The sequence below is a fragment of the Salmo salar genome, chromosome ssa11 (assembly GCF_905237065.1).
Source record: "Salmo salar chromosome ssa11, Ssal_v3.1, whole genome shotgun sequence".
NCBI classification, from domain to species: Eukaryota; Metazoa; Chordata; class Actinopteri; order Salmoniformes; family Salmonidae; genus Salmo; species Salmo salar.
In genome coordinates, this window is record NC_059452.1 from 81,348,423 (window position 1) to 81,420,511 (window position 72,089).

Genomic DNA, 72,089 nt, shown 5'->3' on the forward strand with positions numbered 1-72,089 from the left:
AACACATTGGCAAGTTCTTTGTCTTTTCGGAGAGTATATTTCATCATAGACAGAAAAAGTCCACTGACTCTATTGCGCCCAATGTCCCCCTCTGGTTGCTGGTTTGAAACAAGGAACTCAATAATGTCCACAAAGGCTGACACACCAATGTTCCCATAGCACTTTGAACTTGTTTTTATTTCCACAGTGCAATGCATTTCAAATGCTCTTTGCTTGATGCGTGCCTTGCAAAATGTTTGGTACTATCAATAGCATGCTTCCAGTTAGAATACCCATCTTGGGTGCAAGCCTTGTCTGCATTAGCATTGGACCTAACACAGAAATTTCGACATGAGAAATAAATTGCTGCATCTGCAGTAACCGAGTGTTCGAGCCATTCTCTTCCTCTGAACCAGCTGGGGTAGGATTCTAGGCTAACCTGGGCTGGCTCCTCTGTTCCAAGATCATCAAGAACAGTTGGAGGTGGAGGGGGCTGTGGAGCCATTATCCTGGTGGCACTGGACTTGGTGGTGGACTCAGCAGTGGTGTAAAGTACTAAAATAAAAATACTTTAAAGTACTACTTAAGTAGTTTTTGGGGTATCTGTACTTTACTATTTCTATTTTTTACAACTTTAAATTTTACTCCAGTACATTCCTAAAGAAAATAATTTTCCCTGACACCCAAAAGTACTTTTTACATTTTGATTGCTTAGCAGAACAGGAAACGTGTTAGGAGTGTGTATCGGAGCCGAAGTCAGATGCAGGAGAGCAGAGTGTAGTGAACAGGCGCACTTTTTATTCCGGTCATAATGACAGCACAAAAATAACATAAAATGTGCCAAAAACACGGAACATAGACAAAAAGTATTGCGCGTAACAATATCCACAATATCAAAATACACGTAACACACAATCCTACACAAAGACATGATGGGGAACAGATGAATAAATACATATGAATTGATTGGGGAATGAAAACCAGGTGTGCAGGGAACAAGACTTAACAAATTGCTACATGAAAAATGGAGCGGCGATGACTAGAAAGCTGGTGACGTCGACCGCCGAACGCCGCTCGAACAAGGAGAGGAGCTGACTTTGGTGGAAGTCGTGACAAAACGGTCTAATTCACACACTTAAAAAGTAAATCCCTGGTCATACCTACTGCATCTGATCTGGCTGACTGAATAAACATAAATGCTTTGTTTGTAAATTATGTCTGAGTATTGGAGTGTGCCCCTGACTATCGGTAAATTTAAAAACAAAAAAATTGTGCCATCTGATTGCTTAATATAAGGAATTTGAAATGATTTATACTTCTACTTTTAATACTTAAGTATATTTTAGAAATTACATTTACTTTTGATACTTACAGCTGAAGTTCGAAGTTTATGTACACCTTAGCCAAATACATTTAAACTCAGTTTTTCACAATTCCTGACATTTAATCCTAGTAAGAATACCCTGTCTTTGGTCAGTTAGGATCACCACTTTATTTTAACAATGTGAAATGTCAGAATAATAGTAGAGAGAATGATTTATTTCAGCTTTTATTTATTTTATCACATTCCCAGTGGGTCAGAAGTTTACATACACTCAATTCGTATTTGGTAGCATTGCCTTTAAATTGTTTAACTGAGGTCAAACGTTTTGGGTAGCCTTCCACAAGCTCCCCACAATAAGTTGGGTGAATTTTAGCCCATTCCTCCTGACAGAGCTGGTGTAACTGAATCAGGTTTGTCGGCCTCCTTGCTCGCACACACTTTTTTAGTTCTGCCCACAAATTTTCTATAGGATTGAGGTCGGGGCTTTGTGATGGCCACTAAAATACCTTGATTGTGTTGTCCTTAAGCCATTTTGCCACAACTTTGGAAGTATGCTTGGGGTCATTGTCCATTTGGAAGACCCATTTGGAAGACCCATTTGCGACCAAGCTTTGACTTCCCAACTGATGTCTTGAGATGTTGCTTCAATATATCCACATAAATTTCCTACCTCATGATGCCATCTATTTTGTGAAGTGCACCAGTCCCTCCTGCAGCAAAGCACCCCCACAACATGATGCTGCCACCCTCGTGCTTCATGGTTGGGATGGTTTTCTTCGGCTTGCAATCCTCCCCCTTGAAATACATCCACAGGTACACCTCCAACTGACTCAAATGATGTCAATTAGCCTAAGTCTATGTACAGTTTACATACACTTAGGTTGGAGTCATTGAAACTCGTTTTTCAACCACTTCACAAATGTTTTGTTAACAAACTATAGTTTTGGCAAGTCGGTTAGGACATCTACTTTGTGCATGACATAAGTAATTTGTCCAATAATTGTTTACAGACAGATTATTTCACTTATAATTCACTGTATCACAATTCCAGTGGGTCAGAAGTTTACATACACTAAGTTGACTGTGCCTTTGAACAGCTTGGAAAATTCCAGAAAATGATGTCATGGCTTTAGAAGCTTCTGATAGGCTAATTGACACATTTTGAGTCAATTGGAGGGTACCTGTGGATGTATTTCAAGGCCTACCTTCAGACTCAGTGCCTCTTTGCTTGACATCATGGGAAAATCAAAATAAATCAGCCAAGACCTCAGAAAAACATTGTTGACTTCTACAAGTCTGGTTCATCCTTGGGAGCAATTTACAAACGCCTGAAGGTACCATGCTCATCTGTACAAACAATAGTACGCAAGTTTAAACATCATGGGACCACGCAGCCGTCGTACTACTCAGGAAGGAGACGCGTTCTGTCTCTAAGAGATGAACGTACTTCGGTGTGAAAAGTGCAAATCAATCCCAGAACAACAGCAAAGGACCTTGAAGATGCTGGAGGAAACAGGTACAAAAGTATCTATATCCACAGTAAAACGAGTCCTATATTGTCATAACCTGAAAGGCCGCTCAGCAAGGAAGAAGCCACTGCTCCAAAACCGCCATAAAAAAGCCAGACTACGGTTTGCAACTGCACATGGGGACAAAGATTGTACTCTTTGGAGAAATGTCCTCTGGTCTGATGAAACAAAATAGAACTGTTTGGCCATAATGACCATCGTTATGTTTGGAGGAAAAAGAGGGATGCTTGCAAGCCGAAGAACACCATCCCAACCGTGAAGAACGAAGGTGGCAGCATCATGTTGTGGTGGTGCTTTGCTGCAGGAGGGACTGGTGCACTTCACAAAATAGATGGCATCATGAGGAAAGACAATTATGTGGATATATTGAAGCAACATCTCAAGACATTAGTGAGAAAGTTAAAGCTTGGTTACAAATGGGTCTTCCAAATGGACAATGACCCCAAGCATACTTCCAAAGTTGTGGCAAAATGGCTTAAGGACAACAAAGTCAAGGTACTGGAGTTGCCGTCACAAAGCCCTGACCTCAATCCTATAGAATATTTGTGGGCAGAACTGAAAAGGCGTGTGTGGGCAAGGAGGCCTAGAAACCTGACTCAGTTACACCAGCTCTGTCAGGAGGAATGGGCCAAAATTCACCCAACTTATTGTGGGAAGCTTGTGGAGGGCTACCTGAAACATTTGACCCAAGTTAAACAATTTAAAGGCAATGCTACTGAATACGAATTGAGTGTATGTAAACTTCTGACCCACTGGGAATGTGATGAAAGAAATAAAAGCTGAAATATATCATTCTCTCCACTATTATTTTAACATTTCACATTCTTAAAAGAAAGTGGTGATCCTAACTGACCTAAGACAGGGAATTTTTTACTAGGATTAAATGTCAGGAATTGTGAAAAACGTAGTAAAAAGGTATTTGGCTAAGGTGTATGTAAACTTCCAACTTCAACTGTATATTTAAAGCCAAATACTTTTTGACTTTTACTCAAGCAGGATTTTACTGGTTGACTTTCACTTTTACTTGATTCATTTTCTATTAAGGTATCTTTACTTTTACTCAAGTATGACAATTGGGTACTTTTTCCACCACTGGTCCTCGGTGGTTTGATGCTGCTACTGCTCATCACTCTCCTTATGCTTTGGCTTTATTTGGGTACTTTGGCAAAGCAAATGTATAATATCCATCGTGGCAGTGGCAGATTAGCTGGTTCGAGCTAGCTAAATAGGCTAAGGCTAACAACATTAACACTTTTTACAGCTAGCTAAAAAGCTAACTAAACTCTTTAGTGGTGGGGTGTGAGGAGGGGGATGAGTGAAGCAACGGTAAACTTGACCCTGGCTTTATAAATCAAAATCAAATATTAAAGGTTGAGGTGTATCACATTATTTACTTAGCCTACCACAGACGAGAAACATTTTTTACTGCTTTTTATGGAAACCCAAAGGAGTCATACCTAACCACCCCATTGGCTTTTCATAGCCCCCCTACACACACTGCGGTGCTCTCTGTCCATTGTGCTGACACAGTGAAGCGGAGATACAGATTTTGCTCCAACCTGTCACTCAATCATTCAAACAATCATATTTGTATAGGGACATAAAACTAAAACTGAAGGGGCTAAGCTGCCTTTTGCCCCCTCATGGAGCCGGGCCCAACATATATATGCATATTGGCCTATATACAGAGTGTACAAAACATTATGGACACCTGCCCTTTCCATGACATAGATTGACCAGGTGAAATCTATGATCCCTTATTGATGTCACTTGTTAAATCCACTTCAAGCAGTGTAGATGAAGGGGAGGAGACAGGTTAAATAATGATTTTTAAGCTTTGAAACAATTAAGACATGGATTGTGTATGTGTGCCATTCAGAATGTGAATGGACAAGACAAAATATTTAAGTGCCTTTGAACGGGGTATGGTAGAAGGTGCCAGGCGCACCATTTTGTGTCAAGAACTGCAACACTGCTGGGTTTTTCACCCTCAATGGTTTCCTTTGTGTATCAAGAATTGTCCACCACCCAAAGGACATTCAGCCAACTTGACACAACTGTGGGAAGCATTGGAGTCAACATGGATTAGCATCCCTGTGGAACGCCTTCGACACCTTGTTGAGTCCATGCCACAACAAATTGAAGCGGTTCTTAATGTTTTGTACACTCAGTGTATCTATAATTCAGACATAGCAAAAACATTTATTGAAATAAAATATATTATACTGAACAAAAATATAAATTCAACATGTAGTGTTGGTCCCATTTTTCATGAGCTGAAATAAAATATTTTTCATATGCACAAAACGCTGATTCCGCTCAAATGTTGTGCTCAAATTTGTTTACGTCCCTGTTAGTGAGCATTTCTGTCTGTAATAAAGCCCTTTTATGGGGAAAAACTCATTCAGATTGTCTGGGCCTGGCTCCACAGTGGGTGGACCTGGCTCACAAGTGGGTGGGCCTGTGCCTTACCAGGCCCACCCATGGTTGCACCTCTTCCAGTCATGTGAACTCCATAGATTAGGGCCTAATTCATTTCTTTCAATTGACTGATTTCCTTCTATGAACTGTAACTCAGTAAAATCTTTGAAATTGTTGCATTTATATTTTTGTTCAGTATACAATATATGTATACATATGTGAGTGGGGAAAATATACAACATAATATCATCTGTGTTGTTGGATTGATTTATATATTATTTGGAAATACATGGACAAAGGGTACAAATTACATAACGTTTATAATGGTCAACATCGTTTCTAATAATTTGTGTCATCATGAAGTTGTTACTTTGTTTCAACTCCTATATAACTTCCATATTATTAGATCCGGGAATTTTATTCTGTATGATTTATAGTTTATTAATTTCCCTGCGCAACTTTACTGTCGTTCGACCTTTTTTTTTTTTCACTGTGCCCAGAATAATTTTGATATAACTAGCAGGCGTTGCAATTTCGGAATCTGTCCTTGTATGATGGCGGACGAAAATTTCCACTGGAGAAACCGCAACGCATAGCCTACCCTGAATACGGGAAAAAATGAAAAAATAAAACTAATAAACCGAGCCCGGACAGACTGTAGCCTACACCTTCGTCAAAACAATCATACAACCGGGCTCATTCCGGAAGATGGCAAGGTTGCAAGCTCGGAAATAAAGCAGTTTTAATTTTGATCATTTGAGAATGAATACCGGCAACTCATTTTATTTCAAAGCGTTGTTTGTACAGTCACCTCTTGTGGATGAGGAGGATTTTGGAGCTCGAGCAAGCCTACTCGCATGAGCTGCATCATTTTGGGAGGTAGTCAAACCATTCTTTTTCTGATTTAGAAATCCTAAATTAAAAAAATGTGTACAGGCCGCAGTTGCTGATAGTTCACTCGACTCGCTCTTCATAATGAGTGAGGGTGTCTGTTTTCAAGCTAATGCATGTTTGGTGAGCATTATCAAAAGCAATGGTGTGCTTGGCTTTAGTTTCAGTCACAGATAATCTGTTGATTTTAGACAGCGATTTCGAATAAAGTTTTCGAGTAAAACTCAGCTGTCTGTACTGGCTAATTAACACAGTGATCGATTGTAGTTTATGCATTGTAGCTTTGGAAGCGTGTTGGAAGTTAAAGCAGTGAAGGACGAGGAGGAACAGTCTGAAAACAACCTTGCAGCCAGCCATGTTTTGTGAAATTTGCTTCAATTTTCTCTAACATTCCACAATCGCATTAATTGTGTCGTGACAGTGTTTGTTGTGATAAAGCGTAGGCTATTTGGTTCAATCGGTCGACATGAAGACAATGTTTCCAAATTCGAATATAATTTCTACTTCTGTTTTCGAAAACGGGGTAGGATTTTAATTCATTTCATTCTGAAATTGGCGACACCTGTCGGTAGTTATTTTGTGAAATTAAGAAATTCCAATTTGTCGTTTTAAACATTTTATTTTAACCTTCGTTTTTTAAACATTTTGTGACATTCATTTTCGTTTTTAATTTCGAAGCAATTTTTGAAAAGGAAGCTGCATTGGTAGCCTGTGATTACGGCCCTTGACTGTATGAACGTTTACAGTATGAACGCTCTTCTTTTTTTACTGTAGAGGATAATTGGTAGATTGCACGAGCTGCTGTTTGAGTGCATGTAAAAAAAGGAACTGTTTGATACTTGTATTGATTGCAATATTGCCTCAGTCTTGAACCAGATTCGTTCTATCATTATGCGCTCTTTGATGTTGAATATGAGAAACTAGTAGTAGCCTATGCCACAGTTTGAATCAGGGTGTGTCAACTCTCATGACGTTTAAACAAAAAGTTTGAACTACTATACAGTTTTTGTATATTTCAATAGTGACTATGTCCTTAATTTAAATAGCTTACCAATTCGCACCATCAAACTTAAAATGAGACCATATTACTGCCTTAGTTTACAGTGCAACTGTCTTAGTCCATCAACCCAAGGTCTTGGCTGTATTAATCCATTGTTGATGTTTTTGTAATTTGACAACAAACAATGTAGGCTTTAGCTTCACAATTTGTTTAGAACTAATGTCAATCTAAAAGTAGACTGTTAATCTTTGTTTCCACAGTTTAGATGCATTTGAGTGGTCATATTTACCCAGCCCAATCAAGCTTTAACAAAGTGGCAGGCAGGGTCTAGCTGTTGAAAGGGTAGATTGTGGCTTTGATACTACTAACATCTTCTCTGATGTTGATGGTAATTGTGAGAAAGTGTGTTTTGTAGGCTACGACATAATAACAATCAGCCTAATCTTTAGGCTGGGTGTGCCTTTCCATAGTATTAAAGAAGTAATGACATATCTAAGGTCCTAGATGTAGATTGGAAGAAAGGGTAAAGAGATGTGGCAACAACACTAATGTAAGAGCTTCTGGATGTCACCCATTCTTATATAAGAATTCCCTTTGCAATATACAATTGAAAGGTCAAGGTTGCCCATCTTGAATTTGTTTTATGTGTTTTGAGAAGGTGTATATAAAGCAAATTCATGGCATGGTCTGCTCGAATGATGAAATATGGGAAACAAGAAATACACCGGACTTGTTGTCTAAACTTTGGAAATAAAACAAACACTGGCCAAACAAAAGGAAGCAGTATAGAAAGGAGGACCAATGCAGAGGACAGTCGGCACATTTTAGGAACAGGAAATACAATCATAACCAATTTCTCTGCTGTTTACATTAATCTTGTAGACACTAAACAATTTCCCGTATAGGATGGTTTGTCTATGCAAGTAGATCTGAGGGAGCCATTTTAGTTTGGCCATTTTGGCGCTGACCTTCAGAACTGTACTGTGAATTTGAAGTGTTGGTGGAAATGTTGTGCTTTGCATGCTGAACCTGAACCCTGACCTTTTCCCTCAACATTCAATCTAAAAAAATTGCTGGCTAAGAATTACATCAGGAAATTCCAGGTTTTTAATTGAAGAGAATGAATGTATGAATGACATGAATATTATTATTAAATGTCAGAGCAGCCAGGTAATGAAAGTCATTTAGGATTTGTTTTGGTGTGAGGTTGCATTAAAGTGAAAGGCACCTTTTTATAGACCCACAACATGCAACTTGAATTGTACATTTTGATGGTGTTCTGTGCTTTATATATAGTATAGGCTAATACATATTAGTTTGTGGAACGTATTCTCAAATGTTTTAACTAATAGACCTAAACTATTTACCCACCAAGGTGACAGACACTGTGGCTTGTGGGACCTTGGTAGAAGGGAGAAACAGGACTGTGCAAGACAGCTGTTTGCACCTTTTTAGGCACCAAGAGGTGCTGTAGGGTGTAATGGTCTGCTTGTGAACCCCAAAATATCTGCTGCCCCAATTAAAACAACTCAATAGGTCTGTAGAGAGATGGAGAGCAAGAGAGAGCAAACCCTGTTGTCAGATCATAACAATTAATGAAGGCTTGACGATCTTTCACTAGCTAGAACTTGGTGTCATTGACTTTTGTCTAGAGTGCAGTCCAAACTTTATGTAGGCATACCTGTGTTTTTAGGAGGCCTTGTTGCATTGTAGGTATATGTAATCCTTCCGAGCATTTGGATGTTCTTGCTGAGAGCTACGAAAGCTTAGCAATTACAGTTGCTAGTAACTGTTTTTTTTTTTCTTTTTCTTCTTTGTTGTTGGCCAGGTAAATGTTGGCATCTGTCCAAATCTGCCAAACGCATCAGCAGTTACCTACCTTTTATGAGCATAGTTGTCCTGATAAATCTCTGAAAATGACATCACTCGAGTTAGGGCCAGCAGGATAGTATTTCAGGTTTGGACGACTACATGAAAGCGCTTTTGGCATTTTGGGAGTTTGTGTATTCTGTGCATATTTCCCCCTCTACTTAAAATGAACCTTATTGGTCTTATGAATAATTCACAAGGACACTCAATTGCTGCAGCAAAGATGAATTAAGGCCAGTCTGTACTGTGGTTATATGCACATAGGAAGTGTGTGCTTTTTGTGTCAGGTTTCTAACGGTTTCAGGGCTCAGGTTGCCTTTCTAAAAATACTATTTTCTAAAGATAATTTAATTTCTGTGGAACAGCGGGAAAGTCTCCTCTTGCTCTAATGAATCTATAAATCACAATGGAGCAGGTTTACCAGACTTGCCTCAGCCTGCACTGCAATTTAAATTTTCATAAAAAATGTAATCTGCCAGCGTACAAGGGCTTAGCGGCAGACCGGATGCCGCCCTGAATTTCTAATTTTAGGGCTGCTCTTTCAGGATTTATTTTTGTATAATTCAAGTCCGCTTTTCAAAATCTCTAGTTATTAAATTTTAATTCACAGCATTAACATATAAATTGAAAAGTTTTTATGGGGTTTCGGAGCGCATGTGGATGGAATTTTACGAGTTGATGCAGTTCTGTTTCCAGACCATTCCGGCTAATAGAAGGAAATGTAGGGGGGGGAAAAAACGATTTTCCCATTTCTCTGCATTATTGCTTTTTTTTTATAGTTGGTTGGAAGCCATCTTGAGAGAAATTTATTACACCGAGGGGGCTAGGAAAATGTGCTTCTGATTAAGGAGCGAGGGAAAGCATTCAGACTGAAATAGGTTTTGGTCATCCCTGTGGCTGACAATATTCTACTCACCACTGATACTCCTCTCTGCATAGCAGGAATATAGGGAACCAATGTATTGATTTCAATCACAGGAGGTTGGTGGCACCTTAATTGGGGAGGACGGGCTTGTGGTAATGGCTGGAGCGGAATGAATGTATTTGTATTTATTATGGATCCCCATTAGTTCCTGCCAAGGCAGCAGATACTCTTACTGGGGTGCATGGTTGCTGTGTTTCATGCTATTCCATTCTCTCGGTTCTAGCCGTTATTATGAGCTGTCCTCCCCTCAGCAGCCTCCACTGATTTTAAATGTTTGTTTTATTCATATATATTCAACCAATTTCTATACTCTTGTCACCTTTTTTCTTATTTTGTGTCAGAATTGGTTTAGTAGTGCATCATTTGTTCTGTTATTAGCCCATCATGCCTGTCCACATTTAGCCTAGTATTTCAAGTATCTTGACCCATCTTGATGGAATGTTTCATTTATTTTTCCTCCAATGTTGACCTTTCCGACATCATTAGCAATGAGACTGATTAGCTTTTTAATGTAGTCCAGCACAAATATTATGTTTAATATCCATGCAATGACATTTAACAGCTGCCCTCAATCTTGAGGAAGCAGGCATCTATTTAAATGGGGAAATTTCATGCTAAACCAGTTTCATAACGTGCAGTCTCGCATACACACACTGCCTATTGCCTAAAAAAGCCTTCATATTGAATTGATGCCGCTTTGATCCGATTTGATATGACACATTTTCAGAAAGATCTGGTGGAGTATTTTCCTATTTCATGGTTGATATGACAAATGGATCTGGTATAGTATATTCGACCAGATCCTTTGGAAAATGTCATGTCAGCAATGAAATCGGAACATTTTAACCATGAAACAGTCATTTGAATAATTTATGAAATGGGAAAATCATCGGCTGTTTTCCTTTGTTGGTTGAACCAGTTGTGTGAAACAAGGTTAAGAAACATTGATGGGAAAAATGTTTTAGTTGTTGTGCTTCAATTACCCGAAGTTGCAAGAGGTAAGGCTTTTGGGATCAATAAAAATGACAGATGGCAATTTTCACATTTTCAATTTGATAGAAAGAATACAGCAAACCATTTTGTTTGCAGGGAAATATATTAAGGTTAGGCTATACAAAATGGAAGCGTAATATGGGTGCCAAAACGATTCATCAAGATTCTGAAAGAATTCAGCCTATTTAGAAGCGCAAAGCATTTGTTCAAGAATTGAAATAGGTAAATTCTTCAGACTTATATATTCGGTTGCTTCCCCTTTTCTCTTCTAATGTTGAATTTACCTTTTGTCTACATTTTAGTAAAACCTATTGTAATGGGCTGCATTAATGCATGAGAAATGTGCTCAATATACAACCATTTGCTCATTGATTGATTTTCATCCATTTAAACCATAAGAGGGGAGTGGAGATCAATGATGCCTTCCCAGAATTCAGTTGTTCTTTAGTCAATGTCCATACATGCTATTTCCAGGCTGTTTTTGAAGTGTTGTGACACCATGTTTTTGACAGATTGGAAGTAGGCCCATTTCAGTTTCAGAGCATTGGATTATTTGGACACATTCTGTGTTTTTGTTCCTGATCTCAATTGACTCTGAGAACGGTCAAATTCCATAATGTGAATAGCAAGATGTTTAAATCATCATAAAAATTAAAAAAGGAGATGGAAAAATGTCAGATGTTTGGACTATCATGCCGCTGTAGTTATGTGATGTAATTATTTAAACAGTGAGGGTATGAAAACTAAATTAGCCCCTACACGAGGCCTACAACTTAGGCCTTTCACTTAATTAATACATTTTTATTTATTTAACCCTTATTTTAACTAGGCAAGTCAGATAAGAACAAGTTCTTATTTACAATGATGGCCTACCAAAAGACCTCCTGCGGGATTTAAAATAAAAATATAGAACAACAAAACACGCATCACGACATAGAGACCTAAGACGACAACACAGCACGGCAGCAACACATGACAACACAGCACGGCAGCAACACATGACAACACAGCATGGCAGCAACACAACATGACAACAACATGGTAGCAGCACAAAGCATGGTACAAACATTATTGGGCACAGATAACAGCACAAAGGGCAAGAAGGTAGAGACAACAATACAAGTGAAAATATCTGTATCAGTAGCTAGCTTTCCATCCAATCGGTGACAGATTTTCATGCGAATATTCTAAAATCAGCTTGAAGAAAAATCAGTACGTAACGCTGTACTGCACACAATGTAGTTTTTTGCCCAAATGAAAATCTTAAAGTTCAATGTGTTTTACATCGCATTCTCAACTTTACTGATAGTTTTGCTATTTAACGCAACAGTTTTTGTGACAAATGGGCCTACTCTGGTTTTGGGACTTGCCCTCTAGCCAGCAGCTTGCACATACAGTGCAGGTAGGCTACTATACATGATGAGATTATTATGGATAAGAGCGAGGAATATTTTAATTTGTCAAATGTTGGTCAAGCATCGATCATCATGTAACCAGAATAAGACCCTCAATATTTATTGGAAAGGAGCATCAAGCTCATCACTGTGCACTTTCACCACCCTGTGAAGTTCATCATAACTTATTTCATCGGCAGCCTTAGTGGGAGGACCACACACCATATAATCGTGGGACTTCAAGATTACTTTATGATGGTTATTATATCAATATTTGTTCATAAAGGTGTTTCCTCTGCCATTTGTTGCATAATTAATTTAACACAAAAAGATCCCACCATATCGAACTATCTGCATTTATAAAAATCTCCAGAAACGTCCTGTTTCCGTCACAGCTGTCGTGGTGATACTGTATGACTTTACTCGCATAAAAACTGTGGATGGAAACGTGTCTGTGTGACCTTATGAGAGAAAGTCCATGAAATGGCATATTTTCTAAAATGTAGCTCGTTTCTCAGAGGCTGCAAGATATATCTTCAGTTGATCCTATTTCATCCATGGTTGTTTTTTTTCCACCATGAGATTTCACAAGTTTGACCAGATTAATTGCATGATGATGATTCCAGCGCAGACGCAAACTAGTCTCAACTAGCCCAGTCTATTTATCAATAACTAATTCACAATTGCATCGCTGCCGACAAAGCAGCACAGATTTAATGCCTACGTGTTCTAATTTTGTGAAAAAAATGTATCACATTCTGCCATTATGGTATGAAATCCAAACATGTCCAGCTCTGAGAGGAATTTCACATTTTGTCTTTTTCTTCTTGGCTGATATTCCCCTCCATGTAGCTTCCTGCATCCACTTGTTCCAGATAGGGCTGTGTTTTTGTTTGAAATAAAGCTCTCGTCATAATTTCCAACACAACATTTCCAACAGCCGCGACACGGCTGCTGCTGAAATGAACACTCAGCCGTTCCCTTTGCTTCCCAAATGAGCTTTTACAACCTCCAATCTGCCCAGGCGTGTTGAATTGAATTGGCCTCTTTTGAGGGAGATTAGAATTTCCAATGTTTCCATTGTCGGCTAGCTACTTTTCTTTGCAGGCATCATTTTATTGAGTAGGCTAGATGTCAGGGGCGGTTAGTCATTTTACATTTATTCTAATGCTGTATGAGATTAGTACAGCCCCAGCCCATTAAACTGTTGAACCCATGCAGATATAAAAAACATGGAGGTTCTCCCATTGTCCATTTCTCTACCAGATCAGGAGCACCATGACCAAGCAATGTAGACTAGATTTCAAAATTAGGGAAGTGCGGCATGAAACAATGGAGCATGAAACACATTTCAATTAGGCCTAATATTTGTTTAACAGAAAGTATTTTTTATTTTTTTATTTTTTTTATGACATTGTTGTATTGAACCAATGCCCTTTTCAATATGGCTGGCTCTGTTTTGAAGGAGCACTTGATTAACCAATTGCCATCCAGAAATACTCCCTCCACAGCTTGGTTATCTAAATTGAAAGTTCTGCACAATTATTCATATTTAGGGTGACAAACAGCAGCTGCACACGTAACTATGATCTGTTTTAATAATTAGCGCCAATGTCGGTCAGTTATCGCTTCCAAGAAAAGGTGTGTTTTAATATTATTAGTGAAATTCTTATCTTTCCACACAAAAAAATCTCATCCCGGTTATAACTCTGTTTTGTTTGGTTGCATTTTATGTGTCCCCTCTTGACTGGAGTCCCCTGGTACTTACAGTAGAAGGCTGGGTAATTTGGATGTTTCTGAAATTAGAGCACCTGGGCACTATGGATGTATTGTCATCATAGGTCACCCATACACAATGAAGCACTGTGCTGTAGGGCTAATTATACATAATGATCATGCATATCTCTCCCATCTATTCCCCTGGTATTTTTGGCAAACTCCATTGTCGTGAGTCACCTTTTTTAAAAACTTTTTTTTTTATAGATGCCAGATTTGGTAGCCCCCTTGGTTAGAATAGACCTTTATTCATCTCAATAACAATAATGCCCATATGGAGACAATTTTGAGAGTCATAAAATGTCCCTTTCTGTTATTGGTACACTAGACTACAGCTCTCTCTCAGAAGTAAGTTGGTCAGGCATATGGCAATCCCAGTTTGTGGGTGTTACTGAGTGTCAAGTGCCTTGCCTTAGCTGTCTAAAAATAGGTTTTTCAGTGCTCGGTTGCCTTGATGTTGTCCCTTGATGTTGTATTTGAACTGCACCTGTTTCAAAGAAAAGCAGCTGTTTTTGGAGAGGTCGGTTTAGTAATTCTGTATTGTTTGTTTCTCCTCTCTCCTGGTTGTCTGTTGCTCTCACACATATTCTCACTCACTCTCTCACACACACACACACACACACACACACACACACACACACACACACACACACACACACACACAGCCCTAGGAACGCTGGCCCTGAGTAGTAGGAGACATGAGTGCTCAGGAGGTGCCTACCAATCCTGCGCAGGAGCAGGTTGACACGGGGGATGGAGTTCCAGATGGCCCCACCGCTACCCCGACGACCGCCACCCTCACTGTCCCGGTCACAATAAAGAAGGAGCCTGGCACGCAGGGGGCCAGTAACGGGAAAGATGTGCCTGCCGAGATCTGCGTGGTCCTCGGTGGTGGAGGAGGAAAGTCTCGCAATGACCAGACCCAGGGTATGACCCCTTAACACATCACCTTCCACTCCACACACAATGCTCAGGATCATTTTGCATCACCCTCTGTAACGCAAAATGAGTTTGCACCACCCTCTGTGATGCAAAATGAGTTTGCACATTTTAAACCTTGATGTAAAAGGGCTGACCCAAAACGAACGAACCCACACTCTAGGAAAGAGGACCTCCTTTCAACACCCATGTTCCTGTCATTTTACCTTCTCCCTCTATATCTGCGCTCTTCCACATTAACCATCTCAGATGGAATGTACAGTGTCAGAAAGTATTCATACCCTTTGACTTATTCCACATTTTGTTGTTACAGCCTGAATTCAAAATGGATACTTTTTTTATATATATACATCTTCACACAACACACAGTAATGACAGCGAAAACATGTTTAAAATGTTTTTTTTTTTGCAAATGTATTGAAAATGAAATACAGAAATGACCTAAGTATTCACACCCCTGAGTCAATACTTTGTAGAAGCACCTTTGGTGACGATTACAGCTTTGCACATCTGGATTTGGGGATTATTCTCCCATTTTTCCTCGCAGATTTTCTCAAGCTCTTAAATTAGATGGAGAACTGCGGTGAACAGTAATCTTCAAGTCTTTCCACAGATTGTCTATGGAATTAAAGTCTGGTCTTTGTCTGGGCCACTCGAGGACTTCCACATTCTTGTTCTGAAGCCATTCCAGCGTTGCTTTGGCTGTATGCTTGTTGGAACGTAAATCTGAGGCCCCATTCTGAGGTTGTTTGCACTCTGAAGCAGGTTCTCAAAGGTTTTGTCTGTATTTGGCTCCATACATTGTTCCCTCTATCCTTACCAGTCTCCCAGTCCCTGCCACTGACAAGCATCCCCATAGCATGATGATGCCACCACCAGTGGTGTAAAATATTTAAATAAAATTGTTTTTTTGGGGTATCTGTACTTTACTATTTTTGACAACTTTTACTTTACTACATTCCTGAAGGAAATAATGTACTTTTTACTCCTGACAGCCAAAAACTTGGTTACGTGAAAATGGTCCAATTCACACTTATCAAGAGAACATCCCTGGTCATCTCTACTGCCTGTGATCTGGCTTATTCACTAAACACGCATGCTTCGTTTGTAAATGATGGCAGAGTGTGTCCCTGGCTATCCGTAAATGAAACACATTGTGCTGTCTTGTTTGCTTAATATAAGGAATTTGAACTTTATTTATACATTTTAATACTTAAGTATGCAGTACCAGTCAAAAGTTTGGACACCTACTCATTCAAGGGTTTTAATAAATGTTTTACTATTTCCTACATTGTAGAATAGTAGTGAAGACATCAAAACTATGAAATAACACATGGAATCATTTAGTAACCAAAAAAGTGTTCAACAAATCAAAATATATTTAATATTTTAGATTCTTCAAAGTAGCCACCCTTTGCCTTGAGGACAGCTTTTCACACTCTTGGCATTCAGCTTCATGAGGAATGCTTTTCCAACAGTGTTGTAGGAGTTCCCACATATGCTGAGCACTTGTTGGCTGCTTTTCCTTCACTCTGCGGTCCAACTCATCCCAAACCATCTCAATTGGGTAGAGGTCGGGTGATTGTGGAGGCCAGGTCATCACTATCCGAAGGACATTATGTTATACAATACATGCATGTTTTGTTCAATCAAGTTCATATTTATATCAAAAACCAGCTTTTTACATTAGCATGTGACGTTCAGAACTAGCATTCCCACTGAACACTTCCGGTGAATTTACTAAATTACTCACGATAAACGTTCACAAAAAACATAACAATTATTTTAAGAATTATAGATACAGAACTCCTTTGTGCAATCGAGGTGTCCGATTTTAAAATAGCTTTTCGGTGAAAGCACATTTTGCAATATTCTGAGTACATAGCCCGGCATCACAGGGCTAGCTATTTAGACACCCAGCAAGTTTAGCCTTCACCAAACTCCGATTTACTATTAGAAAAGTTTGATTACCTTTGGTGTTCTTCGTCAGAATGCACTCCCAGGACTGCTACTTCAATAACAAATGTTGGTTTGGTTCAAAATAATCCATAGTTATATCCAAATAGCGGCGTTTTGTTCGTGCGTTCAAGACACTATCCGAAGTGTAAATAAGGGTCACGCGCACGACGCATTTCGTGACAAAAAAATTCTAAATATTACATTACCGTACTTCGAAGCATGTCAACCGCTGTTTAAAATACATTTTTATGCCATTTTTCTCGTAAAAAAGCGATAATATTCCGACCGGGAGTGGTGGTTTTCGTTCAAAGAGAGAGAAAATAAACAATGGAGTCGACTCGTGCACGCGCCTCAGTTTCATAGTACTGTGACTGGCCACTATCCAAACGTGCTAATGTTTTTCAGCCAGAGCATGCAAAGCCACGATTCAGCTTTTTGTCGCCTTCTGAGAGCCCATGGGAGCCGTAGGAAGTGTCACGTAACAGCAGAGATCCCCTGTAATGGATAGAGATAATCAAGAAGGCCAAGAAATTGTCAGACAGGGCACTTCCTGCATGGAATCTTCTCAGGTTTTGGCCTGCCAAATGAGTTCTGTTATACTCACAGTCACCATTCAAACAGTTTTAGAAACTTTGGAGTGTTTTCTATCCAAAGCTAATAATTATATGCATATTGTAGTTTCTGGGCAGGAGTAATAATCAGATTAAATCGGGTACGTTTTTTTTATCCGGCCGTGAAAATACTGCCCCCTAGCCATAACAGGTTAACTGTAGAAGCCTGAAACAATGCTCTAAAAAGACTGTTGACATCTAGTGGAAGCCTTAGGAAGTGCAAAATGAACCCTAAGTCACTGTATACTGTAAAGGCAATCACTTGAAAAAACTACAAGCCTCAGATTTCCCACTTCCTGGTTGGATTTTTCTCAGGTTTTTGCCTGCCATATATGAGTTCTGTTATACTCACAGACATCATTCAAACAGTTGTAGAAACTTCAGAGTGTTGTCTATACAAATCTACTAATACTGTGCATATCCTACCTTCTGGGCCCGAGTACCAGGCAGTGTAATTTGGGCACGCTTTTCATCCAGAATTCTGAATGCTGCCCCCTACCCCAGTGAAGTTAAACAGCCTGGAGTTGTGTTTTGGTTCATTGCCCTGTTGAAAAACAAATGATAGTACCACTAAGCTCAAACCAGATGGGACGGCGTATCGCTGCAGAATGCTGTGGTAGCCATGCTGGTTAAGTGTGCCTTGAATTCTAAATAAATCACTGACAATGTTGCCAGCTAAGCTCTATCACACCACCTCCTCCATGCTTCAGGGTGGGAACCACACATGCAGATATCATCCGTTCACCTACTCCACTTTTCACAAAGACTGGGCGGTTGGAACCAAAAATCTCAAATTTGGAGTCGTCAGACCAACGAACAGATTTCCACTGGTCTAATGTCCATTGTTCATGTTTCTTGGCCCAAGCAAGTATTTTCTTCTTATTGGTATCCTTTAGTAGTGGTTTCTTTGCTGCAATTAGACCATGAAGAACTGATTCATGCAGTGTCCTCTGAACAGTTGATGTTGAGATGTCTGTTACTTGAACTCTGTGAAGCATTTATTTGGGCAGCAATCTGAAATGTAGTTAACTCTAACTTGTCCTCTGCAGAAGGGTCTTCCTTTCCTGTGGTGGTCTTTATGAGAGTCAGTTTCATTATAGCGCTTGATTGTTTATCGACTGCACTTGAAGAAACGTTCAAAGTTCTTGACATTTTCCGTATTGACTGACCTTAATGTATTGTTGTACTGTAGTTTATCTTTACTTATTTGAGCTGTTCTTGCCATAATATGGACTTGGTCTTTTACCAAATAGGGCTGTATTCTGTATACCACCCCTACCTTGTCACAACAAAACTGATTGGCTCAAATGCAATAAGAAGAAAATAAATTCCACACATGAACTTTTAACAAGACACACCTGTTAATTGAAATGCATTCCAGGTGACTACCTCATGAAGCTGGTTCAGAGAATGCCGAGAGTGTGCAGAGCTGTCATCAAGGCAAAATGTGGCCACTTTGAAGAATGTCAAATATAAAATATATTTTGATTTAACTTTTTTTTGGTTACTACATGATTCCATATGTGTTGATGTCTTAAAAAAAAAAAAAACTTGAATGAGTACAGTAGGTGTGTCCAATCTTTTGACTGATACTGTATTTGAGAAATTACATGTATTTTTGATACTTAGGTATAGTAGACTTTTACTCTAGTATTTTACTTGGTGACTTTGACTTTTATTTGAGTAATTGTCTATTAAGGTATCTTTACCTTTACTCCAGTATGACAATTGGGTACTTTTTCCACCATTGCTGTTAAACGGGGAATGAGCTGCGCCTGGTTTCTCCAAACATAGTTTTGCATTCAGGCCAAATGGTCATATTTTTGTCTCATCAGACCACAGAATCTCGTGCCTTTTTGCAAACTCCATGAGTGCAGTCATGTGCCTTTTTCTCTGGAGTGGCCACTCTCCCATAAGCCCAGATTGGTGAAGTGCTGTAGAGACTGTTGTCCTTCTGGCAGGTTCTCCCATCTCTGCCAAGGAACTCTGTATTTCTGTCAGAGTGGTCATTGAGTTCTTGGTCACCTCCCTGACCAAGGACCTTCTTAGCCGGTTGCTCAGTTTGGTTGGACGGCCAGCTCTAGGCTGGGTAGTTCAATATTTTTTTTCCATTTCCCAATGATGGAGACCTCTGTGCTCTTGAAAACTTTCAACACTCCAGAAATAGTTTTAGACCCTTCCCCAGATATATGCCTCATCACAATTCTTTCTTGGAGCTCTACGGATAGTTCCTTGGACTTCATGGTATAGTTTCTGCTCTGACATGCACTGTCAACTGTAGGACCTTATATAGACACAAATGTCGAAACATTTCACTTTGTCATTATGGGGTATTGTGTCTAGATGGGTGAGGAGAAAAACATATATTTAAGCAATTTTGAATTCGGGCTGTAAAAACAATGTGGGAAAAGTGGAGGGGTATGAATACTTTCTGAAGGCACCATCTATTTACTGAGAAATAAATAATTTCTGTGCCCAGTCAATTCTCATGTAATATCTGTTTTTAACAGGTAATTTGTCTGTGAAACAAGATGGGAAATGTATTTTAGTCTTTAGTCTTTTACTTAGGTCCCCAAGGGGAGGTTTCCCGGACACAAATTAAGTCTAGTCCTGGACTAAAAAGGAAACTCAATGGCGAATCTCCATGGAAAATTATTTTAAGTCCAGGACTAGGCTTAATCTGTGTCTGGAAAATCACCCAAAGTGTTTAGGTACGATGTTGTTACACACAGAGATCTACATTCATTGGCCATGTTTTTTAGGTGCAGACATCTAGTACTGGGTTGGACCCCCCCCCTTTGCCTCCAGAACCGCTCGGATTCTTTGGGGTGTGGAAATGTTGCTCAATTGGTTTCAATAGACCTAATGTGTGCCAGGAAAATATTCTCCACGCCATTACACCACCAGCCTGTATAGTTGACACCAGGCAGGATGGGGCCATGAGACACCAGGCAGGATGGGGCTGCTTACGCCAAATCCTGGCTCTGCCATCAGCATGATCCAACAGGAACCATTCTTGCCATTCTCCTTCATCCTCTCATCAACAAGCTGTTTTCGCCCACAGGACTGCCGCTGACTGGAAGTTTTTTGTTTGTTTGTTTGTCGCACCGTTCTCGGTAAACTCTAGACACTGTTGTGCGTGGAAAGCCCAGGAGGCCGGCAGTTTCCCAGATACTGGAACCGGCGTGCCTTGCACCGACGATCATACCACGCTCAGTCACTTAGGTCACTTATTTTGCCCATTCTAACGTTCAATCGAACTGTAACAATGCCTCTGCCTCATCGTTACTCACTGTCTGTAGGTGGGAACCATTTTTGTGAATGGGGTGTACCTAATAAACTGGCCACTGAGTATATTCTATGTTACAGACCAATGATATCGATGCACTCAACTATTGTAACATTTTCAGCCATCTCTGTATTGCTTTTCCACTGTCACACAGGCTCCTATGTTTGTGGGATATGTGGGAAGAAATACAAGTACTACAACTGCTTTCAGACGCACGTCCGTGCCCACAGAGGTAAGGAAGGCCTGCCCTGAAACACTAAGGCTTCTTTGTGTGATGACATTGGAAATGTTTGATAAGATTAAAATAATCAACTCAAGTCACTACAGACATGATTTAATAGCACTTAATTTTTGATAAACCCCCCCCCTTCCTCCTGATAAATATATATATATATATGGCATGATAATGCAAGCCCTGATCCGAAAGTCACATGAATCCAATTTTGGGGACGTAAAATTGGATTTGCGGCGTAATGTTATGTTTGGGGCTCATTTCTTATCATTAACTTGTCAGCTGCATTCATCCGCTAATACTTTTGAAGTACTCTTTTCTTCCCCTCTCCTTCCTGACATCCATCATTTTTAATGTGAGCGATGCCAAATGTTGTCTGAGATCCGAGTGAGTCAAGCTGTTGTTATAAGCGTAGGCGTCACGCCAACAGCAGATCTCTTATGAATGTGTCGGTCTTTTCCCCCCCCCCGCAGAGTCCGACAGCATGCCAGGGGAGGGTGCACCACCAGCTCCCAACAGTGAGTACACGGATGTGTATGCACACGCATTCACATGCACAAACACGCACGCGCTCACGCATGAGCATACACACAGGTGTGTACATGCATACACAGGCACACATCTACAGTGCCTTCAGAAAGTGTTCACACCTGTTGAATTTTTCCACATTTTGTTGTTACAAAGTGGGATTAAAATGGATTTAACCCCCTAGAGGCGATTGACGACACTAAGTGTGTAAGTAACAATACAGAAATCCACATAAAAATCTGTCTTTTTAAACTAGAGACATCTGTTGTTTTGCATTGGAAAGACATCCAGAAAATCGTTCTTTTCTCGAAAACGTCTGTAGCGTCTGAACAGTTTAGTTAACCGACATGAGACTTTCACGAACACTGTGGTGGCCTCCGTTTTGTTCTACGACCCCCACAAGTGTCAGGGGACTCGTCTGAAGTCGAAACAGTTGATTTGCCAACTTCTGTTTGTAGTGTCCGAACCACTTGGGCTATAAACTAATGTGATCACACGGTGGAAAGGGGACATTTTCATGAACACGATGGTGTTCTCCTTTTTGCTTTACGTCTCCCAAAAGTGTCACAGGACTCATCTGAATGTAACCGCTACCGATTTAAAAAATATTATGGAAGTGTGAAGGTAGTGTTGTTTGTTTCTCTGGGCTATAGTAGTAAAGGCCAAATTCAATATTTTTATAAAAATATATATTTTTTATGCCTAAAGTGGTCCTAAAATGTATAATCAAATAGCTAAATAATTCATAGTTTGAACATCTTAAAACAATACCATATGTCAGTTTAGACCCCCCCCCATGAACAACAAAAACTTGGAAGAAAAATGTGAACAAACAAACACTAATACAGTACATTCAGAAAGTATTCAGACCCCTTGACTTTTTCCACATTTTGTTGTGTTACAGCCTTATTCTAAAATGTTTAAAAAAAAGTATATTTCTACCCTCATCAATCTACACACAATACCCCGTGAAAACAGGTTTTTAGACATTGTTGCAGGTGTATTAAAAATAAAAAAACAAATACCTTATTTACATAAGTATTCAGAACCTTTGCTATGAGACTCGAAATTGAGCTCAGGTGCATCCTGTTTCCATTGATCATCCTTAAGATGTTTCTACAACTTTGATTGGAGTTCACCTGTGGTAAATTCTATTGATTGGACATGATTTGGAAAGGCACACACATGTCTATATAATGTATGTCAGAGCAAAAACCAAGCCATGAGGTCGAAGGAACAATTCCGAGACAGGATTGTGTCGAGGAAGAGATCTAGGGAAGGTTACCAAAACATTTCTGCAGCTTTGAAGGTCCCCAAGAACACAGTGGCCTCCATCATTCTTAAATGGAAGAAGTTTGGAACCACCAAGACTCTTCCTATAGCTGACTGCACAGGCCAAACTGAGCAATCGGGGGAGAAGGGCCTTGGTTAAGGAGGTGACCAAGAACCCAACAGAGCTCTAGAGTTCCTCTGGAGATGGGAGAACCTTCCAGAAGGACAACCTTCTCTCCAGCACTCAGGCCTTTATGGTAAAGTGGCCAGACGGAAGCCAGTAAAACGCACATAACAACCCGCTTGGAGTTTGCCAAAAGGCCCCTAACGACTCTGACTATGAGAATCAAGATTCTTTGGTCTGATGAAACCAAGATTGAACTCTTTGGCCTGATTACCAAGCATCACGTCTGGAGAAACCTGGCACCATCCCTACGGTGAAGTATGGCAGTGGCAGCATCATGCTGTGGGGATGTTTTTCAGGTCAGAGACTGGGAGACTTGTCAGGATCGAGGGAAAGATGAACGGATCAAAGTACAGAGATCCTTGATGAAAACATGCTCCAGAGCACTCAGGACCTCAGACTGGGGTGAAGGTTCACCTTCCAGCAGGACAACGACCCTAAGCACACAGCCAAGACAATGCACAAGTGGCTTCGGGACAAGTCTCTGAATGTTCTTGAGTGGCCCAGCCAGATCCCAGAATTGAACCTGATCGAACATCTCTGGAGAGACCTGAAAATAAACTCAGCAAAAAAAGACCCTGTCTTACAAAGATAATTTGTAAAAATCCAAATAACTTCACAGATCTTCATTGGAAAGGGTTTAAACACTGTTTCCCATCCTTGTTCAATGAACCATAAACAATTAATGAACATGCATCTGTGGAACGGTCGTTAAGACACTAACAGCTTACAGACGCTAGGCAATTAAGGTCACAGTTATGAAAACTTAGGACACTAAAGAGGCCTTTCTACTGACTCTGAAAAACACCAAAAGAAAGATGCCCAGAGTCCCTGCTCATCTGCGTGAACGTGCCTTAGGCATGCTGTAAGGAGGCATGTGGACTGCAGATGTGGCCAGGGAAATTAATTGCAATGTCCGTACTGTGAGACGCCAAAGACAGCGCTACAGGGAGACAGGACGGACAGCTGATCGTCCGCGCAGTGGCAGACCACGTGTAACAACACCTGCACAAGATCGGTACATCCGAACATCACACCTGCTGGAAAGGTACAGGATGGCAACAATTGCCCGAGTTACACCAGGAGCGCACAATCCCTCCATCAGTGCTCAGACTGTCCGCAATGGGCTGAGAGAGCCTGGACTGAGGGCTTGTAGGCCTGTTGTCTGGTGAGGATCTGCCTTACATCACCAGCAACAACATCGTCTATGGGCACAAACCCACTGTCGCTGGACCAGACAGGACTGGCAAGAAGTGCACTTCACTGATGAGTTGCGGTTTTGTCTCACCAGGGGTGATGTTCGGATTCGCGTTTATCGTCGAAGGAATGTGCGTTACACCGAGGCCTGTACTCTGGAGCAGGATCAATTTGGAGGTGGATGGTCCGTCATGGTCTGGGGCGGTGTGTCACAGCATCATCGGACTGAGCTTGTTGTCATTGCAGGCAATCTCAACACTGCGTTACAGGGACGCAGGGGCGGAAATCACGGGGGGGACACGACCCCCCCATCCTGGGAAAAATATGATTTGTCCCCCCCAATATATCACTGAAACATAACTATGTCATTTAAATAATATTAATAATACGCAATGAAAGCAATTGTGCTGATTATAGACACTTAATAGCGCGTTTTTAAGTTTCAAAAGATTGCGACCCCCCCACCCTTTTCCTCACAATGGTTTGATCCACTGGCAAGGTAACAGAGGGGTCGTAGCAACTGTCTGAAAGGCACTCAATGAACGTAACTGACGTGAGGTTAATCCAGTCAATCGCGCACACACACTAGCTGAATATGCAGAGCTAGCGCGCAAATATGAACTATTAAGCTAGCTAGTACCTATTCCATTTATGTGGCCTCGTCAAAGATGGAATCTTTGCTATCGTCAATTTATTCCGAGATCAGCATGCAGATGATGTAAGTTAGTGCTTCAAAGTCCCTGTGATAAGGTTAGCGATAAACTGAAGTCCAAACTGAACAGAACTACACTCTCTTCTACCATTGTCTTAAATATATTTAATGGTCTCGTTGCAAAAGCTAAATTGTCGCAAGGGAACTTTTATTTCTTTATTTTATTTAACCCGGGTAGAAAAGATTATAGCAAACACCACTGAAACTGAATTGGTGCTCGCTAGCTTTGCAAATTCAGCTATTGTTGGAAGCCAGCCAATTTGAAACAAACGATTAAAATTACAAAAGGTTGCAGCATATGTTGTGTAAATGGTGAACTCATACAGCTGTCAACTCGTCATTTTAATCCGTTTCACATTTGCTAGCTACCTTTTAGATCGAAGCCCAAATAGAATGATAAAAGATAAGATTGTAGAAGCCCATCTCCTACTGTAAATAACCTACACACTGTGTGTGTGTGTGTAGCCAGCCAGCCAGGTAGAAAAATGGCAGAAAAATAAAAGACGGACATCAGAGTATTTTTCAGTACACCAAAACGCAAAGTAAGAACCCTAGTAGCCTAATATCTCAAAGACTAGTTGATAAAATGTTCATAAGAAAGAAATGAAATTCTAATGGAAATGTTTCACAATGATGTCATTAGGCAGAGCAGGCAACAGATGGCACACAGACAGCAGAGTTGGGGACAGATATGCAGGGACAGGGAGTCTCAGGTAAGTTTGTTGAGTCTTTGTTTGGCAACATTATGAAAGGTTCTCCATTTTTTTTAACTTGTAAAATAGGAACATAATTGGAAAATGCCATGGATACCCCCACTCTCAACTTAAACTGGTGACTGAACTAAGATTTGTTAAAGGCAATGGTATTGCTGTTGTGAGTAGTTGTGTAGTTTTGGGTACCGGTAGTTAGGAGTACGGCAAACACCTTATTTCTTTGGTTCCTCAATATACATTTACCATATTACAATGTAGGCTATGTGTTACAGCACTACTTTTGGTGTCCCCCTCAGGAATTGCTCTTGAGAAAATTTCACGTAATTGTCCCCCCCAAAGTTGATATCAGATTTTCGCCCCTGCAGGGAAGACATCCTCCTCCCTCATGTGGTACCCTTTCTGAAGGCTTATTCTGACATAACTCTCCAGCGTGACAATGCCACCAGCCATACTGCTCGTTCTGTGTGTGATTTCCTGCAAGACAGGAATGTCAGTGTTCTGCCATGGCCAGCGACGAGCCCGGACCTCAATCCCATTGAGCACGTCTGGGACCTGTTGGATCGTAGGGTGAGGGCTAGGGCCATTCCCCCCATAAATGTCAGGGAATTTGCAGGTACCTTGGTGGAAGAGTGGGGTAACATCTCACAGCAAGAACTGGCAAATCTGGTGCAGTCCATGAGGAGGAGATGCACTGCAGTACCTAATGCAGCTGGTGGCCACACAAGATACTGACTGTTACTTTTGATTTTGACCCTCCCCCCCTCTTTGTTCAGGGACACATTATTCCATTTCTGTTAGTCACATGGTTGTGGAACTTGTTCAGTTTGTCTGTTGTTGAATCTTGTTATGATCATATAAATATTTACACATGTTAAGTTTGCTGAAAATAAACGCAGTTGACAGTGAGAAGACGTTTCTTTTTTTGCTGAGTTTAGCTTTGCAGCGACGCTCCCCATCCTACCTGACAGAGCTTGAGAGGATCTGCAGAGAAGAATGGGAGAAATTCGACTAAAGATGTGTTTTTAGTCGAGCAGTCTAAAATATATATTATGGCACGAGACGCCAGTCTGATTCACGCCTGTCTCTCAGTGGACTAATCCGCTCTGGGGATGGCACACCAGTATCACCAGTAGTACATTTACTGTTAATTCCCGTTTCTAGTCTACAGTGTTTGTTTGGTTATGGTAATTTCTGTTAATAATGTTAAACTTATGTCTGTTTTTACATCTTTCCCTCTATCCTGACTAGTTCCTCAACGTAGCCTATTTGAAAAATCTTTCCAGCTCTCTTTCGATAACCACTCGGCGTGAAAGGGGGACAAAATGTCATGCTCAGATCCGGTGGAAACGTCAGAAAATAGGCCTACCTGATTACTACTAATCCTTTGCGCAAATAGTGTACAGATACAGTATGTCTGTGTCCTGGACACTTATTTTATACAATGTTGCAAGTTTGCTAGCTCAAGCTTCAGGCCTGCCCAAGTTAATAGTTGATACAATGTTTCAAGTTCCTTGCAGACAGACCATGCATAGCCAATGTGATTTATGGGATATTTATTTTTAACGGGATATTTTCTACCTGCAGGCTGAAATGTTTATTTGTTGGCTTTATGTGTGCTATTTCTACATAGTTGGCAATGGCAATAGAAGTTACTTTTAGATTTTTTTTAATAAGCACATGATAATGATTTTGAGATACGAAGACCTATTATAAATTAAATGAAACTGTTCCACGAAAATGTGAATCTAAAAATCTTAACTGGCACACAGATTGTTAGAAATGGTAAGATAAATTGGCACTCCAAATGGAAAATGTTGCAGAGGGCCAGAGAGACGAGTCTAGGAGGAGTCGGAAATGGCGGTGAGTATTGCTGACAAAATGGAGAAAACGTTGGTGAAGCAACAGCTGTCCTGGAATGCGAACAATATGGGTGTCAGTTCTGATGGTATGGAGCGGAAGGATGAGGGTCTTGGACCGGTATGGTCGGTAGTGGAAAGACATAGGAAGAAGAGCTCATAATACAGAAAGCAGTGGATCATCTAATAAAGAGGGCCAAGGTAGGAAGTAAGAGTAATGTGTTGCAATGGAAAGTGGTGATGGTGTTTGATGAGACCACAGGGCGTCACACCCTATCCAACTAACTAATGCTGTAGAGAAAGAGGTAGGTGAAGTGAAATTAGTTCATTGGAAATGGTAGATTTTGTTAATATTTTGTGGTAGCCAGGCTCAGAAAGAGAATTCTATCAATAGAAAAGCTTTAATGGGAAGAAGATAAAGTCATGTCCCTGGTGCTTATGCTAGATTGAGAGGAGTCATCACCGGGGTCCCAATATCTATGTCCATAGACGATATTAAAGAAAATGTAAAGGGAGGAAGAGTGATTGAGGCCAAAAGGTCGATCAGTAGGAAAGAAGGCTTTCACTTCTTTGACCTATCAGTGCTGCTGAGGTTTGAGAAGGTTATGCCTGGGAAAGTACAGATAGGATTCCTTAGTTTCAATGTCAGAGACTTTGTCCTATCCCCATTGAGGTGTTTTAAATGCCAAAGAATGGGACATGTAGCTGCTCAATGTAAAGGAAAGAAAAGATGTGCCAGGTGTGGAGGGGAGCAATGTGAAGGTTGTGTTGTAATTGTGGGGGGAGGGGGGCATGGTGCAGCATTTGGTGGATGCCAGGTGCAGAGAGAGGCTCAGCGAAACAGTCCCTTGATTTTTTTTCTTTTTTTTTTTCTTCTCACGTTTTGTTATGTTACAGCCTTATTCTAAAATGTATTAAAAACAACAGGTTTTTAGAAATGTTTACAAATGTATTAAAAATTTAAAAAACTGATAGCACATAAGTATTCAGACCCTTTACTCAGGACTTTGTTGAAGCACCTTCGGCAACGATTACAGCCTTGAGTCTGTAAGGATCTTGGCTCCATTCCTCTTTCCCTCTATTCTGACTAGTCTCCCAGTCCCTGCCACTGAAAAACATCCCCACAGCATGATGCTGCCACCATGCTTCACCGTAGGGATAGTGCCAGGTTTCCTCCAGATGTGACGCTTTCAGGCCAGAGACTTCAATCTTGGTTTCATCAGACCAGAGAATCTTGTTCCTCATGGTCTGAGAGTCCTTTAGCTGCCTTTTGGCGAACTCCAAGCAGGCTGTCATGTGTCTTTTACAGAGGAGTGGCTTCCATCCGGTCACTCTACCATAAAGATCTGATTGTTGGAGTGCTGCAGAGATGGTTGTCCTTCTGGAAGATTCTCCCATCTCCACAGAGGAACTCTGGAGCTCTGTCAGAGTGACCATCGGGTTCTTGGTCACCCCCCTGACCAAGGCCCTTCTCCCCCGATTGCTCAGTTTGGCCGGGCCGCCAGCTCTAGGATAAGTCTTGGTGGTTCCAAACTTCTTCCATTTTTAAGAATGATGGGGGTCACTGTGTTCTTGGACCTTCAATGCTGCAGAAAGGTTTTGGTACCCTTCCCCAGGTCTGTGCCTCGACACAGTGCTGTTTCGGAGTTCTATAAACAATTATTTCGAGCTCATTGCTTGGTTTTTGCTCTGATATGCACTGTTAACTGTGGGACCATATATGCTCCGGAGTGGCGCAGTGGTTTAAGGCACTGCATCTCAGTGCTTGAGGCGTCACCACAGACACCCTGTTTCAAATCCAGGCTGTATCACAACCGGCCGTGATTGGGAGTCCCATATGGCGGCACACAATTGGCCCAGCGTCGTCCGGGTTTGGCCGGTGTAGGCCGTCATTGTAAATAAGAATTTGTTCTTAACTGACTTGCCTAGTTAAAAAAAGTTACAAATAGACACTACCGTTCAAAAGTTTGGGGTCACTTAGAAATGTCATTGTTTTTGAAAGAAAATAATATATATATATATTTTTTTATAACATGAAATTGATCAGAAATACAGTGTAGACGTTGTTAATGTTGTTGTAAATGACTATTGTAGCTGGAAACTGCTAAATGGAATATCTACATAGGCATACAGAGGCCCATTATCAGCAACCATCACTCCTATGTTCCAATGGCACGTTGTGTTAGCTAATCCAAGTTTATCATATTAAAAGGCTAATTGATCATTAGAAAACCTTTTTGCAATTATGTTAGCACAGCTGAAAACTGTTCTGATTTAAAGAAGCAATAAAACTGGCCTTCTTTAGACTAGTTGAGTATCTGGAGCATTAGCATTTGTGGATTCGATTACAGGCTCAAAATGGCGAGAAACAAAGTACTTTCTTCTGAAACTCGTCAGTCTATTCTTGTTCTGAGAAATGAAGGCTATTCCATGTGAGAAATTGCCAAGAAACTGAAGATCTCACAACGCTGTGTACTACTCCCTTCACAGAACAGCACAAACCTAACCAGAATAGAGTGGGAGGCCCCGGTACACAACTGAGCAAGGGGACAAGTACATTAGTGTCTAGTTTGAGAAACCGACGCCTCAAGTCCTCAACTGGCAGCTACACTAAATGGTACCGTCAAAACACCAGTCTCAACGTCAACAGTATTCGGCCATAAGCGACTCCGGGATGCTGGCCTTCTAGGCAGAGTTCCTTTGTCCAGTGTCTGTGATCTTTTGTCCATCTTAATCTTTTCTTTAGTTTTTTATTGGCCAGTCTGAGATATTGCTTTTTCTTTGCAACTATGCCTAGAAGGCCAGCATCCCGGAGTCGGGTCTTCACTGTTGATCAATTTGATATTTTAATGGACAAAACAATGTGCTTTTTCGTTCAAAAACAAGGACATTTCTTAGTGACCCCAAACTTTTGTGTGTGTCTTGTCAAATCAATTGAATTTACCACAGGTGGACTCCAATCAATTTGGTGAATCATCTCAAGATGGAAACAACAGGATGCTCCCGAGCTCAATTTCGAGTCTCATAGCAAAGGGTCTGAATGCTTAGGTAAATAAGGTATTTCAGTTTTTTATTTGTATACACTTGCAAAGATATCTTAACCTGTTTTTGCTTTGCCAGTATGTGTAGATTGAGATTTTTTTTTAAGGCTGTAACGTAACAAAATGTGGAAAAAAGGAAGGGGTCTGAATACTTTCTGAATGCACTGTATAGAATTAGTCATGATGTATGCAGAGGCTGTAAAACTGATTGGGGGAACTACAGTGTGGAATAATGGAGCTTCCATGGCTGCTCATGTAGTAAGTGGACCTAATGTCAGGGCTTGTGTTTCTGCTGGTCCTGGCTTGGTTTGAAGGCCTGCTCAGAAATATTGCGCTCATGAATGTGCATTGTCAAAGGACACTTTGAAAATGAATAAAGTTGACTTGAAAACTTTTATTGGTAAGGTTGTCAGTACGACTTTAATCCAGACAGGGCCCACATCCCCCTCATTCGCAGAAGGAAACGACGGAGGTATCATGGACAACTTTCCGGGTGCCTTATAAGGATCCATTGCCGAGAGGGTAATCTACCTTTACCATCTGTCCTATTAGCCAACGTTTAATCAATCAATAATAAAATAGACGAACTACGAGCATGTATATCCGACCAACGGGACATTAAAAACTGTAATCTTATGTTTGACAGAGTCGTGGCTGAACGACGACATGATTAACATACAGCTGGTGGGTTTTAATATTTTTCGGCAGGATAGAACAGCGGCCTCTGGTAAGACAAGGGGCGGTGCCCTATGCATATTTGTAAACAACAGCTGGGGCACGAAATTAAAGGAAGTCTCAAGATTTTGCCCGCCTGAGGTAGAGTATCTCATGATAAGCTGTAGAAAACACTATTTACCCAAGAGAGTTTACATCTATATTTTCGTAGCTGTTTATATACCACCGCTGGCACTAAGACCACACTCAATGAGCTGTATACGGCCATAAGCAAACATGGAAACGTTCATCCAGAGGTGGCGCTGCTAGTGGCCGGGGTCTTTTAATGCAGGGAAACTCAAATCAGTTTTACCCAACAAAAATTCTATCAGCATGTTAAATTTGCAACCAGAGGGAAAAAAACTACAGACCACCTTTAGTCCACACACAGAGATGCGTACAAAGCTCTCCCTTGCCCCCCATTTGGCAAGTCTGACCATAATTTTATCCTCCTGATTTTGTGCTTACAAGCGAAAACTAAAGCAGAAAGCCCCAGTCACTCAGTCAATAAGAATCTGGTCAGATGAAGCAGATGCTAAGCTACAGGACTGCTTGCAGAGGCGCCGGCGCAGAAGGCAGACATTTTATGTGCCCCCAACGATAATTTTTTTGTTCGTTTATCTGCGTTGTTTGTTTGTTTTGTTTTTTACTATTTTTGTCAATAATGTTGCCGCTGCCGTCTCTTATGACCGAAAATAACTTATAGACTTCAGGACTGCGATTACTCACCACGGACGAGCGTAATCCTTTTTCTTTCACGACTCTGACGAGGCGGAGGATATACGGCTCCCTCGGGAACAGGCCCCGACCCCAGTGATCTGCGTGAAGAGGAGGCGGAGAAAGAGAGGCCGGAGGGCGGGCTGCATTCTGAGGAATAGGCGGCGATCGAATAAACCCCCACTTCCCTCAATTCTACTCGCAAACATGCAATCTTTGGACAGAAAAATGGACAAGTAATTGGGAAGTTTAAACTACCAACGGACATTAAAATCGGTAACATCTTATGCTTCATGGAGTCGTGGCTGAAAGACGACAATATCAACATACAGCTGGCTGGTTATACGATGTACCGGCAGGATAGAACGGCGTCTGGTAAGATGAGGCGGCGGTCTATGTATTTTTGTAAATAACAGCTGGTGCATGATATCTAAGGAAGTCTCGAGCCATTGCTCACCTGAGGTAGAGTTTCTCATGATAAGCTGCAGACCACGCTACCTACCGAGAGTTCTCATCTGTATTCTTCGTAGCTGTTTACATACCACCTCAGTGGTTGGCACTAAGATAGCATTGGATGAGCTGTATTCCGCCATAAGCAAACAAGAAAACGCTCACCCAGAGGCGGCGCTCCTAGTAGCTGGGGACTTTAATGCAGGGAAACTTAAATCAGTTTTACCAAATTTCTATCAACATGTTAAATGTGCAACCAGAGGGAATAGAACTCTGGACCACCTATACTCCACACACAGAGATGCATACAAAGCTCTCCCTTGCCCTCCCTTTGGCAAATCTGACCATAATTCTATCCTCCTGATTCCTGCTTACAAGCTAAAATTAAAGCAGGAAACACCAGTGACTAGATCAAGAAAAAAGTGGTCAGATGAAGTAGATGCTAAGCTACAGGACTGTTTTGCTAGCACAGACTGGAATATGTTCCGGGATTCCTCCAATGGCGTTGAGGATTACACCACATCTGTCAATGGCTTCATCAATAAGCTCATCGACGACGTCGTCCCCACAGTGACCGTACGCACATACCCCAACCAGAAACCATGGATTACAGGCAGCATCCGCACTGAGCTAAAGGCTAGAGCTGCCGCTTTCAAGGAGCGGGACTCTAGCCCGGAAGATTATAAGAAATCTCGCTATGCCCTCCGACAAACCATCAAACAGGCCAATACAGGACTAAGATCGAGTATACTACACCGGCTCTGACGCTCGTCGGATGTGGCAGGGCCTGCAAACCATTAGACTACAAAGGGAAGCACAGCCGAGAGCTGCCCAGTGACACGAGCTTACCAGATGAGCTAAACTACTTCTATGCTCGCTTCGAGGCAAATAACACTGAAACGTGCATGAAAGCACCAGCTGTACTGGAAGACTGTGTGATCACACTCTCCGCAGCCAATGTAAGACCTTTAGACAGGTCAACATTCACAAGGCCGCAGGGCCAGACAGATTACCAGGCCATGTACTGCGACCATGCGCTGACCAACTGGCAAGTGTCTTCACTGACATTTTCAACCTCTCCCTGTCCGAGTCTGTAATACCAACATGTTTTAAGCAGACCACCATAGTGCCTGTGCCCAAGAACACTAAGGTAACCTGCCTAAATAACTACCGACCCGTAGCACTCACCTCTGTAGCCATGAAGAGCTTTGAAAGGCTGGCCGTGGCTCACATTAACACCATCATCCCAGAAACCCTAGACCCACTCCAATTTGCATACCACCCCAACAGATCCATAGATGATGCAATCTCTATTGTACTCCACACTGCCCTTTCCCACCTGGACAGAAGGAACACCTATGTGAGAATGCTATTCATTGACTACAGCTCAGCGTTCAACACCATAGTGCCCTCAAAGCTCATCAATAAGCTAAGGACCCTGGGATTAAACACTTCCCTCTGCAACTGCATCCTGGAATTCCTGACGGGCTGCCCCCAGGTGGTAAGAGTAGGTAACAACACATCCGCCATGCTGATCCTCAACATATGGGGGCTCCTCAGGAGAGGGGGCTGAGCACAGTGCCTGGTATGGCAACTGCTCGGCCTCCCACCGCAAGGCACTACAGAGGGTAGTGCGTACGGTCCAGTACATCATTGGGGCCAAGCTTCCTGCCATCCAGGACCTCTATATCAGACGGCGTCAGAGGAAGGCCCTAAAAATTGTCAGACTCCAGCCACCCTAGTCATAGACTGTTCTCTCTGCTACCGCACGGCAAGCGTTACCGGAGCGCCAAGTCATAAGACTCCTGAACAGCTAATCAAAGGGCTACCCAGACCCCTCTTTTACGCTACTGCTGCTCTCTTTTTATAATCTTTGCATTGTCACTAACTCTACTTACATGTACATATTACCTCAACTAACCAGTGCCCCCGCACATTGGCTTGTTATTTTACTGCTGCTGTTTTAATTTAGTTAGGTAAAAAATTTAATTAACACTTTTTTCTTTTTCTTAACTTCTTAAAAGGTCTACATTTGTTGTATTTGGCGCATGTGACAAGTAAATGTTATTTGATTTTGACTTGGGTTGTGGAAAGCAGAAATGCCAGGTTGAAGGTTATTGTGGATATGGCAAAAGAGATATTGTGGCTAACAGACGTTACTGTTGAAATGGTTGTTGACATGCTGAACAATCCTAAGGGTGGAGTGTTTCAGCATCATATAGATAAAGTGTAATGGTGTATGGGGGGTTGGGGAGGATGTGGTAGAAGTAGTAGGAATTTATTTGGTTTTTATTTTCATGGTAGTACAGAATTGCCATTCCAGCACAGTAGGTGGTGGCATGCACTTAAACGATTGTGTTACGCATATCATGGAAGAGGAGAAGGACCGCCATGATATCATGGAAGAGGAGAAGGACCGCCATGATATCATGGAAGAGGAGAAGGACCGCCATGATATCATGGAAGAAAAAGGAAAAAAAGGTTGCTGACCCCTGGTGTAGCCTTTTAGCAGCGTAACAGCAGAACCTGCGAAGGCCAGCAGCAGCGGGAGGAAGAGGGTCAGGAACCTTTTTTTTCCTTCTTTTCTTCCGGTTAGGCTATCTTGATCTCTGGCACCCTCATGTCATTTGTGTGTCTAATTATTTAATCAACATGTGCTGGAAGCCTCAGACAAGCTCAGTAGCCTACATATAGTTGATTTTATTAAAACACATGGGGTGTGTCTATATAGGGGAAAAATACACAATTAAAATTTCAACCAATTGATTAGTTGAAAGAACAAAGCAAGTTGGGGACAAGCCTAGTTTGCACAACCAAAGAATTTCTGCACAAACTGTCAGAAACCATCTCTGGGAAGCTCATCTGCATGCTCGTCGTCCTCACCAGGGTCTTAACCGACTTCGGTGGGCAAATGCTCACCTTCCATGGCCACTGGCTTATTGGAGAAGTGTGCTCTTCACGGATGAACCCCGGTTTCAACTGTACCAGAGAGCTGTCAGACTGTGTGTGGCGTGGTATGGGCGAGCAGTTTGTTGTGAACAGAGTTTCCCATGGTGGCGGTGGCAGGCATGAGCTACGGACAAGAACACAATTGCATTTTATTGATGGCAATTTCAATGCACAGAGATATCTTGACGAGATCCTGAGGCCCATTGTTGTGCCATTCATCCATCACCTCATGTTTCAACATGATAATGCACGCAAAGATCTGTACACAATTCCTGGAAGCTGTAAATGTCACAGTTCTTCCATGGCCTGCATACTCACCAGACATGTCATCCATTGAGCATTTTTGGGATGCTCTGGATTGATGTGTATGACAGCATGTTCCAGTTAATGGCTGATACTCCACTCAGCCATTGAAGAGGAGTGGGACAACATTCCACAGGCCACAATCAACAGCGTGGTCAACTCTAAGCGAAGGAGATGTCGCGCTGCTTGAGGCAAATGGTGGTCACACCAGATACTGACTGGTTTTCTGATCCATGCCCCTACCTTTTTTTTAAGGTATCTTTGTCCAGCAAAAGCATATCTGTATTCCCAGTCGTGAAATCAATAGATTAGGGCCTAATGAATTTATTTAAATAGACTGATTTCCTCATGAACTGTAACTGAGTAAAAATCTTTGAAATTGTTGAATTTAATATTTTTGTTCAGGGTAGATCATTCCCTCTAACCCATATTTAAAACAAATATTTTAACCTTTTATATAACTACACAAGTCAGTTAAGAACAAATTCTTATTTACAATGACGGCCTACTGGGTTAACTGCCTTATTCAGGGGCAGAACGACAGATTTTTACCTTGTCTGCTCAGGGATTCGAATCAGCAACCTTTCGGTTACTGGCCCAATGCTCTAACCACTAGGCTACCTGCCGCCCATAACACTGTAATCACTACTTCTAGGCCACTTATATAATTTTAAACATAGTAAAACGTGTTCATATCGATTAGTCAGTTTCCAACAATATGAAGAGTTGTCCTCAGTGATATGTTTGTGGCAAACGCAACGCTTTGTATTCAGGACATAAAGTTAATTTCTTTGCCACATTTTTGGTAGTTTTACTTTAGTGCCTTAATGCAAACAGGATGCATATTTAGAAATATTTATATTCTTTACAGGCTTCCTTCACTGTGTCAGTTAGGTTAGTATTGTGGAGTAACTACAATGATGTTGATCCATCCTCATTTCTTCCAATCACAGCCATTACTCTAACTGTTTTAAAGTCACCATTGGCCTCATGGTTAAATCCCTGATTGGTTTTCTTCCTCTTCGACAACTGAGTTAAGAAGGACACCTGTATCTTTTCTAGCGACTGGGTGTATTGATACACCATCCAAAGTGTACTTAATAACTTCAAGTTAAAGGAATATTCAATGTCTGCTTCTTTTTTTTTACCCATCCACCAATAGGTGCCCTTCTTTGGCATTAGAAAACCTCCCTGGTCTTTGAGGTTGAATCTGTGTTTGAAATTCACTACTCGACTGAGGGACCTTACAATTATCTGTGTAGGGTACAGAGGGGTACAGAGATGAGGTAGTCATTCAGATATCATGTTAAACACTTATTGCACACACAGTGAGTCCATGCAACTTATTATTTGAATTGTTAAGCACATTTATACTCATTTAGGCTAGCCATAACAAAGGAGTGTAATACTTGTTGACTCAAGACATTTCAGCTTTAAAATGTTTTATTAATTTGTAAACATTTCTAAAAACATTATTCCACTTTGACATTATGGAGTATTGTGAGTGTGTGTGTAGGCCAGTGACGCCAAAATCGCATTTTAATCTATTTTAAAGTCAGGCTGTAAGACAACAAAATGTGGAAAAAGTAATGGGTGTGAATACTTTCTGAAGGCACTGTAGCTACAAACCATATGTTTTCGACCTGCACCATTCTCTTCACAACACCACCTTGATAATTCTCCCAGTAAGAGAATATGTGCATCTAAAAAAAAAAAAATCTTCTTCCTGTACAACATGGAATATCCCACACTGTACAAAAGCAAAGTCGACAGACCAACAACACAAAAAAAACATTCAGTTTTTTTTAATACCTTATTGAGATAACTGAAAGAAATGACTGCTGTGAGCTAGACAGTGACCAGTGGGTTGTGACGTCATTGTCTGTGCCGCAGATAGCTTCCGCTACTCCTGTGACATCTGCGGGAAGAAATACAAGTACTACAGCTGCTTCCAGGAGCATCGTGACCTGCATGCTGTTGACGGTAATGGACTTACTTACCTACCCTCTCTTCTCCTCCTTTTACTTTCCATTATTTTGTTCCTTCTAGGCCTTTCTATACGGTGTCTGTTTTTTAATTCAAATGGGAACTTGTTTTGTCTCAGTGGCAATGTTGACTTGACTTGCAGTTCCATAAAAGTTTGTGGTTTTGTTAGAATGAATTCCTGGGAAGTTGAGCATGTAAAGTCCCTCGTAAAAGGAAGAGCTCAAATGCTTAAAACAGGAAACTAGCCAGTCACAGGGCTGATATTTGTAAGAGTAGTGTACTTGTAGCCCTTAAGCTGTTTGATTGAACTTTCACTTCCACGGCTACTGCTGCTCTAAAGAAAGTACCCTGTGTGAATTAACTTCACACCTTCCTCCATATCGCTCTCTGTCTCCCCCTCTCACCCAGACCCATATGAGCAGGTGGTTCTAGGACCTGTGGAAGACCTCAAGGAGGAGCCGCTAGTGGAACAATTCCAGAAAATGGGACCAAGTAAGGCTGCGCTGCATGCTGGTCTGCTGTTGCTAGGCAGATTTTGGTTTTGCTATTGGGCACACCATACTGTGCGAGATATACACTGAGTGTACAAAACATTAGGAACACCTTCCTAATATTGAGTTGCACCCCCTTTACCCTCAGAACAGCCTCAATTAGTCGGGGGCATGGACTACAATGTGTCAAATGGTCCACAGGGATGCTGGTCCATGTGGACCAGCAGTTGTGTCAAGTTGGCTGGATGTCCTTTGGGTGGTGGACCCTTCTTGATACACATGGGAAACTGTTGCGTGAGAAAAACCAAACAGGGTTACAGTTCTTGACGCATTCAAACCGGTACGCCTGGCACCTACTACCATACCCTGTTTAAAGGCACTATTTTGTTTTGCCCATTCACCCTCTGAATGGCACACATACACCTTCCATGTCTCAACTGTCTCGAGGCCTACAAATTCTTCTTTTACCTGTCTCCTCCCCTTCATCTACACTGATTTGAAGTGGATTTAACAGGTGACATCAATAAGGGATCATAGCTTTCACCTGGTTAGTCTATCATCTGTGTTCTGTACAGTCAGTGTACTCTAAAGTGGTTGATGTATCTGAAATCCATCCTTTTGCAGTGTGTTAAGGAAAGGTTATTAGTTTTAGCATTTAGCGCTTTACCTCATGGATGCAATGTACTTGGCTCTGAGGATAGTTATTAGTAGATTATATCCCATTATGAGCGTAATACAATATGATTCGATTTGGGGAATAATTCAGTCTCAATTTCCCCAGTACTGAAAATGAAGGAAACCATTTCAGTGAACCACCAAGGATGCTACTCGTGTTGTTCTTCTATCATTACAGGAAGTTATTTTTATTGAATGCAAGGAATGTGATATTTTGAGTAACCTCTTTTGTCATTTTCTCCCACAGAAACTGGGAGCTATGTGTGTGAGTTCTGTGGGAAGCAGTACAAGTACTTCAACCCATACCAGGAACATGTGGCTCTTCACCAACCAACGAGTAAGTCATCTCACAGGCCTACGGAAGGGACTAGTCATCTGTTGTAGTCTAGCCTCCCAAACTCACCTGAGTCCTCGTCACCTGTGTTAGGTCATAAGTTCAGTTCAAGTAGGTAGATAAGTTGCCATTTATTTATTTGATGGTACTGACACAACTTTCTACCCACAGATTGGTCCTTCGATAATATGAAATCGCCTCGGTCACGTGGAAGTGTGGGTGGAAACATGGACGTCAACAAGTACAGTGCCACTAAATTAGAAACCGGTATGGACAACTGAGCTAGGATCTCTGCTTAATCTGCTCACACACCAACTCCTGCACAATGGCTGTGTGTGAATGTATATAGACTCTAGAGTGACAACAAAAGAAGGTGTCCTAAACCACTTAAAGATGTAAACTTTTAGACCTTAAAATGGACCTGAGAGTTTATAATAAAGTGGGCAGGTTCAAACCCTAACTATCATGTAACATTTGATATCACTGTAAAGCAAGGCTACAATCTCCTGCCGCAGATCGTTTTGTCTCAACTTTCTCTGCTGTGATCCGAAGCGCTTCCTCGCTCATCTTATCTGTCATATCTCTCACCTGATCAGTCTGTCTATGCAGAGCTATTTAAAGCTTGACACACTCCTCTAGCACAGAATAATGGGTCAAAAGAGATGGTGGACAGGAGTAGTAGGACTCGTATTCAAATGCTATGGGTGAATATTCCTTTTTTATTGAATCCGGTGACAAAAAAAGCAATGAATCATCAGAAAGCAGATATTGCATCATTATCCGCCATTTTGTATGATATGTTACGTAGCCACCTGTTTTTCACCCATGTCAGAGGTCTACACTCAAAAATAACGTTTTTTTTGGTGTGTATCTGGACTGTTTTTACACACAATGGGTTTTCTTTGGGACTTGTCAGTTAAAGCATTGTATTTATTCCTACTTTTTCATTTAGTGTGTTACTTTTCTATTATTTCCCTTATTTTCTTTCTCTCTGCATTGTTGGGAAGGGCCTGTAAGCATTTCACTGTTAGTCTACACCTGTTGTTTACCAAGCATGTGACTAATACAATTTGATTTCATATATTCCACAGACAGTCCCTTCAGTCAGAAAATAGAGAGCAAAACCCAGTCCAGCTTGGTGGACACCAACAGTTCCCAGAACTCAAGCGGTGAGCACTGAGGCGCTTCTCATTAGCTGTATACTTGTGCATTTTATGAATGTCTCTCTGCACAGTGCAGTGTATTTTCAGTTGGGCAACTCTCCCAATCATTAGCTGTGAATGTCAATACATAGGGAGACAATGTGTTCTAACTGAGACCTGGGTAGAACATGGAGGTAGATGGAGAGGGAATCAGGCAGAAATGTGAGTGTTGGTGGCTTAGTGCAGTGTTTCCCAACCCATGTCCTCGAGTACCCCCAACAGTACACATTTGTATTATAACTCTGGACATGCACACCTGATTCAACTTGTCAACTAATCATCAAACCCTCAATGAGTTGAATGAGGTGTGTTTGTCAAGGGCTTCAACGAAACTGTACTGTTGGGGGTACTGGAGGACCAGGGTTGGGAAACACTGGCTTAGAGTCCAAGCATATAACCACATTAAAATCAAGGCCATAGTCTGATTCTCTACCCTGCTTCCTGAAGTATACACTCGTTTGCTCCCCCTTGTGGATTCAAAAATTATGGATTGGTCTAGGAAATGTAGTGGAAACATCCTCAGTCTAGCCAATGCCTACATCAATCAAATGCTTTTAAATCCACAAGGGGAGGAGAGCAAGTGCAAACTCTGAAAGGGTAGGGAATTTTATCTGAAAACCAATGCAGTGTGTCTGAGTCTGACGTCACTCACTTCCTCTCACTCAGGTACTCCAAGCCCCCTGGTGACCAGTTCATTCCCTGCGTCACAGAGTGAGTCCACTCCTCTCTCTACCTGCCTGCCTGCAAACAGAAACAAATGGGACCATTTCACCCTCTCCATTTTGTTTATTTTGACCACAATGAGAAACAGCTGCTGCCAGTGATATTTTCCTACTCACTTGTCATTTTGCCCTGTTCATTTGGGCTTGTCACACTTGCACCTCCATTTAGGCAGTGTTTGAGACCCTGTAGTACTTGATGTGAAGGGTTGAATTTAGGCAGGTTAATCCATGGCGAATGGAAGAAACTAGGTGTTGTATTACTGTTTTAAGTATTGTCATAACATGACATGAGATGAGGGACTTTTCTGCTGACCCATACTTTACCCCAGCTGGGCATAATGATTCTGTGCCCTTCAACAATAACCTGTTACAGTTGACAAGCCAGGTGGGAAAATGTCATGAAAAACCTATGCAATCAAATGAAGATTTATCTACATCTTTTACCAAATAAATTAGCCATGAGAACTTCAAAACAATCAGGACCTAATGCCGCTAGAACCCCAAAGACAAAGCGACAGTGGCAGAGACAATGTCACTAGGTAGGAAGACTCAATCACTCTTAAATGGCATACATAGATAATCAAATATTAAATTAAGTAGGTTGAACATGTCCCTGTGTTTTTATATGCGGTAAAATGAAACTTGCCGGCGGTGACCTAGATCTAGCGACACTCTGGGAATAGACTGGACAGGTCTACAGTGGATGTGCTCTTTCTTATGCTATGGGAACCCTTATTCTGGGCCTTGTGTTTCTAGAACCCTACACATGTGGCGCCTGTGGCATCCCGTTCCAGTTCTACAACAACCTGCTGGAGCACATGCAGTCCCACGCTGGTGAGTTACCTGCACCTAGTGGGAGATATACCCGACTGGCTCTACTCATGGAGCGTAGTCGTCAAATGGCTGGGAGGCAGGCTTTCAGCTGATCAAGTTGGTCTCAGTCCAAGTTGAATTCTAAGCTTGTTAATGGCTTGATACTTTGGATTCTTAAAGTACTTTGATATTTTTTCGAACTACACCTTCATTTTGGAATAGTTAATATCTTGACACAAACAGCGCTGTATATCACACCCTTAGGTTAAGATATATATCACACATCAAATGTTTTACATATTACATTTATTATGCACTTTATTTGTGTTATGACCATTGTCACCCCTGTAGTTTTATGTGTATCTACTCTTTTGGTTAATTATTGGTTGTTTACTAACCCCATCTAACTGTTAGCCACTAGCTAACCCTCAGCTTTTAGCTAACCCTCTGGAAGTATAAGCTGCAGTTCATTAAAGGTCATCAGTCAACTGAAATGCATTCATTAGACCTTAATCCATGGGTGGGACTTGGACGGCATAGGCCCACCCACTTGGCAGCCAGGCCAACCCACTGGGAAGCCAGGCCCAGCCAATCTGAAAGAGTTTTACCACAAAAGGGCTTTATTACATACAGAAATACTCCTCAGCACCCCCTCAGACAATCCCGCAGTTGAAGAAGCCGGATGTGGAGGTCCTGGGCTGGCGTGGTTACACGTGGTCTGCGGTTGTGAGGCCGGTTGGACGTACTGCCAAATTCTCTAAAACGACATTGGAGGCAGCTTATGGTAGAAAAAGTAACATTCCCTTTTCTGTCAACAGCTCTGTTTGACATTCCTGCAGTCAGCATGCCAATTGCCCGCTCCCTCAAAATTTGAGATGTCTGTGGCATTGTGTTGTGACAAAACTGCTCATTTTAAAGTGGCCAACATTGTCCTCAGCACAAGGTGCACATGTGTAATGATCATGCTGTTTAATCGGCTTCTTGATATGCCACACCTGTCAGGTGGATGAATTATCTTGGCAAAGGAGAAATGCTCACTAACAGGGATGTAAACAAATTTGTGCATACATTTGAGAGGAATAAGCTTTTTGTGCATATGAAACTTTTCTGGGATTTTTTATTTCAGCTCCTGAAACATGGGACCAATACTTTACATGTTGCGTTTATATTTTGGTTTAGTGTATATGGCCCTATAACAATTAACCAATTAATAACACTTTAGCTATTAGCCTTTAGCTATCCCTCTGTAGCTTATAGCGATTAGATACTGTAACCCTAGCTTAACAGTTAACAGACCTTCTATCTGTCTGTTTCCCCTCAGCGGATAATGAAAAGCATACCAAAGGGGAGTCTCCAAAGACATCACCGGGCCCAGCCTCACAGGACCAGTTGTGGAGGTCCCCCCAGCCCCAGCATCAGGCCCAAGCTCAAATAGTTCAAGTCCAGATACAGGCTCAATCCCAGGCTGCACAGAGAAACCACTCCATCAACCGTGAGTAGGCTACGAATCATTCAGTATCGCTGTTATAGTCATGCTGCCTATGAATAAACAGGGTTTCCACCCACTCTTGAAAATGTGCTATGGGGATGAAATTTCACTTGTGTTATAAAATACATTTTACCAGAACATGATTCTTCTGAATTGTTCAGTGGGTTCTTTCTCTAACGTATATAAACATTTATATCCAAAAAGTCGTATTTCGTAACCTAATAGATCCGATGATGTGCACCAAGCTCTGTTGACAGAGCAGTGCCATTTTTTTACAGAAACTTTTGAGGATTTTACATGTGGTGGTGGTATTCTGCACAGTTGTTTCTGCAGGTCGCAAAAATCACAATTAGCATGACACAATCTAAATTAAATGTAAAGGGCTTTGCAAATAAAAAGCTTGCCGTATGCTCAGTGCTCCGTTGACATGTCAGCGATACGCTTGTTTTTGGGAGAAATCTTCTGAACAGGAATTTAATATGAAAAGCGTATACTAAAATATGAAAATGCATGACGTCTCAAAATCAATATCCATCTTACCTCCTCTATTGTTTTATGTCCTCCGGATTCCAGAAGAAAGAAGACATGTTCTATGTTTAGCCTGTCAGTTAGCATTCTCGCACAGCATCCAGCCTAGCTGACGCAATGCCATAATCCTGATTGATGACCACTTTCTTTCTCTGGTCTCCATTGATTTAGTCACCTTAATATTGGCCAAATCTCAAATAACCTTTTGAATGGATTGTGATAGAGACATGATTATTTTATCCACTAAACAAAAGATGCATGTTTGATTGGACACCCTAATAAACACACATAGGCCACACTGCCTATGAATACATACTTTATCTCTCTTGCTTAAACTCTTTCTCCTATCTCTACCTCCCTTTCCCATAGTTTTCCTCTATTTTTCTCTTTATCCCATCTCCTTTCCCTCTCTCCTCCTCACTCTCACTGCATCTCTCCCATTCCTCTCTCCACAGAGAACAGTGGTGGGTTACCGGAGAAGGAAAGGCAACAGGTAGCCGAGCGTCTCCTGAGGGTGATGTGTACAGACCTGGGCGTGCTCAACATGCTCAACAGCAAGGACTTCCTGAAGCTGGCCCAGACCCTGGTGGACACGGGCGCCCGCCACGGTGCCTACTCCACCCGCGACGCCCTGGGCAACATGAGCTCTCTGGCCCTGCGCCAGCTTCCCCGCATGTACAACCAGGTCAAGGTGAAGGTGACTTGCGCCCTGGGCTCCAACTCCTACCTGGGCATTGCCGTCACCTGCCACTCCCAGACAGTGGGACCTGATGCCTGCCTAGTGCTGACAGCGTACCAGGTGGAGGGGTCCAGGCTCAAGCGCTATGTTCTAGGTGTCAAGGAGGCAGACCTGAGGGAGGGGCCAGAGCAGGTGCACCAGTGGACACAGAACGTGCTCTCGGAGTTCGTCATGTCAGACATCCGCACGGTGTACGTGACTGAGCCGCGGGTGGGAGTGGGGTGCTTGCCACTGGGTGGAGGCGGGCGGAGGAGGGTGTGCCTGCGGTGCGCCGGGTGCTCGTTGGGTGCTGTGGTCCAAGCGGTGCTGGGGAAGCACAGCTTACAGGCAAGGGGGCTCCATGAGCTGGCTGAGCTGTTGGCCGCCTGCCACGACATCGCTGCCTCCACCAGCCTCTTGTCCACCAGCGCCGCCACAGACGAGGGCATGTCTAACCCCTCCACTCCCCCTGGGCTCAGCCCTACTCCTCCCTGCTGGGACCGCATGGCTGAGGCCCTCCTTCAGGTGCACTCCCACTCTGAGCAGATCTTCGAGGCGTATGGGAGGAGCAAGGCCACACTGCAGGGCCTCAACAAGCACCTTCTGGGGACGCTGACCTGCCTGCTGGCCCCTCTGCGCCTGGCCGCCCTGGAACTCAGCAGCCAGAGGAGGCCAACCCTGCAACAGGTGCTACCTGTCTACCTGCGCTTGGAGAAACTGTTCACCTCCAAGGCTGGGGAGGTGGGGACCTCCAGCAAGCTCTGCCATTACTTTCTGGAAGCTCTTAAGGAGAACTTCAAGGTGGAGAAAGCCCACCAGGTAGCCATGGTGCTGGACCCCCAGCTGAAGCTGCGTCCTGTCCCAGCCTACCAGCAAGAGGAGATCATCGCCCACGCCTGCGAGATGGCCACAGACACCCGCGATGGTGGAGGGTCCGGGGGTGAGGACGTGGATGGACCCTCAACACTCAAACGGCTCCGCGTGGATGTCCCCAGGGGCGGGGTGAATGCCAGAGGGGTAGTAGCCGTGTCGTCGTGTGAGGCGTCGTCAGATGAAAGCCAGACCCAGGTGAGACAGGAGGTGTTCCAGTATCTGGCTGAACCGCTCCTCCAGGGTACCAACCCAGACCTCTTCCACTACTGGAGCACCACGGTGGGCGACCGCTACCCCAGACTGGCACGCCTGGCACTGTGGCTGCTGGCCGTACCCGCTGTGGGCGTTCGCAGCGAGTGTGTGAGCGTCTGTGAACAGAGCTTGGCCATGAAGAGGAGGCAGCAGGTCACCGCCGAGGAGATGAACAAACTCATCTTCCTGCGCTCCAACATGGCCTGAATGTTACGGTCCGACCAATAAGGCTGACCTAACCACGACCATAGCTCGACTGTCCTAGACCGACCCACCAATGACCCACCAATGACTACACAGACTATCTACAGCGGGATAGCGGAACCCATAGTGCGATCTTCTCAAGATGCTGATCAAACCGTGGTTAGTGCCAAATGCAACAAAGAAAAGAATGTATTATCAGGGGTTGAATGGCTTTTAAAACTGATAGGATAAACGACAAGGATGGCAAGGGGTGTTGCATCTGGTGCTAGCTAGTAACCGCTGTTATTCTTTGGCCCTTAAAGATCTCGCATTCACTGAATCACTTCTGACCCTATGTGTCAAAGTAAATTTCATGCCTTTACAATGTTATCAAACTGCCGTCTTTTTACAATTTCTTCAATGGCTTGTAGTTGTCTGGCTTTAGTAGCCCTTTGAAGGACTAAAGGAGGAAGATTGGCCTTCGGTGGTTGTGTATGACCTGGCATCAGATCCGTTCTGGACAATGGTGCCATTGGAGTGCACTCTGTTACTGAGTGACAATACTGAATGACTTGATGGTTGGGGTGGGTGTGATTAGGAACTCGTCGGCCTGATTGCTATATATATTTTAGTAATAATAAATTCAATATAAAGAGAACTGAAATGAAGTGGGCCTCCAACCCCACCCAGCCAACATGTTTCCATCCAAACCCCCACACCTGGAAACCATGTTTCCCCACCCCCCTAGAAATTAGGTTTGCTCGTCAGTCAGCACTCCCCCTCCAGGTGACCAGAGGTGTCGAAAGCGTTCCACAGGGATGCTGGCCCATGTTGACTCTAATGCTTTCCACAGTTGTCAAGTTGGCTGGATGTCTTTTGGATGTTGGACCATTCTTGAGACACACACACACACACACACAGGAAACTGTTGAGCGTGAATCCAACAGCGTTGCAATTCTAGACACACTCAAACCGTTTCGCCTGGCACCTACTACCATACCCCGTTCAAAGGCACTTCAATATTTTTTCTTGCCCATTCACTCTCTGAATGGCACACACAGACAATCCATCCAATTTATTATTATTTATTATTTTGTATGCGTGTTGGGCTTTATACATTTTTTTTGTAAGTATTAGGCTTTAACTAAGATTATTCTTTAGAGTCAAGTATATTTGTCCAGGCCTCAATTGTTCCTTGATTAGCACCATTCATTCTCGCTGTGGATAATTCTGATGTTAGAGCTTCTAACAGTAACTGTATCCACTGGAGAATTGGGAGAGAGTGAGGTGATTGCCATCTAAGAGACAACAGCTTTTTTTGCGGCAATGCTGCCTGCCAGCAGTTAATATTCAAGGAGCTATCATTGTTAAGTAACATAATAGATGCATTGAATAAGCATTGAATATTTACATTGATGCACATTTAACTGCAGGGCACTCCCACATTATTTGAAAAATGTGCCTACCTGATTTAGGGGACACAGTGAACAGTTGGGAGTTAGCGCCAATTTCATCATGAAACGTATCCTTGGTGATAAATACAGTCGGTGAACAAACTTAAAATGTATAAATTGATGGTTTGTGTCGGTCAAATTTTTCAATATTCTGTTCGTTAAAGTGTTGTTCAGATTCAATTAGATCTGTCGAACAATACTTTTTTAATGGCTAGCTCAGAATATGAGCTTACTAAGTTGTTTATATATTATAGAGATCAGTCCTTTCCAGAGCCCAGATCATTTATTTATAAATCCCATCATTGGATGGTTTGGTAGTTGGGTTTCCCAAGGGACTTCTTACGCCAGCATAGCTGTAAAAAAAAAAATGTTTAAGTTAAAAAAAATAAAAAGTTGCCTGGTAAATCTTGGAATATTCTCAAACCATTTCTGTCCATGATATCGGTAAGGGTACGGATTCCACATTTGGACCATTGGGGAAGATGCAAAAGGCTGCCCTACAGATCGCAAGGCATTATTGTGATGTATTGGAGCATCCCAGTTGCGTTGTTTAAAAATTGGCGCAAAATAGAAATTGTGTAAGCTATAATAGGACCAAAGCATACTTGACATTTTAAGGGGTATATCTGTGAAGACCACCTCTTCCAGGGCAATAGGAGACAATATTTCCCTCTACTCAGCCAAGGGGAAGGAGAATCCTGTCTAAAACAATTTAGGATGGTGTGAAATGCTAGTGCCTGGAAATACTATTTAAAGTTTGGTAGGGATTGCCCTACGTCTTTCTCTCTTTGTGAGTTTGTTCATTTTAGAGATATGACCAGTCTGGTCTATCAAAAGCTATTTCTGCACCGAGAGAGAATACAGCCCAAGGAGCATCTAAGATATGTAATAGTCGAGGGAGGTTAGCCGAAGATAAATGTTTTTAAACAAACCCATGTGGGCCAATTTGGGTAAGTTTCGAGATGGGACGACAGCATTTTGGAGAAAAAAAATAATATTTGTGTTTATCAAAGATAGGGGGCGATAGTAAGAACACTGGCAGGCATCCTTACCTTTTTTAAAATGAAAGCGGAATTAGTGCTGTATTCACATCTCTCCCAAATGAACCTTTGTGAACGTTTGTGTTAATCATTTCGAGCAATAGTGGACCTAATTGATTCCCAGAATTGTACTAAACCTCAGGAGGAATACCCTCCCATCCAGGTGATCATTCTAGCCCCAATGCCCTTTTGAGTTTACTGAAAGACATTTGGGCTCCCAGCGAGGTGGCTTCCTCTGAGAGAAGAGGAGTTCTTAATTATTTTAAAAAGGACTTAGTCTGGGTTGGTGTGGATTTATAATCCGAGGTATACAGTTCTTTATAGAAGTGGGAAAATATTTGATTCATTTGGGTTCTGATGGTATTCCCGTGTTTCAGATTCAATAGTCGCTATGTCAACTAATTGATCATTAGTCCATAGCTTTTTGGCCAGTAGACGACTGGGATGATTACCATGGAAGTAAAGGTTGAGTCTAACTCGATGGATGGCACATTCTGCTCTCTGTCTTATCTGTAAATTAACTTATGTCTTGACATTGGAAAGAGTAATAGCTACCTGGTCTGAAAATAGTGTTTGTTGAGAACGCACTAACGCAGTTAACATTTCCAATTTTGATATCTTATTTAATCATAGACATGCGAAACAAGTACAATGAGACCAACTACAATCCACACGCAACCAAGTCTCTCCAGCATATACTCTCTGATTACAACCTCATTTATGCATGGTGAGCACATAATCCTAAAGCAAAAGAGTACACTTTCCACTCAAACAGGCATAAAACATTCTTCTGTCCCAATAATAACATGGAAATCAGTTAATTCTAACAATATGTTGTTCAGAGAATCAAAAAATGTAGGATCATATGAATTTGGAGGATACACATTAATAAAGGCATTTTTTTCCATTATGGATACATTTAAGGAAAGTGATTCTGCCTTCTTGGTCTTTGCCTTTACCCAAGATTATAATTACACCTTTTAGTTTGGTTTGGGGCTGATGAAAAAGCAGTCTTTTTTTTTTTTTTACAAATTCTCTTTTCTATGTGCGTCCTTTTTGAGCAGATGTGTTTCTTGGTGCTTTACTATATTAATATGGTTTCTTGCTAGGATATCAAGACAGCAGGAACGTTTATTAGAAGTATTAAGGCCCTTCAAATTCCAAGAGAGAATAGCTAGCGTGGACAATAAAAAAAAAAAAAAAAAAGTATTATTAATGGATGTAATTTGTTTAAATTATTATTTAATTTGGGGGTTTTCTTTCCTTGTCTTTTATTTCATTTTTTAAATCGTGGGCATGTAATACCATTGACAGCAGTTACAAGTAGCCATCCCACATTAGGGAAGTGGGAGCTAAAGATTCATGGTCCCCCAGACTAACCGCCACACCTCCCCCAGAATATCCCCTACCTCGGTGTGGTGGACACATTGTCATATAATATAACTGGCTATCAGGACCACCTTTCATTTGTCTATGAAATCAGGCCCATCCCTCTTGACGTGTTATTTGGTCCAACTTCTCAGTAAAATCTTGACCTCCCACTTTCTTTTGCAATAAATCCTCCCAGTGTATAATATTGTTTGACAGTTATTTTGAAAGAAACTAACATATCTGTTTTGAGTTTAAAAAATGAAAACCTTCCCCAGCAGAATCAAGAGATTCTTTATCGTGTTGCATCTCTCCCTTAATTCTCTCCCTTAAGTCACAATTTAACTGTTTGTGGAAATATAACACAATAGTATAAAACAGAGAGTAAACACTTGTACTTTTGCCCAAAAGTTGGAAACTATGGCGCAATGCCAGAAAATATGTAACAAATCCTCCACTTCTACACCAAAAAAATTGCACAAATGGGATTGTTCAATTCCCCATATTTGAAACATCTTGTTAGTAGCCAGAAATGTGTACAAGATCTTCAACTGAAACATTCGGATTGTGAAGTCTTGTTTTATACTGAACAAAAATATTAACGCAACATGCAACAATTTTAAGTTACAGTTCATATAAGGAAATCTGTCAATTGAAATAAATTCATTAGGCCCTAATCTATCGATTTTCACAACTGGGAATACAGATATGCATCTGATCACTGATACCTAAAAAAAAGTAGGGGTGTGGATCAGAAAACCAGTTTGTATCTGGTGACCACAGCGTGATGCATCTCCTTCGCATAGAGTTGATCAGGCTGTTGATTGTGGCCTGTGTAATGTTGTCCCATTCCTCTTCAATGGCTGTGTGAAGTTGCTGGCTATTGGTGGGAACTGGAACACACTGTACTCAATGGGTGACATGTATGGTGAGTATGCAGGCCAGGGAAGAACTGGAACATTTTCAGTGTCCAGGAATTGTGTACAGATCCCTGCGACATGGGGCTTTGCATTACCATGCTGAAACATGAGGTGATGGCGGCTCATGAATGGCACAAAAATGAGCCTCAGGATCTCATCACGTTATCTCTGTGCATTCAAATATCGATAAAATGCAGTTTGTTGTCCATAGCTTATGCCTGCCCATACATAACCCCACCGCAAACATGGGGCGTTCATAATGTTGACATCAGCAAATTGCTTGCCCACACAACGCCATGCATGTGGTTGGCGGTTGTGAGGGCAGTTGGACGTACTGACAAATTCTCTAAAACGACGGAGGTGGCTTATGATAGAGAAATTAACATTACATTTTCTTTGCAACAGCTCTGGTGGGACGTCCTGCAGTCAGCCAATTGCATGCTCCCTCAAAACTTGAGACATCTGTGGCATTGTTTGACAAAACTGCACATTTTAGTCGCCTTTTATTGTCCCCAGTACAATGTGCACCTGTGTAATGATCATGCTGTTTAATCAACATCTTGATATGCCACACCTGTCAGGTGGATAGATTATCTTGGCAAAGGACAAATTCTCACTAAAAGGGATGTAAAGACATTTGTGCACACAATTTACAAGAAATAAGCTTTTGGTGCGTATGGAACATTTTCTGTGATCTTTTATTTCAGCTCATGAAACATGGGACCAACACTTTACGTGTTGCGTGTAATTTTGTTCAGTGAATGGGAGTATCAAACTGCTTTTCCCAGAAAGAGTGGAATGGGATGGCAACCAATTTGTTGTTTTCCAAATGAAAATGATACGTCTTTATAGATTTTAACTCTAGTTAACCGTCAGTAGCTATGTTTTCAATTATTCAAAAATATACATTAAAAGAATGAGCATTTTCCCACAAGTGGTGTCTCCACCAAACAGATTTGTTTCAGATAAAAATCAGTGTGTGATGTCTTATGCACAGAAAATGTACTTTTTCACACAAGTTTTCATGTACAGAATAAAACTCCAGTAGCAGTGCGTGGTAAAATCACTGGGGAAGCCAGACTCGCCAAACCGCGCTTCTTAACACCCACCCGCTTAGCCCGGAAGCCAGCTGCACCAATGTGTAGGAGGAAACGCTGTTCAACTGATGACTGAAGTCAGCCTGCAGGCGCCCTGCCCACCATAAGGAGTCGCTAGAACGCGATGAGCAAAGTAAAGCTCTCACCGCCTAACCCGGACGACGCTGGGCCAATTATGCACCGCCCTATGGGACTCCCGGTCATGGCCGGTTGTGACACAGGCTGGGATCGCACCCAGGTCTGTAGGGATGCAGGTCCTTAGACTGCTGCGCCACTCGGGAGGCCCAATCACTCACAATTTAGTCCAATCACTGTAAGCTAAATATAATTTGGCTGTCCATGGTTCTGATTTCTGTGTGTGTGTGCACGTTCATACAAGCAGAAAAATATGTTGACTCCCCCTACTTGTAGAGAAACGACAATGCCATCCTCTCGTTATTGTTGACGAAACGGTCTATCACTCTGTCTTACAGTACACACTACTTTTTTGTTGTCCTAGGCTACCTTGCTAAAATGCTTGCTCGCTAGCCTAACATTAGCCTTCTACATCTAGCTACATATTGAACCTCCATCCTCTCGGGCCAGCGGCACAACAATGTATGAATTAATGGTTGGATCAGAATCGCCATTATAATCATTGACCAGTACTGAGAATTAAAACCACAAGTCCAAATCTCGATCTCCATCATGGCTAATGTAGGAAAGGGCCAACTTTAGCTAGCTACTCTACAGTTTTGTCACACAAACTGTTGCGTTAAAAAGCAAATGTGCCTTCTCTGATCTTGGCACGTGCGATCCAGCCAACAACTATCAAATACAGTGTGGGTAGGCTAGTCTACATGATGAGATTATTATGGATTAGAATATGTTTGTCAAACAGCAGTCAAGCATCGATCATCATGTTACCAGAATCGGCACTTTCACCACACTGAAGTTCATCATAAATAATTTATTCTGTAGTTTAATAAACTGCGTGGTTTCCCGAGTCATAGTGGGAGGACCACACACCATATCATCATGTGACTCCAAATTTACTTCGATATGATGGTTGTTCTATAAATATTTCTCGCATAATTCATTTTACAGACACAAAAAAATCCATGTCGGACAAACAAATTTTCTGTCAGCATTTATAAAATGTTACCGAAACTGTGATGGAAACAAAGTTGTCGGGATTTTGGATTTATACGCTATGACTTTACTCGCATAAAAACTGGATGGAAACATGGTTTGTGAGATTTAATGAGGTCTACAAACAGTTTCTCTTTCCTTAACCCTTGTTTTTAAAGACAGTCTCACTACACCAAACTCCACGTCTTTATGTATAATGTTTGTCAGTTTCTGATATTAGTCTTTCTTAGTCTTCATTTTGTCGTTTTGTACTTTTTACATCGAATATAGACCCATGTATTAATTTATCCAAAAGCAAATAGTCCAAAGAAACTTACTGGTGTGGCAATTATGGTTTCATGCTTTTAATTCATGCACTGAATTTTCTTGTAGGGTTAAATGTTTTGGCATGGTTGATCCATCCCCGCACTTGAGTTTTGTCTGTCCTCCATTCATTGACACACTCCACTTTCTCATTTAGGAGTTGAGTGTGTGAAATCTATTGTTGCCTTTGAAGACTTGCACAAATAAGTTGGAATGTGCATAACATCCCAACTGGCTAGCTAGACCAGTACTATATTGGAAGTGAGTGTCACAAACACCTAGGTACACACATCTTGATAACATGTCTATTCAGTATAAATGGTTGACTTAACTTTCCTCTGTCCATAGCATCTGAGTTATTTTTTTACCTCCAGTTCTATGACTCAAGGACATAGACTAAAGGCTATGATTTGTCCAACATTATGAATATAATGAAATAGAAAGTGTAGGATATAGATAATACCACTGAAATTGATTTCATTTTGAAGTGGTATTTTTTTTTAGACAACCATAGTTAAGGGATTTAACCTGTAGATCTTACATAGGAATTTCAAGCAGTAAACTCTCCTGGACATGCAGTCGTTGATGTGGTGATCTCCAATACTACTACAATTGCCTCGTACACTTTGTTGGTAGGATGTGAATTTATAACAAAGATATGCATGCAATCAATATTAGAGGACTGGTCTATTCTATCATGTAAGCCAGAGTGTTTATTCTAAAACGGAACAGTTTCAGGGGGTCAGAAGTTGCTCGTAGGCAGTATACCCTCCCCTAATCCCAACTTGAACCATTAGGGGCAAAGGCACAGACCTGACCTCAGATCAGTGTCTAGGGGAAACTTCATCCTCCTTTCAAGGGGTGGCAGTATACTAATACAATAACTGTTTTACGTCAGTAGAGGGAGCAAGAGTTGCAGAAATGAGGCGTACAGTTGATAACGCCATACCTCTTTTTCTAAACTAGCATTTCAAGGTTTTTGATACACACAACTCAAGATAAATACTGTTTGTTATAAAGAACTAAATTCAGATTACAAAAAAATATATATTTTGTCGCTGACTAATGGCTTCGCAGAAACGCACGTCTTGTCTTTATCCGGTGGGTATAACAAGATGCTAATGTTCACTGTAAGTACAAGATGGCTAACAAATACTCTTTCCCTCTCCTTCAGAAATGTAGACTATTCTCAATTCTAATTGAGCATCAATGTTGTTTGTCTTATTTTATGGAAACATGTCATATTGTTTGTACTTTTTATACTCTGCTAGACTGCAATTTTTTTATTTTAACTTATTTTAATTCCACCATATTTGTCTTATCGGTAGGTCTAATTTATACTTTTGTAGTGACTATTTTGATATACTGCTGATGATAGGATACAAAGTATTTTGTTTCAGAATGTCAGAAGTGACCGCACTGTAGAATGTTCTGAAATACGTTACCCACTGTAGTATGTGCTGTGTGAATAAACTGGCTGAAATGAGCATCAGCCTCTGACCACGTTATAATGTGCAGTGTTGATGCATTGAGAGGAGTGTGTTTGTGAGACAGAAAGGACTCTTAACACGTAGACCAAGTTAGAGAGAACCCCTCAGATATTCACATATGAACATACTGAGACAGGTGGCTGCTTTTCAGTGGCATACAGAGGGCTTCCACATGGAGAGAAAGAAAGCAAGGCCTTACACAGTAGCTGAGAGGGAAAAACTGAGGGTTCATGGAAAAGGGTGAGAGGCCTTACGTAAAGGCAGAGTGAGAGAGAAGACTCACATGGAAGGATAGAGAGAAGCTATACAGAGGGTGGTTGGTTGGAGGTGCGTGCGAGGGTTCCCTGGGGGCCACTGGTGTGGCGAGAGAGCGAGGGGGAGCGTGGGTTTCGGCCTGCTGTCTTTCTTCCTCCCCTCGTACCCGGGTCACTGAGCCCCTGAGGCACTGCAGGCTGCAGCCATGCAGAAACACCCTTGCTGGTTTCTAAGGTTACTCCCACCACTAGCCTGCCCGCGAAAGCTAATTCACAGCACATGTGCCCATCCGGGCCTCCATTTCCCCGCCCCACTGCTGAAGGTGAGTTTTTCCATACCGTTTAACCACAGAGTTGGATGCCAAGTTTGTTTTTGCTTACAGGACAAGTGTTAGGGCAGCTCAAATGTTTGGTCATTTAGAAAGCAGAGAGGAGAGAAAAAAACACCACCCTTAGACAATTGCTTCCGTTATGCACTAGTAAGAGAAGTTGCATCTCAGCTCTTTCTAAGGGTAGCATAGAAATATGTTGTGCACACACGTTTTCACATTCACTTTAGCACCTATATAAACTGTAGCTTTATAACGCCTTTAACCTGACTGGTGCTTAATTTCATTGGCAGACAAGTTAGTTTTAGAGGACTCTGGGATGGTGAGGGGGTTCCCCTATTTACACTCTGGGCCAGCAGGTGGCAGTACAGCCTTTAGCTCAATGTAGCTGGAGAGGGGGGTGAACTGCGAAAACATTGATAGCCCAACTCCAGGAAACCTCTGGCTTTGCTATGCCGTGCTATGCGTTAGGGGGCAGGAAAAGGCTGATATACTTCAGGACTGGAAGCGGGAGTCAAATTTATTTAACAGGCAAGTGCTGCCAAGACCAGGGGGCCATCCAATCACAATTATTTTGGCTTTGTTCTGTGGCCCACGTGCAGCATGTTTTTTTATAATTCATACATCGAGACAGGAGTGCAACCCGATAGCGTGTTGCCCTTAAGGTAAATGTGAGAATATTTTTGTCCAGGTGCAGCATGTAGTGAATTCCCAGAGAGCACACCTCACCCCAAAGTGAAAACCCATGAGTTTTGATGAATGAGATGAAACTGATTATTTCAAGGTACCATCACTGGCATAACAGTTTCTCTCGACCACTTGCAAGGGAATTCGGGCCCTAATTCTGTTTTTAAATCGAACTGTCCTGTATACGTACAAGCATTTCGCTACACCCGCAATACCATCTGCTAAATATGTGTATGCGACCAATAAAATGTGATTTGTAGCCCACCTGAACCTGCATGACTTGAGCCATCCTTGTGCACTCTCCCAGCTTGGACAGAAAGTTGTGCGTAAAACCAGTCTTAATGCCAAATAAATCAGTTCACCCTCAACACCGCCTTACTAGGGATTGTTTCATTATGCAGTGAAGTGGCCGACCCGCCATTTTTTTGGGGGGGGCTTGCCTGTTTTGCATGTTATTTTGGCATTAATACGTGTCCATATCAGTTTGCAAACAATGTAAAAAATAATATATGATCAAGTTAATAAAGCCGCATACAAACATGGTCTCTTTTTCTTTTTTGCTCAGTGTTCTGTCATTAATGGGGATGCTATGTTACCGCCAAGTCAAAGGGGAGACCTCAAATTCTTGCCCCTTGGGTGCCGCCATAGAGTTGCATTAGAAGTGTCCATCCAAGAAGGATAAAGGTCATTGGCCACAGATAAAATTACGTCAAATCACGTTATATGTACAGTAGCTTTGATTGGACTGATCATGTCAACAGCATACTTTTCAAAATCTTTGCATCGTCATGAATCAAGTCGACAATCTACTGGCAATTCCTTGTCATTTGAAGAGAAATTATTGAAAATGTATCGGTGCTCATCGGCCATTGGACATAAATATTACACAAGTTGGAAATTGCAAATTCAACAATGAGTGGTTTGGAAGGAACCCGTGGCTGTGTGGTCCCAAATCTGGGATTACGGGGCTCTTTTCCAAGTATTTTGCCCACGAAGGACCGCCACACCACCTCCTGGTTCAAGTGAGCACAGCACAACAAGGTGAGTCCAAAAATGTATTGTATGCTGCTGCATAAATTATATGATATGCCAGGGAGATATGCATAATGTAGCTAAGAAAGTAACACCAAATGAATGTTGTGAAGTAAGATGTTAGTAGCCCATGTGCCTCACCCTAATAATTTGGTCTATTTACCCCTCTTAATTTTGCCTACTGTTCTGATTTGGTGGTGGACATGCAGCCCATAATCTGTTTTAAAGAAATGTAATCATTGAAAATTGTAAGAGCTTTCACTGTCAGCTTATATGCCACCTTTATTTATCTTACGGTTCTGACTTGGTGTACAGGGAGAACACTAAGAAAGGCCATGTTCTGAATTCTGTCGCTGTACATTTCAAAAGTGCTAAACAAATAGTTATATTGACTAACGTTACGTCCGTCCTAGCTCGCTCATTAATGTCTTAATCGAAATGATGGATTGCCTCTTATCCGCTTGTCGTACCTTTATGCCATAGTTTATACATCTCAATTGTCATTAGAAACCACATTTGTTTAAGCAAGTCAGCCATATCAGCTATGCTTTTTTAAAAGACATTAAATGAGGCTGAATTAACTGTTTCACTGCCAGACAAGGCTCCGCTGATAGCCTTGTGTAGCAGTGGTAAGATGTTGGGACTGCTGTTGAGACAGCTTTATGTTAGGCCCTAACAGTATGTGGTCACCGTTATAGTACAATTAATGTATTGTTTAGCATTGTGGCTTTGCTGGCATGCATCCCACTTCTTTTCCCCCCCAACCAAGATTTATATGCTTAAATCGCTGCTGATGCAGTGTAGCCTACTACAGTTGAAGTCGGAAGTTTACATACGCTTAGGTTGGAGTCATTAAATACTCGTTTTTCAACCACTCCACACATTTCCTGATAACAAACTATAGTTTTGGCAAGTCAGTTAGGACATCTACTTTGTGCAAAACACAAGTAATTTTTCCAGAAATTGTTTACAGACAGATTATTTCACTTATAACTCACTGTATCACAATTCCAGTGGGTCAGAAGTTTACATTCACTAAGTTGACTGTGCCTTTAAACAGCTTGGAAAATTCCAGAAGATTATGTCATGGCTTTAGAAGCTTCTGACAGGCTAATTGACATCATTTGAGTCAATTGGAGGTTTACCTATGGATGTACACTGCTCAAAAAAATAAAGGGAACACTAAAATAACACATCCTAGATCTGAATGAATGAAATAATCTTATTAAATACTTTTTTCTTTACATAGTTTAATGTGCTGACAACAAAATCACGCAAAAATAATGAAAGGAAATCCAATTTATCAACCCATGGAGGTCTGGATTTGGAATCACACTCAAAATTAAAGTGGAAAACCACACTACAGGCTGATCCAACTTTGATGTAAAGTCCGTAAAACAAGTCAAAATGAGGCTCAGTAGTGTGTGTGTGGCCTCCACGTGCCTGTATGACCTCCCTACAACGCCTGGGCATGCTCCTGATGAGGTGGCGGATGGTCTCCTGAGGGATCTCCTCCCAGACCTGGACTAAAGCATCCGCCAGTCCTGGACAGTCTATGGGGCAACGTGGCGTTGGTGGATGGAGCGAGACATGATGTCCCAGATGTGCTCAATTGGATTCAGGTCTGGGGAACGGGCAGGCCAGTCCATAGCATCAATGCCTTCCTCTTGCAGGAACTGCTGACACACTCCAGCCACATGAGGTCTAGCATTGTCTTGCATTAGGAGGAACCCAGGGCCAACCGCACCAGCATATGGTCTCACAAGGGGTCTGAGGATCTCATCTCGGTACCTAATGGCAGTCAGGCTACCTCTGGCGAGCACATGGAGGGCTGTGCGGCCCTCCAAAGAAATGCCACCCACACCATGACTGACCCACCGCCAAACCGGTCATGCTGGAGGATGTTGCAGGCAGCAGAACGTTCTCCACGGCGTCCCCAGACTCTGTCACGTGCTCAGTGTGAACCTGCTTTCATCTGTGAAGAGCATAGGGCGCCAGTGGCGAATTTGCCAATCTTGGTGTTCTCTGGCAAATGCCAAACGTCCTGCACGGTGTTGGGCTGTAAGCACAACCCCCACCTGTGGACGTCGGGCCCTCATACCACCCTCATGGAGTCTGTTTCTGACCGTTTGAGCAGACACATGCACATTTGTGGCCTGCTGGAGGTCATTTTGCAGGGCTCTGGCAGTGCTCTTCCTGCTCCTCCTTGCACAAAGGCGGAGGTAGCGGTCCTGCTGCTGGGTTGTTGCCCTCCTACGGCCTCCTCCACGTCTCCTGATGTACTGGCCTGTCACCTGGTAGCGCCTCCATGCTCTGGACACTACGCTGACAGACACAGCAAACCTTCTTGCCACAGCTCGCATTGATGTGCCATCCTGGATGAGCTGCACTACCTGAGCCACTTGTGTGGGTTGTAGACTCCGTCTCATGCTACCACTAGAGTGAGCCAGCATTCAAAAGTGACCAAAACATCAGCCAGGAAGCATAGGAACTGAGAAGTGGTCTGTGGTCACCACCTGCAGAACCACTCCTTTATTGGGGGTGTCTTGCTAATTGCCTATAATTTCCACCTGTTGTCTATTTCATTTGCACAACAGCATGTGAAATTTATTGTCAATCAGTGTTGCTTCCTAAATGGACAGTTTGATTTCACAGAAGTGTGATTGACTTGGAGTTACATTGTGTTGTTTAAGTGTTCCCTTTATTTTTTTGAGCAGTATATTTCAAGGCCTACCTTCAAACTCTGTGCCTCTTTGCTTGACATCATGTGAAAATCAAAATGAATCAGCCAAGACCTCAGAAAAAAAAATGGTGACCTGCACAAGTCTGGTTCATCCTTGGGAGCAATTTCCAAACACCTGAAGGTACCACGTTCATCTGTACAAACAATAGTATGTAAGTATAAACACCATGGGACCACGCAGCCGTCATACCTCTCAGGAAGGAGACATGTTCTGTATCCTAGAGATGAACGTACTTTGGTGCGGAAAGTGCAAGTCAATCCCAGAACAACAGCAAAGGATCTTGTAAAGATGCTGGAGGAAACAGGTACAAACATATCTATAGCCACAGTAAAACAAGTCCTATATTGACATAACCTGAAAGGCCACTCAGCAAGGAAGAAGCCACTGCCCCAAAACCGCCATACAAAAGCCAGACTACGGTTTGCAACTGCACATGGGGACAAAGATCATACTTTTTGGAGAAATGTCCTCTGGTCTGATGAAACAAAAGTAGAACTGTTTGGCTCAAATGACCATCGTTTCGTTTGGGGGGAAAAGGAGGAGGCTTGCAAGCTGAAGAACACCATCCCAACCATGATGCACGGGGGTGGCAGCATCATGTTGTGGGGGTGCTTTGCTGCAGGTGGGACTGGTGCACTTCACAAAATAGAAATCATCATGAGGAAGGACAATTATGTGGATATATTGAAGCAACAGCTCAAGACATCAGTCAGGAAGTTAAAGCTTGGTCGCAAATGGGTCTTCCAAATGGACTATGACCCCAAGCATACTTCCAAAGTTGTGCCAAAATGGCTTAATGACAACAGAGTCAAGGTATTGGAGTGGTCATCACAAAGCCCTGACCTCAATCCTATAGAAAATTTGTGGGCAGAACTGAAAATGCGTGTGCGAGCAAGGAGGCCTACAAACCTGGCTCCGTTACACCTGCTCTGTCAGGAGGAATTGGGCAAAATTCACCCAACTTATTGTGGCAAGCTTGTGGAAGGCTTCCTGAAACATTTGACCCAAGTTAAACAACTTAAAGGCAATGCTACAAAATACTAATTGAGTGTATGTAAACTTCTGACTCACTGGTAATGTGATGAAAGAAATAAAAGCTGAAATAAATAATTCTCTCTACTATTATTCAGACATTTCACATTCTTAAAATAAAGTGGTGATCCTAACTGACCTAAGACAGGGAATTTTTACCAGGATTAAATGTCAGGAATTGTGGAAACTGAGTTTAAATGTATTTGGCTAAGGTGTATGTAAACCACTGACTTCAACTGTATACTCATGGTCCTTCGATTCTACACCTGAGAGCTGCCTTTTGTGCAGGGGCTGCTCATTAGCCCCAATGCTCCTCAGGTGTGTGGGGCGTGGTGGCTCAGGTCCCTGATTAACACACTCATTCCCACAACGAGACAAACTCACAAAAGGTTTAACAATTCAAAGAAAAGGAAGTCACTCAAATAAGAAATAAACTAAAACAGCTCAAGGTAGGATAAATATTTAAAGCACTTCTAGGTTAATATATTCAAAATAAAGTACACACAAGGGAATAAAGAAAAAGGACTAAATAGAACTCTCGGCACACATGACATTGCTACCGCAATCAAGCTTTTACCATCCCTGTAACTAGCTTCTGCAGAGAGATCGTTTATTTAAACTAAATCTCATAAAGAACGACCTAAGAAGCATTAGGGTCTCGGTCTGACATACTCTTTTGAACACCTGAGTCAACTCCACGCATTGCACTGGCGCCGTCCAAGCCTTGACCACGGCAATTGTTCACCAATATCCCCTTTCTTTCAATCAGTAAAAAATCTATAAATAATTCATAGCCTGAAGCACTTTTTCAGTCACAATCCTGAAGCCCAAGAAGAAGAAAAAACTTAGCTTCCTACATATGGAAATTTAAAAGGTTTATGAATGACTTTATGGAGGGTTACTGTCAAAATGAGGTATTAAATAAAAACATTTAAAGCAATGTTGGACTGACCAATGTAGATATTTTCAAATACATGCAACATAAAAGTTTCATATCAGAATATTTTGATTTGAAATCTTTTGGACATCAGAGCAGTCTTTGGGGAATCCTATTTGACTCAGAAAAATATATTTATAAGATGGGTACGATATACAAAACCTTGCAGAGAGCCTATCCAACTCTCTTCGGGGGGAAAAAATAAACTATTGGAACCAAGACTTAGAAATATCTGATATTGGCACAAGATGGAGGGAATGTTGGAACATAACTAATGAAGTTACAGTTTACGAAAATGCAGACTTAATCCAGTATAAACTAATGTATAGGTTTAATTATACAGAAAAATGCACAAATTCGACTGCACAATGTCAGAGTCATGTCTTAAATGTAAAACTGACAATGACTCAATAATTAATGCCTTCTGGGAACGCTAGAAAGTCAAAGTTATGGGCGGAGTTAAAAAGTTGCCTGTCAGAAGTATTACAATATAAATGTATTTTTAATCCATCTGTCTGCATATTTCAAGACATGACATATGAGGGTGCAGTGAGATACCAGATAGACAAGAAAAATGTTGTCCAACCTATCATCTTGAAAAAACGTATACTTAACGATGGAGGGATTGGTTGATTTCCAGTTAACACAATGGAAAGGTCAAAAGCTTTATTATCTAAATGTTGAAAGTGTGTGGGCAATGGAGAGAAACAAAATGATGCAGTTTGAGGCCATGTGGTGGAGAGTGATGCGGGCGCTGGAGATGGGGTTGTGAGCAGGTGGGTCTGGGCAGGTGTGATGTCACTGATGTTTGAGTGCGTTGTATTTTGTCTTTTCTATGTTTTGTATTGTTTTAAAATACAAATAAATTGTACCAAAAAAAAAGACATCGATGACCGGCGTATGGGCCTGTGTACCCCCCGCCCTGCGTATGACAGTGGGTAACGTGAAATGTAATGAAATAAAGCAGCCTACACACAGGTCCGATCTGATGACTCTCACTGGGCATTGTGCCATGCTTCTCCTACAATACAAGCCACTACTAGTCCTTCACACTGTCTCCACCTTGGCTGTGTCTCAGTCTCATGTTCTCTCATTCCCCCGGGACTTACTAACGCTAATAGGTGTCCATTTGACGTTTTATAGCAGAGTTTGCCAGATCCTGCATCTCCAGTTGAAGAAAAGGAGAGGAGAGACACTTTCGACTCACTTCAGGCCACGCACCAAGTCCCAATTGGATTTCTTGATTGTTACCCAAGCAGAGAGAGAACCACAGCTTCATCTTGCTTTCTGGACATGCATCTCATACCATGTGCCTGACAACGACAAGGGTGCTGGCACCTCCACCTCAGACAACGGTGGGCATCCCACCTGTCCCCAGCTGTCTGTTCAGTGAGCGCAGGGAGACAGAGGAGGACACAAGAATAGAAGTATAGAGAACTCCTGTCCCTGACAGTGTCAGCAGAGCTGTAGTTCTTCATCACAGGCAGTGACTTTATCCGCAGTGACATGGATGTACAGAAGTGCCAGGGCGCATCCACCCCACCGCTGTCAGGTGTCGCCCCAGGAAACATTCCACCTAGCCCCCCCTGACTTCACAGGCACCCAGTGTGCCTGCCTAACTGCATCTCCCTCCCTGCACACCTGCACACATAGAAACACACACTTTGGACTGGATTCAACATCCAGCCACATCGGTGGGGCTATTCCCCATGATACAGTATGGCATAAAGATTGTGAGCGTGTTGAATACATTCAGTTGGACAACTGACTAGGTATCCCCCTTTCCCTCTCCCTTTAATGTCATTTTTAAAGACACATACAGGCTTTATACTTCTGGGCTACACACAATACTTATAGAACATTGTACAGAAGAGATGGTGTCTAGGTGTGTTAGGCAGTCTTATCCTATAATGACATAGCATTTAATTATCACCGTCATGTTTGCAGGTGTGTTTCTAATAGATACAGTGCTTCTAATAGACACAGTATGCAGGTGTAACTACAAATAGTGTACTGTCTACTTCAGAGAAAAAGCACACAGATGTATCGCTGTCCACTGATGAAATACACAGGTGATACTTTCCCCATCATCCCCAACCTCCAAACATACAGTATACCAGTGTTAATATTTCATAGTAAGGTGGTGAGAGGAAGGTGTGAAAGGATGACGTAGTGGTCTTGGCTTGAGGAGGATGACCGTGGTCAGTGTGTGAAGTGAGGTGAAGGTTGAACTGCCTGTCTATAAATAGAGCTGTGATCTCTCCATTATTATTTATTAATCATAGTCATGATCTGGGGACTTGGGCCAGCTCCCTGCATGATGTCTGACAACCAATGAGAATGTCAAGATGGAGATGACAAGGAAGGGCAGCGAGTGAGCGCAGTCTGTGGTGTACTCTCTGTGGCCAAATCTGCAATGATCAAATCCCTAATCTTCATCAACATTTCATTTGAAAGTTAGCTCATTTTCTTCCCTTCCCATGTCACTGGCGGGGGTGCTAGATACAAAATTGTCTTTTTTTTTCAGGTAATCGTAGCAAATGTATTATGTAATTCAGTCACTTGGCTTGTAGTGTTAGTGTCTGTCTTTCTATGGAGAACAGTCAACGGAAATGTTGAGAGTTGCTATCAATGAGTTAGTCAAGTTTATGACACACAACAATGAAAATGGACAACAAAAGTATTTTTTCCTTTTCTTTAGAAGTGTAGACATCCATCTGACAAGAGCCCACCGACAAGTTCCTGTGGTATAACACAAGTCTACTGTCAGAGAATTCAAAACATGGACATTATAGGACAACAAAACTCTCAGACACTCACTCAGAGCGAGTTGTCTGCTTCCGTGGTAGCGTAGCGTCCGTGTCGTGAGAAGAGTGAAGGTGATTAACCCTCTCGAGTTTAAGCCCTGTCTAAGCCAGGGGAGGGGGGGTTTCTACTAAGTTAACATATAGAATTGTTTTAAGATGGTCATACCAAGGATCATTTAGCTATTTGATTTTGAATTTTAAGACTTAAGGTATCAAAAATATATATTATAACATTATTTGATGAAACACTGAATTTGGCATTACTGCTGTTAGCCCATTGAATAACAGATTATTTTATTTTTTAATTACATTTTTTGGGGTGTAGATCAGCTTTAATAGTGCAGATTGTAGAGTCCAATGTAATTGTCTGCATCATTTCCAATCGCCCATATAGTTTTGTGAATATACAGTGCATTCGGAAAGTATTTAGACACCTTGACTTTTTCCACATTTTGTTACGTTACAGCCTTATTCTCAAATTGATTATTTTTTAGAAATGTTTGCAAATTTATAAAAAATGTAAAACAGATATACCTTATTTACATAAGTATTCAGACCCTTTGCTATGATACTTGAAATTGAGCTCAGGTGCATCCTTTCCATTGATCATCTTGATGTTTCTAAAACTTGATTGGAGTCCACCTGTGGTAAATTCAATTGATTAATTTGGACATGATTTGGAAAGGCACACACCTGTCTATAGTGCATTCGGAAAGTAGGCAGACCCCTTGACTTTTTCCAAGTTGTGTTACTTTATAGCCTTATTCTAAAATGGATTAAATTATTTTTTTCCCCTCATCAATCTACACACAATACTCCATAATGACAAAGCAAAAGTTGTTTTTTATTTTATTTTTGCAAATGTATTAAAAATAAAAAAACTGATATGACATTTACATAAGTATTCAGACTGAAAAATAGGGGTAGAGAATCGAAGGCCCGCGAATATAATAAGAAACCTTAGGTGCTGGCTTAAGGCCGGTAGTAATTACTACAGAATGGAGTAATGAAGCAGAAACGGGCGATGGCCACCGGACAGGACAAGACCCAAGCAGAGGGACCAGGTGAGGGCTCCGGATCAGGAGGTCGGGCTGCAACAGCAGAGCTCAACGATGGTCTCAGCACGGCAGACGGCGGAGGTTCGGCCACAGGTCTCAACGAAGCTCTCAGAATTAGTGACCACAGGTCCACAGCAGCAGAGCTCCAGCGGCAACGAGAGGCCCCAGGAACAGAATTTGGGGTCGTTTGGATCTCCACAGCAGCGACAGGTGACGATCTCAGGACAGGAGACAGCGGCACACCTGAAAGAGAGGGAGACACTGAGTGCACAGAGCTGTTGACTTGGGGCCTGACTGGGCTACAGACTGTGAGCTAGGGGATGTTAGATCTATCAGGATGGAAAGCTCTGGACCTACTGGTATAGGAAATCTTGGGCCCAAAACAGGGGTTGGCAGAACCTGTGTCACTGGAGATGGCGATGGCACAACTGTGGGAACCTGTTGAGACTCTGCGACAGGAGCTATGGGAGTGGCGAGCTGAAGCTCCAAGACAGGAGCCGGTGTAGTAGGCCCCACTACTAACTTGCACTCTATTGTCGGAACAGGCTGGAGGAGCATGGCTGGGGTCGGCCGGAGAACAGTGGCAGGGTGCTCCGCCAGGATAAGTTCTGGTAGCTCCTCTGGCCCTGGAGAAAGCTGTAGCACCACTATGAGGGACTACACTACACAGGTGAGCAGGTCTGTGCGGATGTACCACATCTTGTGGAGAATCTTCTCTCTGAACTGGCATCCTTGGACATTAGCAGATACTGGATCCAGCTCGAAGGACCATGAAAAATAGGGGTAGGGTTGTAGAGAATCGAAGGACCTTGAAACATAGGGGTAGGGTTGTAGAGAATCGAAGGACCTTGAAAAATAGGGGTAGGGTTGTAGAGAATCGGAGGACCTTGAAAAATAGGGGTAGGGTTGTAGAGAATCGGAGGACCTTGAAAAATAGGGGTAGGGTTGTAGAGAATCGAAGGACCATGAAAAATAGGGGTAGGGTTGTAGAGAATCGAAGGACCATGAAAAATAGGGGTAGGGTTGTAGAGAATTGAAGGACCATGAAAAATAGAGGTAGGGTTGTAGAGAATCGAAGGACCATGAAAAATAGAGGTAGGGTTGTAGAGAATCGAAGGACCATGAGTATACAGTTGAAGTCGGTGGTTTACATACACCTTAGCCAAATACAATTAAACTAAGTTTTTCACAATTCCTGACATTTAATCCTGGTAAAAATTCCCTGTTTTAGGTCCGTTAGGATCCCCACTTTATTTTAAGAATGTGAAATGTCAGAATAATAGCAGAGAGAATGATTTATTTGAGCTTTTATTTCTTTCATCACATTCCCAGTGGGTCAGAAGTTTACATACACTCAATTCGTATTTGGTAGCATTGCCTTTAAATTGTTTAACTTGGGTCAAACGCTTCGGGTAGCCTTCCACAAGCTTCCCACAATAAATTGGCTGAATTTTGCCCCATTCCTCCTGACAGAGCTGGTGTAACTGAGTCAGGTTTGTAGGCCTCCTTGCTCGCACTAGCTTTTTCAGTTGTGCCCACAAAATCTTCTATAGGATTGAGGTCAGGACTTTGTGATGGCCACTCCAATACCTTGACTTTGTTGTCCTTAAGCCATTTTGGCACAACTTTGGAAGTATGGTTGGGGTCATTGTCCATTTGGAAGATCGATTTGCGACCAAGCTTTAACTTCCTGACTAATGTCTTGAGATGTTGCTTCAATATATCCACATAATTTTCCTGCCTCATGATGCCATCTATTTTGTGAAGTGCACCAGTCCCTTCTGCAGCAAAGCACCCCCACAACATGATGCTGTCACCCCCGTGCTTCACGGTTGGGATGATGTTCTTCGGCTTGCAAGCCTCCCCCTTTTTCCTCCAAACAGAACAATGGTCATTATGGCCAAACAGATCTATTTTTGTTTCATCAGACCAGAGGACATTTCTCCAAAAAGTACAATCTTTGTCCCCATGTGCAGTTGCAAGCCATAGTCTGGCTTTTTTATGGCGGTTTTGGAGTAGTGTCTTCTTCCTTGCTGAGCGGCCTTTCAGGTTATGTCTATCGGACTCGTTTTACTGTGGATATAGATAATTTTGTACCTGTTTCCTCAAGCATCTTTACATGGTCCTTTGCTGTTGTTCTGGGATTGATTCGAACTTTTCTCACCAAAGTACGTTCATCTCTAGGAGACCGTACGCGTCTCCTTCCTGAGCAGTATAACGGCTGCGTGGTCCCATGGTGTTTATACTTGTGTACTATTACTTGTACAGATGAACGTGGTACCTTCAGGCGTTTGGAAATTGCTCCCAAGGATTAACCAGACTTGTAGAAGTCTACCAATTCTTTTTCTGAGGTCTTGGCTGATTTATTTTGATTTTCCCATGATGTCAAGCAAAGAGGCACTGAGTCTGAAGGTAGGCCTTGAAATACATCCAACGGTACACCTCCAATTGACTCAAATTGTGTCAATGAGCCAATCAGAAGATTCTAAAGCCATGACATCATTTTCTGGAATTTTCCAAGCTGTTTAAAGGCACAGTCAACTTAGTGTACGTAAACCTCTGACCCACTGGAATTGTGATACAGTGAATTATAAGTCAAATAATCTGTCTGTAAACAATTGTTGGAAAAATTACTTGTGTCATGCACAAAGTAGATGTCCTAACCGACTTGCTAAAACTATAGTTTGTTAAGACATTTGTGGAGTGGTTGAGAAACGAGTTTCAATGACTCCAACCTAAGTGTATGTAAACTTCTGACTTCAACTGTATGTATTCACCCCCTTTGCTATGAAGCTCCTAAATAAGATCTGGTGCAACCAATTACCTTCAGAAGTCACATAATTAGTTAGATTGCATACAGGTGGACGTTATTTAAGTGTCACATGATCTGTCAAATGAACTCCGTATTTATATACACCTGTTCTGAAAGGCCCCAGAGTCTGCAACACCACTATGCAAGGGTCACCACCAAGCAAGCGGCACCATGAAGACCAAGGACCTCTCCAAACAGGTCAGGGGCAAAGTTGTGGAGAAGTACAGATCAGGATTGGGTTATAAAAAAATATCAGAAACTTTTAACATCCCACGGAGCACCATTAAATCCATTATTACATTTTTTTAAGTATATGGCACCACAACAAACCTGCCATGAGAGGGCCGCCCACCAAAACTCACAGACCAGGCATGGAGGGCATTGAACAGAGAGGCAACAAAGAGACCAAATATAACCCTGAAGGAGCTGCAAGCTCCACAGCAGAGATTGGTGTATCTGTCCATAATACCACTTTAAGCCGTACACTCCACAGAGCTGGGCTTTACAGAAGAGTGGCCAGAAAAAAAGCCATTGCTTAAAGAAAAAAATTAGCAAACATGTTTGGTGTTTGCCGAAAGGCATGTGGGAGACTCCCCAAACATATGGAAGAAGGTACTCTGGTCAGATGAGACTAAAATGTAGCTTTTTTGGCAACAAAAAAATGCACCAATCAATGCCTGCCGCAAACCTAACACCTCTCATCACCCCAAGAACACTATCCCTACAGTGAAGCATGGTGGTGGCAGCCTCATGCTGTGGGGATGTTTTTCATCGGCAGGGACTGGGAAACTGGTCAGAATTGAAGGAATGATGGATGGCGCTAAATACGGGGAAATTCTTGAGGGAAACCTTTTTCAGTCTTCCAGAGATTTGAGACTGGGACGGAGGTTCACCTTCAGCAGGACAATGACCCTAAGCATACTGCTAAAGCAACACTCGCGTGGTTAAAGGGGAAACATTTAAATGTCTTGGAATGGCCTAGTCAAAGCCCAGACCTCAATCCAATTGAGAATCTGTGGTATGACTTAAAGATTGCTGTACACCAGCAGAACCCATCCAACTTGAAAGAGCTGGAGCAATTTTGCCTTGAATAATGGGCAAAAATCCCAGTGGCATGATGTACCCCAAGAAACTTGCAGCTGTAATTGCTGCAAAAGGTGGCTCTACAACGTATTGACTTTGTATGCATGCTTAAGTTTTCTGTTTATGTGGCTTATTTCTTGTTTGTTTCACAATAAAAAATATTTTGCATCTTCAAAGTGGTAGTGTAATGTTGTGTAAATCAAGTGATACAACCCCCCCAAAAAACTATTTTAATTCCAGGTTGTAAGGCAAAAAAATAGGAAACATACCAAATGGGGTGAATACTTTTGCAAGCCACTGTACATGTGACCTTCCTAACTCATTTGCCAGAGAGGAAGGACACCACTCGGGATTTCATCATGAGACCAATGGTGATTTTAAAACAGTTAGAGTACCCCATTGTAGTTACTCCACAATACTAACCTAATTGACACAGTGAAAAGAAGGAAGCCTGTACAGAGTACAAATATTCCAAAATATTCATCCTGTTTGCAACAAGTAATACTGCAAAAAATGTGTCAAAACTATTAACTTTGTCCTGAATACATATTTAGGGCAAATCAAATTACTGAGTAACACTCCATGTTTTCAAGCATAGTTGTGGCTGCATCATGTTATGGGTATGCTTGTAATAGTTAATAACTGGGGAGTTTTTTAGGATAAAAAATAAACATAATGGAGCTAAGCACAGGCACATTCCTTTAGGAAAACCTGTTGCAGTCTGCTTTCCACCAGACACTGGGAGATGTCTTCACCTTTCAGCAGAACAATAACCTAAAACACAAGGCCAAATCTACACCGGAGATGCTTACCAAGAAGACAGTGAATGTTCTTGAGTCGAGTTACAGTTTTGAATTAAATCTACTTGAAAATCTATGGCAAGACCTGAAAATGGTTATTTAGCAATTATCAACAACCAATTTGACAGAGCTTGAAGAATTTTGAAAAGAATAATGGACAAATGTTGCCCAATCCAGGTGTGGAAAGCTTTTAGAGACTTACCCAGAAAAACTCACAGCTGTAATTACTGCCAAAGGTGCTTCTACAAAGTATTGACTCAGGGGTGTGAATACTTATGTAAATTAGATATTTCTGTATTTCATTTTCAATAAATGTGCAAAAATGTATAATTTTTTTTTTCTTCACTTTGTCACTTTGGGGTAATGTGTGTGAGAATCTTTTTTTTTTTTATTCAATTTTTAATTCAGGCTGTAACACAAAATGTGGAATAAGTCAAGGGGTATGAATACTTTCTGAAGGCGCTGTAATTCCACTGTAAAAATGTATTACCTTTTAATGTGTCATGAACACAACCAGTCAAGATGTTTTTATCTTATTGTCAAACAAATCACTTCAAAAAGTATGTTACCGGCACACATTTGTCTCCTCCAAAATATGTTCAGCATCTGAACAGTGCACTGTGCTCCCGCAATTTGAATGGAAAGGGACATCTATTACAAAAAACATAAGTGTAAATACATTCAGCCTACAAAGTGGCACGTATTCATGGATGTCAAAGAAGCTAGGCTCCCCCCCAAAAATGAAAAAATCAAGAAACTAAAAATACAAATGATTTGTCACTCATGTCTATCTGTTTTTCATAAGAGGCTGAATCTATTTCACCAGAGAAAGCATCTGAATGAGGCAAACACATACTAAGTGCGCTGCACATTGATTGGCTTAAATGGAACTATGTTTGTATGTATGTTAGTGTTTTGGGTACGGCATTGATTGGTGCATTTCATTCTGTGGCACAACAGAAAAATAAATTAAGGTTAGCGCCTTTAACATTACCATTGTCAATTTGTTCAAAGGTAAATTGTAGTCACAAAACACTTCAAGTGGTATCAGACCTATGATTTGTCATGGTTTGGATGCAAGGCTGTAATAAATACCTCTGAGTAAGTAAGACATTGTTTTCACTGTTTAACCCTTCCCTCTGATAGTGTTTCTCACTGCATGCTATATGTTCCACCTCCTTCCAAATATGCATATGCTTACACATAAACAAACACAGCCTACTAGCGAGAATACCGTGGGTACACAACCGATGCAGGCATCTGGGTCTAGGCCTGGTTCCAAACCTCTGACCATTAAGAATACACAGGCTTACATAACAAACCAGGGAGATTGACTTGACTGAATTAGTTTGATACTCTGAGCTCTCAGGTGGCTTGGTGGAAATCTTTCTGTTCTTCTTTTATGTTGCAGATGTTGTACGCACACACACACACACACACACACTGCAATCTGCCGTGCACATTTACCCATTTCTACCTTCTCTGGTTAGGTATTTCCATTTATTGCTTACAGGTAAAACACACCCCCACAGCCGGCTCTGTAGTACGACTTGTTCAAACGCAGCCACGTAAACACACAGATGCCGCTCGCTCTGGCGCCATTCTCAGAATCGGATGCTTTGTTAATAGTTGACATTCAATTACTCTTTAATTGTTAGTTTGAAGGTAAACATTTCCT

The 72,089-nt window shown here is 41.9% G+C and overlaps 1 protein-coding gene across 1 annotated transcript; it reads left to right on the plus strand.

Moving 5' to 3' along the window:
- The first annotated feature begins 5,739 nt into the window (after positions 1 to 5,739).
- LOC106563271 (zinc finger protein 618) lies at positions 5,740 to 54,854 on the plus strand. The gene is made up of 13 exons (XM_014128713.2): positions 5,740 to 6,132; positions 14,767 to 15,028; positions 21,054 to 21,131; positions 21,605 to 21,649; positions 37,661 to 37,750; positions 38,162 to 38,245; positions 39,167 to 39,256; positions 39,425 to 39,520; positions 40,345 to 40,422; positions 41,122 to 41,166; positions 41,934 to 42,011; positions 43,312 to 43,482; positions 44,463 to 54,854. The coding sequence occupies exons 2-13, from the start codon at positions 14,800 to 14,802 to the stop codon at positions 46,055 to 46,057; spliced, it is 2,679 nt and encodes an 892-aa protein (XP_013984188.2). The 5' UTR covers positions 5,740 to 6,132; positions 14,767 to 14,799; the 3' UTR covers positions 46,058 to 54,854.
- Positions 54,855 to 72,089: the final 17,235 nt, after the last annotated feature.

Bases quoted from the DNA above. Each gene is read 5' to 3' on its own strand.
- LOC106563271 (XM_014128713.2), top strand. From the start codon at position 14,800: ATGAGTGCTCAGGAGGTGCCTACCAATCCTGCGCAGGAGCAGGTTGAC. The intron at 21,132-21,604 runs GTAAGGAAGGCC...CCCCCCCCGCAG, and splicing joins GCACGTCCGTGCCCACAGAG to AGTCCGACAGCATGCCAGGG. The intron at 40,423-41,121 runs GTGAGCACTGAG...CCTCTCACTCAG, and splicing joins CAGTTCCCAGAACTCAAGCG to GTACTCCAAGCCCCCTGGTG.